The sequence below is a fragment of the Sceloporus occidentalis genome, unplaced genomic scaffold (assembly GCF_023333645.1).
Source record: "Sceloporus occidentalis isolate IW3139 unplaced genomic scaffold, rSceOcc1.0.p SCAF_4, whole genome shotgun sequence".
Taxonomy (NCBI): Eukaryota; Metazoa; Chordata; class Lepidosauria; order Squamata; family Phrynosomatidae; genus Sceloporus; species Sceloporus occidentalis.
In genome coordinates, this window is record NW_028316984.1 from 150,574,900 (window position 1) to 150,646,988 (window position 72,089).

The window sequence follows — 72,089 nt, forward strand, 5'->3', positions numbered from 1 at the left end:
GGGAATCCGTTCTACCCCCCCCCTCCGCGTAAGGGGAATTGCGCGTATGGTTGAGCCCCATTTAAATGAATGGGGCTCGTGCACGTGGCGGCGTGGCGGTGTGATGGCATGTGTGCACCACAGGTGCATGTGCCATTACCCCTTATAGGGCGCGTCGCCCCTTCTCCCAACACAGATTTAGTGTATGCTGAAAGCCACGTAAGGCACGCCCGCGTATGATGCGGGCACATTGTAGTTTCAAACAACAATTCACTCAATTAATGAAAATTAATTAACAAATAACAATTATTTATAGATATTTCTAGACCAATCTTCACCCCTAAAAGTAAGGGGGGAGAAAAGAAAAAAAAAAGTCCTTTCCAATCTTACTTATTTCCATGTATCAAATTTAAACTATAGAAAAATATCAACTGAGATAGTATTATTCAATACAGTTACTTGTTTTCCAAAATACAAATTAGCTGTAATCTTGAAAAATAACTATCTTAGCTGCCCAACTACTCAACAAGAAAATCAATTTCCTTTTCCCCCCTTTTTTCTCTCTTCCTCTCTCCCACCTCCTTTCCTTGTTCCCTCTCTCCTTCTTGTTTCTTTTTTTTTTCTCTCCTTCTCCTACCGTAATTCTTCCCCTCTCCTCCTCCTCTTAAATCAATATAATTTTCAAAATAATTCACAAAGGAAAGTGTACAGCGTTAAAGTCCAAGTAGCCCATCATCAGGTGAAGGTGGTTGCATTTCTTCTTGCTCGTCGCTTAGCCCTATATAAGTTCTAGAATCAAGTGAAGCAGTTGGGTTGGTTAAATTTCCTTCTCCACTTCTCCTTCCAGCATGTTGTTTTTCTCAGCTGGGGTTGCAAATTCAAGTCAGTTTCCTGCCTACAAATCCCATTTAAATGGGGCTCAACCATACGCGCAATTCCCCTTACGCGGGGGGGGGGGAATAGAACGGATATCACCCGCACTTTGAATCATGGGTTTATCTCTCCTCCCACTCTGCCTCCACCATGTCAAAAAAAGGAGAAGAGAGAGGAGGGGAGAGAAGCTGGGAAGGAAAAACAAATTCATTGGAGCAGTTCAACTCCCCACAAGGTCACAGCCAGTCCCAATAATTTCCTGGCCTTGAAACACTAATCAGGTAGGATAAGCTGTTCCAGAAATTAACCCCTTGATGCTTGTTAGATCTCAAGCTACAGCTAAGCCAATGGGTTGTGACGATTCAAGATTCACAATCAGAATTCACAGTCAAAAAATTTCTGACCATCACAATCCATGTTGTTTGAAAAGCCTATCGCTATAAAAAAAAGTGAAGAAATCCACCAAACTCAAAAAAAGATATCAAAGTGATACACAATGCCTAATTTTTTAAGTGAACTTTCCCTGATAAACTCATATAACCGAGTACCAGCTTCACATTTCTTCTTAATGTAGTCTTATCCCATATTACATTAGAAAAAAGAAAAATATATATTTGTTAATATGGTGTAGCAGTGATGATGTTATGAATCAAATATTGCCTTTTGGAATTTAAGCCAAACAAAATTTATCTGTAAAAGAAAAATTAAAAAAATTGGAGGCATTTCAGTCCGGCAAAGCAGGAAAGTCAGCTTGGCTGTGGAATGCCAGATGCTTCTCCTCTGTTCTTCCCTTCAGTTTTACAAGCACCCTGCTGGGATCCAAATCAATCGAAGTTTCCAATGCCTAGGAGAACAGGCAAATGAACCCAAATTGATCCCCTCTAAACCCCCTGTGCCAAGGGTATTTTTTTTTTGTCACTTTAAATATCTTTATAACAACCTGTTGCCAAGCTGACCAACAGATCCCCTCACCATCACGTGAAAGGCTTGTCTCAGCAAGATACCATACCAACCGGACATCTAAGAGATACATGTTAAGGCTCAGAGATCCACAAAGCCAGCCACTTGAGACAAGAACACAAAGTTAATGTTGAAATACATGATTTGACTCAAGGAAAAGCTCTTGGCTGAACTAATTTATAGTTAGCTTTAAATCACCACTACTGGCTTAATTAGTTCAGCATTTTGCATTTAAAGTGGATCAAGACATTTCCTGATCCTTTTCAATCAGCATTTACATCTCTAACATTCCAAAGGATGAAATGCCTCTGCATTGTCCCCATTATCATTATGAGCTAAAAGGGGCCTTTTCTCCTTTTTCCAGTGGCATGACAGGACTGTCAGATTTCACTGGCTTCAACTGGACTCTGTCACCTTAGCTCTTCTCTCTTCTTTCCTTCTCTGAAGAGGTGACCTGCAGGTAGGATATGACAGAACCACCCACCAAAGCCTAAACGATCAGCATATACCAAGGTGCATTTCTGTCTAAGATGAAGTATTTCACCCTTACGGATGCTGACCAAACTAGCATTTAAATCCTGCTATGATATTGGTCATGGGACAGCATCCTTCACAGCACTATACAGCAGTAGATTACCCAGAAGTGCACAGGGCAGGGTGCTTGAAACATGCAACTTTGCCCTGCAACAGAGTCCCACAGCTGCCACAACCACCTTCCCTTCCAAACCAATATGTTTATTCAGATGACCTCATTTTATCCAGGATGCATGCTAGCTTTAATGGGCATGCTGTAGATTTCTAGTCTTCCTATCCATAAATAGTTATCCTTTTTATTTAAGAAGATTTTGCTTTTATTTAAGAAGTGCTAAAAGGCAAGACATACTTAGATTTTTTTTCCAGGTATTTCTTAGTTACACTTAAGGATCAAATCCTCTGTACTCCAGTTGAATATTAAATACCAGCACTGTAGGGGAAAGTAATTAGGTATAATAGAAGCTGCAGCTTTTCCTCAAAGATGTAAAAATATACAATGTGGCTAAATGGATCTCCATCAGTGAATAATGTTACAGGATGCTGCTTATGTGACTGATGATGTGTAAATGTGTTCCTTCTTTTATCCTTCATTTATGAGATTTAATAGTATGGGAAGCCACATACTGTAAGATATTTCATGTAATCGACAAATGATTGTCAGTATCTTTGGTTCATCATTAATTACTAATTAATTTATAATTCTTAATCAGTTCTGGAGCAGTGCTGGATTGTAATGTTCATATATGTTTGTCCCTTTGGTGATAGTTTAGTCATGTGTGCTGCAATGCAAACTTAACACCAGTGTCATAGAAAATAAAATATATCACATTCCAGAGTTTATCCTAGATGTTATCTTACGCATTTTGGTGGAAGGTTGTTGGGCACAATATCAAGAAAGTGATCAGACTGAGCATGAAAATCAGTTTACATTCCCTTCTTTGATCATGTTATATTCATTGCTTTGTCACAGTCTTATATACTCAACATGGTATCACCAAAGTGAATTCATTCTGGCAAGTCAAGTAATGATGATGCATTCATAATCTGTGTCTGACATGATTGTTCAGAATCTGTGCTCAGCTAGGTGATCTTGTTGCTTTGGTATAAGATTAAATTATTCTATACTCATCTGCTTTGAAGGTTGTGCAATGCTCATATTTATATTTCTTATTAAGAGGACACTCAAGGATATTCTATATAAAATTCTGTATAAATCTATACTCATCTGCTTTGAAGGTTGTGGAATGCTCATATTTATATTTCTTATTAAGAGGACACTCAAGGATATTCTATATAAAATTCTGTATAAACCTTTCTTTTATATTCAACAGCTTTTTGCTGAATACATTGTACATGCTATCCAAAACACAGACCAATATAGCAAACAAAATACTGCATTCCAAAAGTGCAAGTGAGGTGGAAGGAAAGACGTGGCAGCTTCTCTTTGCTGATATTAGATTTCTCTGTGCACCATGGAAGCAAGTTTCAGTACTGGAAGACACAGAGGGCTCAGGGTTCAGTGCAATATCCATCTACCTGGGAATAAGTCCTGCTGAACTCATTGTTTCTGACTAGACATGAATTGTATTTTAAATATCATAAAACAGTGAGAAAGGATGTCCTAAGCAAAAAACAGAGGTAAGAAGATGGGACATCAATACAAATTCAACAGTTTTGTTTAGCTGATTTGTTCACTCCATTCTTAGAGTATTTCAAGAGCTACATATATAGTTAAATGTTCTAAATTAGATTTAGGCCATTATAACTGCTTCATATTGTCATTTGCAATTGTGGCACTATTGCCAGGACCACAAATGGCCCTTAAACCCACCTTAAAAGTCAGTCAGTCAGCCATCCAAAAGGATGGGTGTCTGTTCTGGTTGCAAGCAGGGCACTGCAGGTGACGGGATATGCCCCATCCCACCAGTGAATGAGATTGTGATGAAGAGTTGTACTTCTCACAGGCATACTTGTTGACAGGAGAGGGCTCAACACATCATCCTTCTGCAACATGCCAATGTTTGAAATGTGGGTTTGAAATATGTTCAAGTTTCTTTGTGATGACCCCAAAATGATTCATTTCTGGCTACATTTCATTTTGGCTTCCAGCTTGTGTTCATAGATACTGCCTTGGCTGATGACCTATAGTGACTTACATAGGGAGAAACAACACTTTTCATTCTCGTGGACCTGTTATAGACTTGTGAATCAAAACTATGAACCATGGCAACTTTTGAAATGGAATTAGAGCCACTGCTGTTATGCCAGAGTTTCACTTCTCTGGTGAAAAGATTCTAGAAGATAGGTTAGTTAAGATAAGGTAAATACAAAAAGATAGATGAAGGTATTAAAATGCAAGCATATAAAAATTATAGTTGAGATGCTCCATCAAACATGTAGCAATAATTTGGTAGCTATGCTTTAAGTCCCCATCTGACCATTGAAACACAGTTTAAAAAAGCAGTCAGCTGTCTGGAGAGATGGAAGTATGTTCCTCTGGCGAATGAGGTGCTTCAGGGTACTTGTTGGAAAGAAAGAACTTATATCTTCCTGCAGCACCCTGCTTGCCAGACAAGCAGACCTCCATGTTTCAAGAGGAAAGCCCCTATGTGAGTTCTCTCATTCATTCAATGGCAAGAATATTAGCACAGTACTGTCCTTCATTGAAACAAATATGTTATACTTGCAGGCATCAGCCTTCTTGTGTGCATTGGATCACTATGCCCACAGGAACTTGATGCATCAGAACAAACATTTTCCATATGCATTCTTCAATTTACATTTTTCGCTGGCATAAAAGCATGTGTTGTTATCATCGCTACTTACAGTCCCAACGATAACAATGTAAGTTCCAATCCTGAATGCCCTACTATATGCTCACACAAGTCTTAGCAGTGCCCAGTGGACTGTTCTTGCTCTTTTGAACCAGTTCTTCAGATTGTGTATGTGCTTTGATTTTCTAACTTCTGAAGGAATTTAACAGGCTTCTTGCACTTTAGCAGAAAGTATTTTAGAAAGTACTCTCATCCACAAACTCAGGAGAACCTTGAGAAGACCTATTTCCTCTGTGTCATTGAATCAATGATTTCTGGGAGAGAAATACCATTGAAACTTGATTCTGTAAATGAGCATTGCCTGACATAACTCCTCCTTTAAATCAGAAATGTTTTAAATTAAATTATTGTTAACCAACAACTGGGTTGACTACTACTCTTGAAAGAAGATAAAAAGATCACTGCAAATTTCAGAGTTAAATTAATTCAGTCAAATCAATGTTCCTACATTATCATTTTCCATCCACACTTAACAGTTTGCAGAAGCTGTAGCTCTATCATTTTCTGAACTATGAAAATATATATATATATATATATATATATATATATATATATATATATATTTTGAATGCAATATATTACATTATTTGGGGGATAATGCCTATAAATATTTTAATAGGATGCCTCTTGCCTGTTATTCTCATTTTAATAGTAGCAACTCTTTGGAGGTAAGTGATCTAAAAATATCCAGAGAGCATTCATGTTATCTTGTGCTAAATAATGTGGGCTACAATTAACAAAAGTTTGTGTCAAATAAAAATTGTTAGTCTTTAAAGGTGCCACAACAGTCTCCATGAGTTTTACTCTAAAAATAGACAGTTTTTCACAGTACAGATGTATGTATTATTTGAGTCCTTTTAACTATGTCCAGATTGGTAGAATCTGTTTGTTGTTCCTTACTTTGAAAGCTAAAATGAAACAAACATCAGCATTGTAGTTTTATCAGACTGTTAAGTTCACAAATACACTTTTTAATCTTGTCTGCTTTGGGGGCAGTTTATGAAGCACTGTGCCTCACTATTCCTTCACTTGAAAATATTGGTTTTCCTCAGTGGGTCTCTTTTAAGATTTAAGGAAAATTCTGGATCCATTTGTATGAATTTATTTACATTTATAGGAATTTATTTAAAACATTTATAATGTGGATAAGTTATAAAAATTGTGAATAAAATTCTATAACTATATAGGTCTTTTGTCTTTCAAAGAAATACAATATTTTAAAGAAAAAGGCGCATTTTGTATTTAGCAATGGCCACAGAATACACTGTTGGGGTAATTACCTCAAGAAACCTGTTCCAGTGAACACATTTATAAATGTTAATTCCCTTAATTCTTAAAAACAATTTGTAAAGCTGAAACACCAAAATATCAGTCATGTTTCAGCCAAAATCAAGCATTTTTAAGTTATGTTCACTGCAAGGGAGAGTTTAAACTTCATGCCTAATTCTCCCATTGAAATAATGAGGACCTAAAACATTCTTAACTTTGGCTCCATCTCACTGTCTTTTCCAGTGATAGACTCAAAACCTCAGAGAAGCACTAGAAGTTACCTAGTGATGGGGTCCTCTTCTTTCTTTGTAATAGAATCAGCAGACTGGCATTACAGAGAGTAGTAGTTTCTTTGGTATTTCTTCCACTGAAGTGAACAGAATACAGTATAGTGTAGCACAAAAACAGAATTTGGACACATAATATTAATTTACACCCAACAATTCCTACCGGTAGTTGACTAATCCAAAACCCAATTCCATGAGCTTCTTCACATTCTCAAATTACCTTTGGAGAGGGCAGTATACTTGTGTTGACTCTGTCTAAAAGGAAAGGGATTTCCCCCCCTTCTTGATTAGTCATCTTTCAAAAGAAATTCAGTATTACTTCTCAGAAACTGAGTGAGGCTTCCCATTCTTTCAACCCATTTTTTCCCTTTTACTATTGCTCAGATAGGACTTCATTATAAGTGTACTTTTTGCAGCATTTTATAGCTTTAAAAAGAACTTGTATGGAAGTATTTACTTTCTGAAACTCAGCGCTTGTTAAAATTTGAGCATTAGCACACAGAGAAACAAGGAGACTTGGCAGAACCAAAGCACACTGCCAAAGTAAGAAATGCCCCCTTTTCTGATTCTTAAGTCTTAATTTCAGTTTTAAACAGTGGGTTTTCTCAAGCCAGTTAAGTATCTAAAAACATGAGAGCTTTACTTCGAAATGCATGAGCAGAGTCTAATATATTTTGTCGTTTACCATTCTCTTCTTCCCGCCCCCACCTCCCTCCCCTCTCCACGTGTGGGTGCATACATACACACACAAACACACACACACATACTAATTTTGCCCAGCAGACTAGATAATTCTCTATGAATGCTTATAAAACCAGTGTGTAGTTAGGGATATCTATCATGGCTTGTATAACACATATGAGAGAGTAATAAAGAGGTAATTGGCAGGAGCATTGCATTGCAACATACTCCATGCCCAGGTATGCCAAAAAACACAGCCGAAAGCATCGAACAATGCATTGGTTTGACAATACAAGAGTAGAGTAAATGTTCACAACATATTTGCATTTCCTCTGAAGAGCTCTTGACATGAAAGTGCCATGTTTCTAACCCTTTCAAAGATGATCTGCTGACAGAGGATCTGCATTAGCCATACAGGGCTGATGTGTTGTCCTGAGTCATCCATCCACTTTGATTATTCTCAATTGACAGATAATTCTGTATTTTTCTATGCTTGCATTAACAAGGCAGGACACAACTGGGCCAGCTTCTCAGCCGTTTTCATTTCAAACAGCAATAGTGGATGCAACTGAGTAACCCCCCCCCCAAGTTACACCAGTCAAACATACTCTCCTGCTTTGCTTTTCCATAGTTACACATACTCTGCCCTTTTTAGTACAGTGCATTTAATAATATTTGTCCCTCTTTCATCTACACAGGAGAAGATTTGATTTTTCCTCTGCAAAATAATTTCCCATTAATAATATTAGAAGAAGTGATGGTGAGCAGTAAACAAATGTGGCCACATTTTATGAGGTCCCATCCAAGAAATTTTTGTATCTAATGTATCACGGAAGTGGCAAGCAGCAATCACCCAGGGAGAAGTAGTAAAGGAGATATGCTCCCTGCTAAACTTATTGTTTATGCTCAAGATGGGTCCAATTTTCAGAGAGCTGGGGTTTCATTTATCCCTAAGCCAAGCTCTCTTGAAAACTGGGGCTAGACACAGTTTCTCACAGGCATTAAACCCTCCTCAATATTTCCAGCATTAACCTTGTTGCCAATATGTGAAGGGAATCACTACTGATTAGCTTGTTTGGAGCTAATCCCTGAGATTTTGATGCTTTTCTACTAAGCCTGCTTTTGTCATGGCCCGATTACATTTTTCCAGGCTCTGTGCCCAAAAGTCATTTTCATACATATTGAAGCCCAGGGGACACCACCACAACAAGGACAAAACAAAATGGTTTTAACCTCAGCAAGGTAGATGATAGACATGAAGAAAAACTGAACAAGAATAGATATGCTATTGAGAAGGCATGCTGAGACTTACTGAGAATTTCCTCCACTGTTGATTTTTGTCAAAAGGACAGAAATCTGCAGATATAGTTTAAGTAAAGACTGCCTCCTCTTAGAGCAAGGGTGAGAATTGTGTTGCCCTTCAAATGATGTAAACCACATAGTCAATGGTGAAGTATGCTTTGGCTGAAGTTCAACAACCTCTGAAGAACCAAGTTATTGAAGCAAATGGCCACTTGAACAAAATAATCCATTGTATCCTTGGCAACCTTTGTTGTTCCCCTTGGCTAAAAGGCAAGTAAGGGGAGATATGATACATGTATAAAATGTTCCACGTTGTGTAAGAAGTAGATTGGAAGGCATTTCTTTTCCTGCTTTTTCATAATGCTAGAAATTAGGACCATTCAGTGAAGTTGGATGGTCGGGGGTACATCTTCACACAGCACAAAATCAAATTATAGAATTCATGGGATGCAGTGATGGCCATCAGTGTGAATTGTTTTATAGGAGTTTAGATAAATCAATGGAAGATAGGCTACCAATGCCTAGTAGTCATGAAGCCAATATCAGATGAAGAGGGCTTCTGAGGAACATGATCAGGTGCATGTTATTGCACTCCTGATTTGCTTGTGGGCTTCTACAATGCTTGAAAGTCACTCTTTACAAATAATACATTATTAATTCTTTTTTTATGAATTAAGACATATTATTGCTGGCATCAATTTGGTTAGTCTCAACTAGAGTAGACCCATTAACTGAATAGTTAAATGGTAAGCCAACACGAACAAAAATAATGATCATTGAAGAAATATATAAATTCAACCTAGACAATGATGAAATGAAATAGTGAAAGAGTTCCCATACCTAGGATCAAACATTTATCAGAATGGTGACTGCAGTAATGAAATAAGAAGAACACTAGGAATGGGAGGGGCAGCTATGAAAGAACTAGACAAGATTGTAAAGAGTAAAGATATACAGACGGCTCTTATACACGGATTTCTTATACATGGATTCAAGCATCCACAGTTTGAAAATGTTTTAAAAAAAGGTATAAATTTGAAATATCAAATCTTGATTTTCCATTTTTTATAAGGGACACCATTTTGCTATGTCATTATATTTAAGGGGACTTGAGCATCCACGGATTTTGTTATCCACAGGGGATCTTGGAACCAAACCCCAGGGTATAACAAGGGTCCACTGTACAACTGGGTTGACTGCTACTCTTGAAAGAAAATAAAAAGATCCCTGCAAATTTCAGAGTTAAATTAATTCAGTCAAAGCAATGTTCCTATATTATCATTTTCCACCCACACTTAACAATTTGCAGAAGCTGTAGCTCTATCATTTGCTGAGCACTGTTAGAATAGTACAAGCCATTATATTCCCCATTGCCATTTACAAATGTGTGAGCTGGACAGTGAAAAAGCAAATAAGAAGAAAATAAATTCAGTTGAGATGTGGTGCTGGAGAAGAGTGCTGAGGATACTGTGGACAGGCAAAAAGGCAAACAAACAGATCATGCCTGAAAACTCCTTGAAAGCCAAGATGATCAAATTGAGGCTGTCATACTTTGATCACATCATGGGAAGGCACAACTCATAGGAAAGTAGAGGATAGTAGAAAGAGAGGAAGACTACGTGCCAGATGGATAGGCTCAATCTGGAAGGTCATAGGCCTACGTTTGCAGGACCTAAGCAGAGCAGTGGAAGATAGGGGTTCTTAGAGATGTCTGATCCACAGGGTCGCCATGAGCCCAGGTCTACTCAAGGGTAGTTAACAACAACAACAAAACTAATAGTCAGGAGTCAGGAGTAACAACAGGATTTAAGCCATTTATTGTAACATAATGAGGGATAATCACATTTCTTTTGTGGTGTACTGTAATTGTAATTGTTTTACTTACTTTTTTTGTTACAGGAAGGTGTGGCTTCATGTGTAGGTGTGATTTGTACTATATGCCATTTGCTTATATCGTTCTAATCTGTGTTTTTAAGTTGTATTCAATACTACAGTGATAGTTCGCATTTCTGATCTACTTAATTTGAATGCTTTCATGAACATGAGGAGTTATTTATACATCCATAAGCAAACTACTTCTTGGAAATAAAGCAGGATACAGTGGAGGTGATATCATTCAGCCATGGATACAGACACTAAAAGTAGCACCTTATTAGTGAATATAAGAAAAGTAGTTAACTAATATATATATATATATATATATATATATATGGTAAAAGTTATTTTGCAAAATTGGCTTTCATTTTAAAAGAAAATGAAAAATACATTGATTCTGACATATTTCGGGCTATGGCTAGAATACACACACACACACACACACATATACATACACGCACATACATACATACAAATATACACATATGTGCATGTGCTTTAGGGGGTTACCTTCTTTCAATGTGGCAATTACATCTACAATTGGATATGCGTGGAAAAGAAAAATATACTCCAAATTGCATGTGAACTCTTGAGATTAGTGCTTCCTTTCATGCACTGTGGGATTTGTCTCCTTTCTCCCATATACCATCCTACAGCAAAAGTACTGGACATCTCTCTCCTGTGTCCTAAATAGTTTATAGATCTAGTTTGCTCTCTGATAATCTTATTTAGGTTGTTTATTATAGACAATCATAGATATGCAAACATCTACTCTCCCCTCAGGGAAAAACGGAGACATGTCAATGTCTAGGCACACTTCTTTCATCACATTACATCGCATGTGAGGAATGATACATTCATTACATACCAGTATATGGCAAATAAGATGTTACACCTTAATAAAAATTGAACCTTTATCACAGTATCTCTCCAGCAGTCTTCTCTATAGTTAACACTTAGAAGGACATATAGATTATTTATTTGTCATTAAGGAATGCCATTTCATCTGTTGATGAACTATAAACAGGCATCCAAGGAGTTAATATCCTTGATCATTGCTATATCTAACAGCATCTATTATATTATATTATATTATATTATATTATATTATATTAGTCTGTAAACATCCATAATGGGCATCCATTGCAATCAGAATGGAAAATATATTTATTTTGCATAGTCTAGTTGCTTCTCTTACCAACATGGTCTATCTTCATCAGCATGTCTGGGCAATTTATCAGTTAGGAAGAGCATAGTTTGGGGCTGCAATACAGCCTTTTGCACCAGTGCAAATTGTAAAGTAGTCTCTTCTGTCTCTTCACATCTTGTTTTATATCCTCCCTAGCCTAATCAGCTGTGATCACTTGACATATAACAAACAAACACTAAGTGCACCTTGTTTATATAAACAACCAATCTTTTCCCTAAGGGTGGTGTGATATTGGCCTCCTCTGGTCGGATTTTTGGAAGTAACATAAGCACATCAGGTTCACTCAGCTCTTGACTGCCTTTTACCAGTTTGCATCAGTCATTGCTCTATATGCAGCACCTACTATGACTTTATGAACAGTCAAAGAATGATTGACATTCTCCTATCTTTGTTTGCAATTGCTTTATGTTTAGAATTAACCTGTCTCTATGTTCTCAGTAACATATACACTCTGGAATACACAGAGCTTTCTGCATTGTATTTTATATGTCTTCTGAATCCATTATTTACATTTGGGGGGGGCTAAATTTAGCAAAAAGTAACCCAAATCGGAGGTCAGCCTGTATCAACATGTTTGTGGAGCAGTGAATCTACTCTGTGCTTTAGTCTGAACTTTAACCCTATCCTAAAAGTAAGTCTAGCACTTTGGATAGCTCCTTTAGAGTAAAGTGGATCCATTACTCCATGCAGCTACCATCCCGCATGGACTAAAAGGGACTACTTACTTAAGTGGTAAATGAAAAATAAAGACTTGTATACTCTGCTTTAGTGGGTTTAACTAGTTGGGAGTATGACCATGATATAGCTCTACTGTGATGTTAATTAAACAGTACTTAGGTGTTGTTTTTGTAGAGCACAGAAAATCCTGCTCCTATCAGGAAATAGTAAATTATATCCTTATTACCAGGTTGCACATTCAAATGGGCCAGTTGCTATGCCTCCAACAAAGGCATTTAATGCGGTCATACTCTGAAAGAATTTTCTTTCCCTTGCCCTCTTTTCTATCAAAGAATATATTTGGAAATAACCATGCAAACATTTTAGTTCCAGGTTTACTTTTTTCTTACCTTTTGCTGGCTTTACACAATCAGCTTTTCATATGCACAATGTGTTAATGGAGATAGATTGTGGACTAAATTGCACATGCATGCAGAAGAGAGGCCTCACAACAATACGTATACTCATTTTTATGATCAATCAAATTTGAATCATCAACCCATAAAATTTAAGCTTCTAGCATGTACTAAGTCTGTAATTAAATTAAACTAATTAACATTTTCTCTTTGTATTACACTTTCCTTTATTAAAATGTATCTCTCTTCTCCCACAGAACATCTGCAAGGATAACTTTGTAAAGTGTGGTTTTTCTTTTAGTATATATTTTTGTGATGCATTTTAAATTACTATGTAAAGCAATATCTGCTTCTCTACTAAAGAAAATTTTCCTCCCTATTTAGAAACAAGTGAGGGACACCATACTGTCAACTAACTCTTATCTCGTAGTCAAAGATTGATTTTTGTTTGCAAACCATATATTTTATATCTAAATCATGTTCACTGGCTTTCATTCATGATTGGAGATTGATACAGCCCTCTATAAAGAATGTATTTATCTTTTGCAACACTCACTGAACACTAAATAGCAAACTAGGTCACACGAAGAATCTTTAATTCCATCATTTTATGTGGGTAATTGCTTTTGCTTCCTTATGTTTAACCACAGTAAATGAACTATAATTTTAAATGTCGTTTGACACTTGCTATCAGGCACAGCATAAAACACAAGGAGGGTAGCAAATACTGAGCCATGCATCAGTATAAAAACTGTATCCATGCTCCACTATAAAAAATGGGAGTAATCCAGAGAGAAAGACTGCTGCTGAGCATCCTGTGTTTCTTTTAAAAGGGCCTGCACAAAGAACAACAGATATCTTCTGAACAGTGGTGGAAATATAGTGATGAAGACTCACTATAAATTCCCCCCAAAAGCTGTAGATCCCATTCCAGGAAGGAATATTGGAAATACTTAAACAAACATTCCCAGATTCAGGAATCCAAAACTACATTTGCAACTATGTTCTAAAGGTTGTGGGCAAGCATCAAATAATACACTAGTCTGGTTCCAACTGAACACTGCTGTTAATGTCACAAGCAAGCATGCACTCCTCAGATTTTGATGTTCCTGGAGGATTCCTGTTTGACCCCATGGACATTGGCCTGTGAGATCTTTTAGGGCTTGGTTTTGTACTCCATGCTGTTTAGCATATAGTACATGAAACAACTTGGAAAGTTCGTCCACAGTTTTGGAGCTGGGTGTCACCACTATGCCAACAACACCAAACCTTATCTCTCACTTCCATCTAACTCCAAAGAAACTGTTTTGGTGCTAAAACAGCATTTGGCATCAGTAATGGAATAGATGAGTGCAAAGAAAATAAAACTTAATCTAGATAAAACAGAGGTGCTTCTGGACACTCAAAAGGAAGTTCAGAGAATTGTGATTTGCCTTTGATGGATGGGATTACATTTTTCCTGAATCTCAGATTCACAGTTTGTGCATACTCCTGGACTCATATCTGAGCCTACGTGTTTAGGTTTTGGCAGAGGTCAGGAGTGTGTTTGCACAGCTAAAACTAGTGTGCCAGATGCACCTCTTCCTGGAGATACCAGATCTGGTTACAGCAACTCATGCCTTGATTACACTCCATGTAGATTACTGTTAATGCACTGTTAATGTGGAGTTCAGTAGGTACAGAATGGAATAGGTTTAGAATGCTGCAAGCAGAATGCTGACTGGGGCTGGTAATATGGAATATGTAATTTCTATGTTGCAAAAACTTTACTGGCTACCAGTCCATTTCCAGTCACAATTAAAAATGCTGGTCATTACCTTTAAAGCCCTCCAAGGTTGGGGTCAGACAGATAATATCTCCTTCTATGAACCTGCTTGATTTCTAAAATCTTCAGGGGAAGGATTTCTCTTCAGCCTGCCAACATCACAGAAGTATTTAATGAAGGTGAGGGAGAAAGCCTTCTCACTAGATACCCCCAAGTTATGAAATTTCCTTCCATGGGAGGCTCATTTGGACTTCAGTTTATTCTTTTTCCACCAGCAAGCAAAGACATTTTTTTTTATTTAGGCAGGCCTTTGGCGCTTAACTTACTGTGCCAGAGGCATCTTTTTATGGGGTGTGTTATGTTTTTATCTGTTCACATCAGTCTACAATTCTGGATACAAGATTTAGAATCACTGCTTGGTCAAGAAGACATATTTGGGCAAGTTAAACTCTCTCAGTCTCAGAGAAAGGCAAAAGCACCCCCCTCTAAAAAAATCTTGCAAAACAAACCCCACATAAGGTTTTCCTTATGGTCACCATAAGTCAGAAATGAATTTAAAACACACAACTGTCGTAATTTAGTGTTTTAAAATAACTGTTTGTTTAATGGTTTTTTTTTAAAAAAAACACAACAACAACAATTTGTTTCAACTAGGTTTTAGCTGTACTTTGTTTTCAGTTTTAGGTGAGATGTCTTTAGTACCATACCAGCTGATGGGTGAGGTATAAAATAAAATAAATGAAATGAAATATTCTCTTTTTACCTTTACTGCAGTAGAAATTATAAATTTTTCCTAACAAATAAATTTACATTAATCAATAGCTTCTTGTTATATCTAAACTCAAGGAGCCCTGTCTAGTTTCCCACATTTGGGGAAATCGCGGGGGTCCCAAAAGTGTGGAACCTGTAAAACCAGATTTTGTTGGACTACAAGTCCTATCAACACTATCCACCATGGCCAATGGGAGGTATTGTCTCACAATTCCTGGAAAGCTGCAGTTTCTCCACCCCCTTGTTTGACATGTGGTTTGAGATTAGGCCAGAATGATTAACTATGGTTAGAACAAACCACAGTTAAATCCATTAGAGTTCCTAGAATTCAAATTAGGAATGTGAAAAACTTTCATTCGCATGTTTGATGCATGTCTCTGAATATTGCCCCCCCCCTTTCCTCCCATCCTTGTTTAATAATAGATTGTGAACATTTGCTTTTTTCATTCATAGAAATTTATATGTGTTAATGAATTCACACACTTTTACAAATCCAGAAACACTTTTAATGTTTTTATTAATGTATGTATTTTTAAGATTTTATACATTGACTCATAATGCTTGTGCACATTATTCAATGATACCCATGTTAGTGACATACATTGACTTTATTTTTTCTTGTCTTATAGAATCATAGAATCGTAGAGTTGGAAGAGACCACAAGGGCCATCCAGTCCAACCCCCTGCCATGCAGGAAATCACAATCAAAGCATCCCTGACAGATGGCCATCCAGCCTCTGTTTGAAGTCTTATTTGCATCACATGCTTTTCTCCCAATACAGGACCCAGAACAGCTCACAAAATAAATGAAAGCAAAGTACGGCTAAGAACCACAATAAACAATTTTAAAAAAATTATATAAGCAACCTTAGATGGCTGGTGGAAGAGATTATGGGATCTATGGCTTTTAGAGAAATTGTCAGATAGTAGAAAAGTAAACAAGGGTCTAACAATACCCATGAAAGTTTCATTGAAACATGGCTTCCATTTATTGAATTTGTGAATACACTGTGAATTGGGAGACCACTTCAATCCCATTTTAGAATCTGGTCAGATACAGTATTATCTTGTAATAGGGAATGTAAATCTTCTGGAAATGAGTCAGATCCCAAATATAAAAGATCTTATGATATTGTTTCTATTGTTGTGACATTTTACATTTTATTTACTGAGAGCAATAGATAAATAAAAATATAAGCAATCGTGTTATAAATACTAATTGTAAACAGTTTAAAATGCATTTCAAACATAGTAAAGATAAAAAAAAATACAGCACACTCCATTATAAACCCTTCTGCTCCAGTCAATTCCCAGCCAAGATCTGTTTGTTCTTGTGGAAATAGAGCACAGAGGAGGCCGGCAGAGCCTCCCATGAGAGGGAATTCTACAGACTGAGAGCAGCCAGCATGAAAGAGGAATACAGACCATGCTCAATGATTTTCGTCTTTCTCTGACTTCCTGTATGATACTTTGTCACACAGAAAAAAATCCTCAGATCTGAAATCAACTACTTTGCTTACCTGAGCAAGAATAATCCATTTGTCACCCTAGCAAAAAGGGTCCAAAAATACCTAGGAATATGCTTCACTATCTTTTTCCTCCACCACATCACTATTACTATTGATAATAACGGACAGATAGAACCTGTCCTCCTTGGATATTTCTAAGAGTGAGTCTACAGTTATAGGTTGTTGAAGAAATCAAACCTGAACCCTCACTAGAAGGCAAGATGACTAAACTGGTGTTGTTGTACTTTGGACATATCATGATCTGACATAGCTCACTGGAAAAGTGGAAGGCAGTAGAGGGGAAAACATTATAGGTGGAGTGATTCAATCAAGGAAGTCACAGGTTCACAATGCTTGAGCAGTTGTCAAAGCCAACTGGGCAGCAAACAACAATTACAGAATCCAGGGATCTATAGCTTTTCTTTTCTTTTTTTAGGTGCTTGGAATTTTGCTAGAGAGCTACGGTGCCCTATCTTGAACTGCCACACTAGAAGTCTCCAGCAGAGAATTCTAAACATCACAGAAAACTGCAAATCCCAGGAGTCCATTGGATGGTACCATGGCAGTTAAAGGACATCAAACTGCTGTGGTCATGCAATAGAGATGACTGTAAGCGTGCACATTGTGGGAAGAAGCACTTTCTTGTATCTGTCCTGAAAATAAACTACTATTTCACGCAATGTTTAATTCATTTACATTTATGGTCATTTCCCCCATCAAGACTTTACAACCACATGACTTACCAAACACCTGCATGCACCCTATTTAATTCTCCCCACAAAGTAACAAAGAAAATTAGTTTCAAACAAAAATTAGTCTTCATAGCGATCATTCTACATAATCATTTCTTCACCAAGAAATGAGAAAACTAGAAGGCAAAGGTGGAAAAGTGGAACAGCAGATGTTTTCAAAATTTGGTATGTAATTAATGATTGTTATTCCAGTTGTTATAATTATTATCTGTATTGCTTCAAACTACTATTCAAGAATAACCCTATTAAAGTTAATGGCAATATGTTGTTTAAAGATGGTGACTGTGATTTCTGAAAATACATGCTAATGTATGGATGGCATGCACTAATTATTATTGTCCTTTAGGCTGCCCAGTGCAACCCTTTGCTACTAATTCTCCATTATTAATGTTTAAAACTATTTAATCTGGAGTGAAATGCCACTTCAAAATAAACAACTGGTGTCTGTTTTATAGTTTTATCAGGACCTTCAAAGTCAACAGCTCTCTTTGTGATCCATGCAGAGAAGAACTCTTGGGCATAATTTGGATGTAAATAATTGATGCTATTCATAAACTGGACGATTCATATGGTAATTAGAGGCCTGTGCTCAGTGTACAATATTTAACTGCTACCCTGTTTAGGGACAGCGGTGTGCCCAGACGTGAGCATTTGTAGTTCAAGAGAACAGCAAGCGGAAAAGCCAAGCCAGTCCAGAGTTGGAAAGTTAGCAAGAGGAGAAGCATGGTCAAGGCAGTCCAGGGTGGAAGCACAAGAGGCAGTCTGATAGCAATCAAAGTCCAATGCCAGAAGGTAATTGAAAAGACTATTCCAAAGTACAAAATAAAGCCCAGGAAACTATAAGAGCAAAGAACATCAAGCGATGCCCCTTAGAGATTTTTAAGTGGTTGTTTACAACAAAGGAATGGTGATGATTATACTGTACTAATTTAAAACTAGCTGCAAATCAGCACAGCAGGTCAAATACCTCAGCCTGTTCCATTTAAGGCTGTCCAAGGCTTTTCCTACTCTTTTGCAGGTTGCATTTAGGCCCCATTCGCACTGAAAGAATAACCTGGTGTGGGAACCGGGTTATTTTTAGAAATGCCACAATCGAATCTCTCTGTGGTATTTGATTGCCAGAATTGATTCTATCCATGGCATTGATTTGCCATGATCATGGCATTTTACCCTGGGATTCTGTTCACATTTGCCAATGGGGTAAAAATGCCACAATCCTGGCAAGAGGGGGGGAGGAGGAAGGGGAGCAAGAGTGGAGGTGACTGAGGAAGAGGAGGAAGCACAAGGATGGAGGGTACAAAAGATTGGGGTGACAGAAGAAGGAGGAAGAGGAGGAAGCAGAAGGATGGAGGGACCAAACAGAGCCAGGATCGGTAGTGATAAAGGAAGGAGGGAGAGGAGGAGGAAGCAGAAGGATGCAGGGTGCAAGTGGGGCAACATTGGGGTGAAGGAGGGAGAGGAGGAGGAAGGAAGGAATTGGATGAGAATGATTTACAACAGGGGTAGGCAACCTTTTTGAGCCGGGGGCCAGGCTGCTGTTCCTCAGACAACTGGGGGGCTGAAGCCAAAAAATAAATAATTAAATAATTGTTTTAAAAATTAAATAAATAAATAAACCGGGACAAATGTAGGACAAAATTTTCACATGGAGGACACTTTTTATAAAAAATGGAGGACACACAAAAACATTTGCTGATTTTTTAAAAAATGTTAATATAAATGCATGTTTCTGAGGCTTCTATAGACAATTGCCCCCCTTGCCCGCCACTTGCCCCCCTTGTCCGCCTCCTCATGATAGGCCAAAGGCCCCACGCCCTCACACGAGAGGCCAAAGGCTCCAGCGGCAATCGGCAGCAGGACTGGGCTGGGGCCGGTCCCAAGGCCTTGTCGGGCCGCATCCAGCCCACGGGCCGTAGGTTGCCTACCCCTGATTTACAAGTTCTCACTGGCCAAAAAAAGGTTCTTTTGAAAGAACCGCAAGAAAATCCATGCCAAAAAACACTGGGTTAAGGGGGATTTACCCCGTGCACCCCCAAATTTGGGTCAGAAAGCCCTGGTGCAACTATGAACGACCCCCCCCCCAATTTGGGTCAGGAAACCCCGGCGCAAGTATGAATGTCCCTCATTTGAATCAGATTGGAGCCCAGGTTAAAATGTAGTGTGAATGGCCCCTTAGTCTATGGCACTTAAAGGGGTGAGGTGGCACAGTATCTCGCTCCTAGAGGAGCCCTGGTGGTGCAGTGGTTAAATGCCTGTACTGTAGCCACTCACTCACAAACCATAAGGTTGCAAATGCAATACCAGCAAAAGGGCTCAAGCTTGACTCAGGCTTGCATCCTTCTGAGGTCACTAAAATGAGTACCCAGATTGTTGGGGGCAATTAGCTTACATTTGTAAACCGCTTAGACACTGCTAGTTCAGTATGAAGCAGTATATAAATGAAGCTGATTGTTTTTTGTTTTGTTTTGTCTTTTAGTCTACATAGGGTGGTCTGGTTTCCACTTCCAATAGTTCCAGGGTAGGGCTACCGCCTCCTTTTTCTCTGACTGGAGCCTGTTATATTGACTCTCCTCTTCCTTATCCAAGGAGGCCTCCTCAGAGAGCATGATAAAATCACAAGTATTTTTCAAAAGAGAAAAAATATAATTTTAAAAAGCAACAGCAACTTTACTCTCTTTGCTGACTAAACATTTATTTTTTGACAGTTGCACTATTCTTATTACATCTTTGTTAATCTGAATGGATTCAAAGTAAAATAATTAGAGCTAAGAATCTTTGCATGCATATGCTCACTAACTACTAGTTTGCATATTAATCTAAAGAAGTTTAAGCATAGTATATATTTATCACCATTTCCTGTTTGATAGATTTTCTTTCCTTCTGTCTCTAACTGCATCACTCTGATATGTAGCCATTTTTCTTCTTCCTTCTTTCTCCTTGACAAGATGCTGTGTTTGACTATGCACAAGTAATTTGCACATAAGCCTGCTTTAAAATACTTTAGAAAGAAGATTATGCCTGGGTTTTTTTCTCTGCTGAAACCTGTGTGTTTGCATGGGAGGTCATTTGTTCAGCTTCTTCCTCACCAGTTTGATTATTCAGCTTGAGAGATCCACCACTGTCTCTCACATTTACCAACACAAATCACATATGCAGTTTCTATTTTCTCACTATGGATGAAACAAAGCATCATTTGCCCATGCAGAGATATATGCATCCACATATATGCACTCAAGACTTGGGAAGAATTATGTCAAATTTGTATAGAATACATTCTCTGTAGATTATAAGGACAGTAAGAAATACTAAGAAGAAGCAATCACATCCCAAAATATATTCAAAATTCTGAAGAAATAAAATTTCAGCAACATGCAAGCAAGTATTTATAAAACAAAAAGTGGGTATGACATTTAATGCAGTCACATTTCGCTAGCCTACAGAAAACTCAGTTATAGCCTAATAATAATAATAATAATAATAATAATAATAATACGATTTATTTATATGCCGCCCAATCACTGGGAATCCGGGCGGCTTACAACAGAGGGGATAATAGACGGTTCTCTGCCTTCAGGCTTACAATCTAAAAAGACAAGACACAAAAGGAGAAGGAAATGGTGGGTTTCAAGATATTAAAGAATGAGGAGGGTCAGGGAATGTCGTCATAAGAACACACCTGATTTTTATATGTAGTATGGACCCTTCTGCATTACATCCGTCTGTAGACAATTGGGCTTTGAAGAGCCTTCTGCCTTTCTAACTGGAGAAGCAAGGGACACTTCACTTTTATAAAAATCAAGGGACAATTCCTCTACACTTGTACTGATTGTGCACACATAGAACTCCTTCACACAAGGAGTTGCCTGGGAGGCCAACGCAAATAACCACATAACGCAAAGCTGGAAGAAAGGCCACAACTTTATTAACACAGCAAATAAACAGATTGGTAGGGTTGGCTCAAAGCATAAGGTCAGGATCTGAAATATTGAACAACCCCCCGGTTGTTCGATAAGCTGCATGCCTGGTGACCGCCAGGTGCTGGGATGACCTAGGGGCTAAGGAACACCATATGGCAGCCATAACACCAGGCGCTCACTTGTTCTCAAAGCCCCTAGTCACCGGGAGGTGTATCCTCGTTGTGGCCCCTGCAATGGCCACAACGCATGCCCTGCTCACCACCAGGTCCCTATTGACTCCCAAACCAGTACTCCATAGCCCTGGTATCCAACCAATCAGATCCATGGCCTATGCTGCCGCCCCTCAGTTGTGACAAAAACCCACAGACCCGAGGGAGGGAGGGTGGGAGAGCCAAGCAGCAAATGGCTGCGGGGCCTGGCCGCGGGGCCCTTATATAGGCTTAGGCCCCGCCCAGTCACCCCATGGTTTGGGCTCCTCCTCCAAGGCAGCTCAACCAATGAGCTGCCTTGGAGGACCGAAGCCCCACCATAGAGTTTTCCTCCGCCCGTCCTAGAGCGGCGCGGGTGGAAGGGGCAGGCCCTTCCGCTCCGTGCCACCAATCAGGGCGGAGGGCATGCCCCAACCCAGAAGTTGGGGCAAAACGGCTCCGCGACGGCTCCTGGCGGCAACGCGGCCAGCCCGGTAAGGCGGGCAGCTGCATTTTTTTGGACTGGATCAGGTTTAGATCCATGCAGGTTTTGTATATAGAGACCATTCCTGTGGCAAACAAACACAGATATGACAGAGAAGCTATTTTACTGCAATGGTGGCAATGAGAGGATGCCCACAATGTTAATCAACCCTGTGGAATGATTAATATTTTTTTCTGTCATTCTGAATGCTTCTGGCTATTTCATTCCTAGTAGGTTCTATGACTACCACAATGAGCTCAAGTAATGGCCTGAACACCTGCATTCTCTTATTTTAGGAACTTTTAAGTCAACAAATTGATCTCTACTAATTAGATAAATTGTCTCTGATTGGTTTGGATAACAGCAGCACATTATGTCAGAATGCTAGAAAGTTCTGTAATTGATTGATTGGCATTTTTGGGTTTGTCATGTGTAAAGGATATAAAAGTTGGCCTTTGACACCCACCTTTTCATTGTTTTCAATGTTCTCCCAGTCTTAGAGATTCATGAACTCATGCTTTGGGGAGATCTATGCTGTAGTATTTGCTTGATAAGTTAAATAATTTTCCTGGTTTTGCCTGTGTGTGTGTATGTATGTATGTATATATATATATATATATATATATTCTCAGTTGTTACTCTTACATATTATGTACCTGTTCTTTTTGTAAACAAACCCATCCCATTTTAAGTTTGTATGTGCTTATTTAAGATAACCTCAGTACTGAATCCAGTACTGAACTATTTGCCTCATTACTGTTGTTTACTGGTTTCTGGTCTGGATCTCAAAGGAGAGAGAATACTGGGGCTTAACCCTTGCTGCCGTTGACCTTAGGGATGTCCTATAAGGTCTCAGATGCTTCTGGTCCACAATGAAGTGAATAAATAGACTTTTTTGCAGTCTGATTTGCCAGGTTGGTTTAAGCCAAGAGATACATCTTGGCCTATGGTTATTCTTCACAAGTATCAAAGGCAGTAGAGCCTATGCAGTTCTACAGTGCTTATCACACGGAGGTTTTTGCAGCTCACATCTGGGGTTACTCCTGGTTCAGCTATGCGAATTCACATTGTAAGACGACTGTTTTATCACACCTGGTTGCTCTTCCGTTGCCCTTCCGAATCGAGGGGGAATCGAATCCAAGGCAAGTCACGTGATGCGGCAGTGGTAATGGACAGTGCAGGATTTGGGGAGATTATATCCACAAGGAAAACTTTCAAGCTCTGTCTTTCAGCTATTTTAAGGTTAATACCTGACAGAAATCATGTTTCAATTTCCAAAATTGGGCTACTTTTAGGGAAGTAATTCACTGTGGAACTGTTTGCAAAGGCATACATTAAGAAGGGAAGCACAGGTTAGCAATGTTGCAGTAACGTATGGACTGTTCATTGGCTGAAGGAATTTAAAAGATTGTATGGATGGTCTGTCATAAAAGAATTTTAAAAATAAAATGCCTCTCTTGAACAAGAGGGGAAAATAAATACACAAAACAGCAAGTAGAAAATTACATTAAGTTTCTTTGTGATGTGGCTGAAATACAAAATCAAGCTGGCAATTGGAAGAAAGGAGAGATGTTGTTGTTTTTTTAATGCATGTCCATATTGTCCCCTTCTTATTTTGTTAAAACTATGCTACCAAGTATGCTCCTGGACCAATATAAATTTACAATTAACTTAATACATTTACTTGAGATTTTATATTATGTACTGTAGACATCATTATTATCTATTATTAATTGACAGCACACAGTTCTTACAGTACTGCTTGGGGCTCAGATGCTACAATTAAGGAAGAGTGCAAGTCAAGGAGGAAAAAAGAATAGAACTGAATTTGATGTAGCATTACAAATGGGAGCTTAGTTACATATAGTCAGAAAAAATATCTGAAACACATACTGTACCTATAACCGTACAGATTAATGGAAGATTATTGTAATGATGACATATTACATGTATAGCTTATGAAGAAGGAAGCATGCAGAGAGCTTCTTGTTTTGCCTTTTTAACCCTGTAAAATGTGTCTGCTTTCAATATTTATGTTACATTCTTTTCTAGTATCAGTACTATTTCTGGAATGCTTTTATAATATTCATTATGCTCCACTAATATGAATATTACACTTTGATACATACAGTGGGAAAACTGACTGTTATAGGAGACTGCATAAGTTGTTAAGACAGCACACTGGACAGGTAGGGCTGATGGTAACCTGGACCCTTTGTGCAACTTGGGAAAAGCCAGGTCTTATTCTAAACTGCAAACTGGATTTTTGTTGTTGTTTTTTAACAATATTGAGATCATGTTTTGCCTCATCCTGAAGTGATCCATTCACTTTTAGGAGGGCAGACTCCAAGTTTAGAAGACCTTTAAATATATAGATAGTGTGTAAGAGCCTCTCTCTTTGACTTGCTCCCCTCCCTTAAATCTGATCCAATCTCCAGTTATCATGTCAGAGAGTGAGAAAATCCAAGTGTGTGTATTAAACTGTAGTTTCTTAAGTTTAGCTACACACCTCTCAGATTGGTTAGGAATGGAGTTTTAGGTCCCATGCAAATTTTCCCTTCTTTTACTTTGAGAAAGAGTTTGCATTGAGTATGGTTTGTTTTGTTGGTTTCTACTGCTATCTTTTCTTGTCTTTTTAACGAACAAAATAATAATTATTTATATTGAGAGGAAGCCAGGATATGAATTCAATGAATAAATAAAAGCTTATCAATAATTTTAAATGATTACTGTGTTATGAACCCCATTCATTTTGTAAGCCACTCTGAGTCTCACATCTCGGGAAAAGGTGGATATATATTAAAGGACAATGAAAGCAGCAACAATGTATTCTTCATATCAGAAGAACACCTGAAAACAACTATAGTGTTGCCCACTGAGACTGGAAGGAATTTGAAAGACAAGTTAAGCATCAGTGATGTGTGCTTCCCCTTCTCACAAGTCTGTTGGTCCTCTGGGAGGAGGGAATCTATATGCACAGATATATGCTTTTCCAGAAGCTTTTCAGTGGTGACACCCGATATGTCCCCTCTGAGTCCAGAGAGGCTTGCCAGGTGTTCACATTACGAATTTTTCAGTGCTATTACAGGATTTATTTATTTATTTTTGCTGAATTCTTATCTCCATGCTGCCTTGAGCACTGCTTCAGAATGTCTTCTCACCAGAGGCTTCACTGAGTATGAGGAGTTCAGTATGAGGAATTACATTTAAGGAGGAAAGCCTTAAACCCTTCCTCTTTGTCCTAACATAAGCAGAAAGCCTCTCTGTTCACCTAAGGTTGGGGGGCTTTGAGTGATGGCTAGACTAGTCCTCTCATTCTAATTCAGACTGCATCTGTACTGCAGTAAAAATGGCTCAATGCTATAGAATTCTGGGATTTGTAGTTTTCTGCAATATTTCATCCTCTTTGTCAAAGAACTCTGGTGCCACAACAAATGAACAAGTCCCAGAATTCCATAGCACTGACCCATGGAATTAAAGCAGTGTCAAACTACTTTATTTCTGCAGTGAAGCTGCATACACACTCTGTGTGAAGCTTTTGGAAATTATGTGAAAACTTCAGCAGGTCCAAAATGATGCAGCCAGAAAACTGACCCGAATTAGTTCCAGAGAACTTATAACTTCCTTGTTCAGAGCTCCACTGGCTCCCAGGCATGAGTTTAAGTGTTGGTTGTAGTATATAATGCCATATGGCTTAGGTTCAGACTATCTTTTTCTACCCCTATAAGTCTGCCTTCATCTTGAGATCCTCAGGGAAGGGCTTGCTCTTGGCATCTGGTAAGAACATGAAAGAGGGCCTTCTTGATGGCTGCTCCCAAGCTATGGAATTCCCTCCCTTAAGAGGCTAAGCTGGCCCCCTCTCTGTTCTCTTTCTGCTAACCTTTTTTAAAAAAATAAACACAGTATTTGGTGGTGCTTATGCAACAGAATGGGTTTTTAATAAGGTGTGCGTGCTGCACATTTATCTGTTATGATTGTAATGAATTTACACTGTTTTAATCACTCTCAGAGGAGAGCACAGGAAAGCCCCTTCTGAACAAATCTGGCAAAGAAAAACCCCATAATAGGTTTGTCTTAGAGTATCTTATAAGTTGAAAATGACTTGAAGGCACACAACAATTATTGATGAATTAACTAATTGGTGATTTTCCAAAAAACAATTTTTATCGCTATACTTTTATTTATATCTTGTTTTAACTTTCTTGTAAGCTGCCTTGTGCCCTTGGTCAGGAGAAAGATGGGATAAAATTACATTAATTAATAAATTAATAAATTTAATGAAATTAGGTTTTATTTTGTACCTTGTATCACATTACCAGGATGGATATTTTTTTTACACATATTTGTGACTCATACGTTCCCATGGCTCTTCAGAGTATTTACTTAAATATTGCTGACAATATTGTATCTGACAGAGAGATGTGTTTATAAATTGGGTATTTATGGGGAAATATGGAATCTCTAGGGCTAACATTATTGTTGAAGCTTGGACAATAAAATGTTCTACCAGGATATAATGTTTAATATGAATCTCTAAGAAACAAAGCTATAGAGAAACTTGTTTAAGAAAGCAATTTTAAAATACTCTTTGTAATTTTTATCTCTTTTCTTTAATTCTGAATTGCATTCATAAAAATGTTTACTACATTGAAATGTGTTTTCCTCTTTTTTCATTTCTAGACTGTACTAACATTGCCATCACTATGGAAATGGAGTATCTCTGACTGACTTATTCTTGAAAATGAACAATGCATATTCTGCAATATGCAATATCTTTGTACTGGTCATTAGTTTATCAGTTGTGATGATAAGCCAATGTTTTTATTGCACCGGAATAGCTCTTTTTGTATATTAGGATACATTTAAACACATTGCGGTCTGTATCATTCCAGAGCAGAATTACTCAAGGTTCTGAGAATTATATAAATTCAATGGAACAAAAAGGTTTTGAAGAATCCCATTCCTATGATTTCCAAAGCATTTAAATGTCCACTCACCACATTCCCAAAACCATCTGTGATATATCCTGATGTACATATGGAGTTAAAAATTAAATTTCCTTGGTGCTAGAGGAAGTGAGAAGACTGGTGATCTCCATTGACTCTTCTAACTTGCATGGCCAGTTAGGAAAGTGTCTGCACACTAGTCCTCTTTTGCATATCCTCCCACCCTGAGGCCCTGCCATCAATAACAGAACAATACACAGATTAACATGGGAATCCCTCCTCCTTACACAGGGCCACACAGTATACACACACACACACACACACACACACACTTTTCTAGGTCAACATTCTCTGAAGATGCTAGCCATAGATGCTAGTGAAACATCAAGAATAAACTCTTCTAGAACATGGCCGCATAGCCCAAAAACTCACAAAAAACTATGACCCCCCCCCCCAAGTGCCAGTATAGTGTAGCAGTTCAAGCATTATACTATGACTTTGGAGACCAGGGTTCAAATTCCTGCTTGGCCTGGAAACCCACTGTGTGACCTTGGACAAGTCGCACTCTCTCTGCTTCAGAGAAAGGCAAAGGCAAGCTCCCTCTCAACAAATCTTGCCAAGAAAACCCAGTTATATGTTTGCCTTATGATTGCCATAGATCAGAAATGACTTGAAGGCACATGGCAACAACAACAATAACAGCAACAGCAAATTTGGACCCACTGTGAGTTATGAGGCCACTGTGAGACCAAAACCAATTTCTTCAGTTTTGAAGGGAAGCCCTTCTTCTTGTCCATAGCCACAGAATCTATGCACAGCCTTATAATAATATGAAAGGCAGTCCTTCCTCCACACGATTTAAAGGTTGACAGACAATACTATTCTTCTCTACTAATGAGACACTCTAAACACATTTCCAGAAGAAAGGCAAAAAGATCACATTAAAAATTTGGAAGCAAGCATTTCTGTTTTTTGAGGGTAGAACAAAAAAGAAGCTGAACTCACTCAGGAAAAACTAGCACTAAGCTCTGTTTGTAGATACATGATCTGGCAATCTTATTTAAACAGAATTAGTGGACAGAGGGAGGAAGATAAACAGCAGGGCCAGGCAAGGAAATGGCCTAGGTGGAACTTTGTAAGTTACTTTTTGATTAGAACATTTTTGAGGGTTGAAAGCATTTGACTTCAAGCGCTTTTCCATTGTCTGCACTTTTATTTCTTGGGATATAAATCCATTTTGTAATTACTCCACTAGTCTTATCTCAGAAACTTTGCCTGACACACCATTCCATATGTTTATGATTCTCTGAATGAAAAAGTGCTCCCTGACAACCGTTCAGATTTTTTTCCTTTAATTTCCATTTATGCCTTATTGTCTTAGAATGTTGAGCTGGAAATATATGTTGCAATATTGTGTGACATTATCTGTATTACTTAAGATTTTATATACCCATACATCAACCAAACATCAGATAAATCTCGTGGTTGCTCTTTTTTTCCCCTCTCTTCATCTTCTTTTCCAGAGCTCTGTAGGTAATAGATTCAGTTTAGTCTCTGTGACAAGTTAACTTTAAGGATTTCTCACAAAACTAGGAGAGACTACATCTACATTTTGGATTGAATTATTCAAAGAATGGCTCCAAGTATATTTTTCCTTTGCAGTTGTGGAATAGGAAAAGTCGGATTGGATTTAATAAAATTCTCATTTCTTTATTAAAATGGCAAATTGCAGCTTAATCCAGCACCTTGAGAAACACTTAGATTTAAAAGAATTTTGAGAGCATTTAAGACAAAAGAAACTGAACATCAAGATTTCAAATGGGCTTATTTGTGAACTGGAACTTTTTCCTTTAGAAAAATGAATTTCAAGGCAGTTGCTCCATCAGACCACAATGCTGGATCAGAAATCCACAGCTTCATACACCAGGATGAGCAAGTGGGTCCCTAAAGGCAGTAAAGGTGGCTTGTCCCATTAAGAAGAAAGCATAATAATAAACATTACCATTTAAAGACTACCCCTCATAAGTCCAGCATCCAAAATTACCTATTTCCTGTTTCACAAAGCAGCTGTATTTCTTTACCTCTGGTGTTAGTGGTATCTAAGCTGGATAACCAATAAATGCCATAATCCTAAATCAATTTAAGGTGCAGTCCTTGGATCGGGAGTACAGGGCTTACTTAAGTGTTATTGTAGTGGGAGTAGGTGTGCCTTCGAGTTGTTTTCAACTTATGGCAACCCTAAAGTGAAACTATCACAGGGTTTCTTGGTCAGATTTGTACAGAGGGGAGTTTGCTTTTGCCATCCTCTGAGGCTGACTTGTCCAAGGTCACCAGTGTGTTTCTAGGGCTTATCAGGGATTTGAACCCTGATCCCCAGAGACATAGGGGCAAAACAGATGGCCCCAAAGTGGAAGCTTAATGCCACCCCTTTCAGTGCACCAACAGCATGCTGTGGGCCCAATCTGATGCTTTGCCAGTCCTAAAAGAATCGTCAAAATGCTGATCCTTTTTAAAGTGGTAGAAAGCTGCCCTTGCTCTGGCAGCGGTGGCTTTTCCAGGTTTGTTTGGCACAGTTCATCTAAAAGCTGCACGAAAGAAATGGTGTGACGCTGCCTGCCATGCGGTTGGGTAGGTGGCGTGACACCAGCATCGGAGCAGAGTTAGGGCATACCCCATGCAATTGCCATGCCCCCACTCTACCCTGATGCTGGCATTTTATGCCAGTCTATTTAGTACCAAAGTTAAATGTTCAAACCACTACACAATCCTATCTATCCAGCTAAGTATAACTCAACATCATTGTTTCTAGATTCCAATATATAGCTCAATTAGTTCAATAGGATTAAGTTTCATTGAAATAAATTGGATTGCCACAAACAAACAAATGTGTTTGTTTCTTTTGTGATCAAGGTGTTCAGTAATTAAGCAGCATAATAAAGACCCTTTTCTACCTCATCCTGTGATTCTGATTTCTAAATACTTATAGTTATGTTCTGAGAGGAAGCAGAATATTTTCCCCTTTGATGCCATATACTAGCAGGGACAAAAATCAGTCTTGCAAAGATTCTGATTACTTGTGGGCAAGATTCTTGTCAGCAGTTTCAAAAGGTGCAGTGGGATTAATCTTCTGCAAAATGGAGGTACAGTCTATCAACTAAGAATCTCTCCCTACTTGTCTCCCACACCCTGCTTCAGCTTCTTGCAGAATATATGGTTGTGATAAATTAGGAGGAGATGTGAGGTGGGAAAGAGGACTGCCTGGTGCAACTGTCCATTTCCATTTTCATGCTGCACTGCCAATGCAGAAAGAAGGTGACACTAATTTCTCTGTTGCTCACTTGAAAAATGTACTGATGGGGGGGGGGGGGGAGACTACAGATCATGTACTCTTCTCTGTTCTGAATCCTCTACCATTCAGCTTCAGTGGATACCACTAGCTTCAAACATCGTGAGAAGAACTAAAGTTTCTCCTAATCTCCTTTCTTTCCACAGTACATAACACCACAAAATGCTATTGTGACTACCTTCATCTGCCTTTTCTCTGACTAAACAGCCCAAAGGTTGTTGCTCCAGTCACCTGACCTTTTGATTGCCCAGGGAGTGCTGTGAAAAAAACTAAATGGTAATGTAAGAAGCTACTGGGCTTCCTCTGACTGTCAGTGGCTTTACAGGGGTTTCAGAGATCAATCTTTTCCAGCCTCAAACGGAAGCACTATGGACTGAATCTGGAAGCTTCAGAACATAAAGCATGTCCTCTTAAATGAGCTGTGTACCCTTTAACCATTCAGTTAGGGAAGCCAGTATCTGATTGACACATTGGTTTTAATGGAAGAAGTCTTACGACTTTTTCACACAAGGCTTGAAAAGTAGAATTAGAGCAAGATGGTAGTTTCTATGGCCATACCTTATCACATGATGCTGTGTCTGTCCAGTAGCTGGTATACAGTCCATCCATTGCTGGATTCTCATTGATGGGCCAGTTGTGCTGCTTTTGCATTATTGAGAGAGTGTGATAACTTTCCTTCCAAAGCAGATCTGATATGTGGACAGCTACGTGGCATGTGTAGGCATGATCATGCTCCTCTCTGCCTCTCTATTCCCAAGAAGGCTGTTTTTCTTTTCTTTTCTTTTCTTTTCTTTTCTTTTCTTTACCCAGCAGACTACCATGATCATGCAAGTCTGCTAAAAATAAAACAAATACAAATAAATACAAATTGAAATGCATGCTGTTAAGAGGTTAGGACAGGTGCCATGGAAGCCAGGTGAGGAAGAAGGATCCAGGACAGAAGCAGCACCATGGTAATTTGGAAGGGCTGTGTAATAATAAGTGTCCCCAACTCAGTATGTTTATGGAATGGTGCGACATAATCCTTAACACATGAACTTTTCCATGGAAATTAGTAGAAGTCAACAGTAGTGTAATTTGGCTAGATTGTGCTCCAAGGGCCAAACAGTGAAGTTGTGAGCACCTGGTTCTTGTGATAATTTAGTTTAAAACAGAGGTGGGGTGGCATGGGGGGGAAGCAGATGGGGCTAAAGGAGCGGCCAGAGGCCACTCCCAGCTTGATCACCCCAAAACCACCATGGGAGCATGTCAACCAGATGCTGCAGTCCTGAGGGCACCCACTGCTGCGGTTCTCAACGGGCCACAAAAAGGAGTGGTAAGAAACCACTTCTTTTGTGGCTGGTTTTGAGCCACATTCAGTGGCCTCAGTGCTGCTTCCAAGTGATCCGGAGGAGTGCGTCATGTACATGCCCCACCTCTGGATCAGCCCAACAACTGCCCCTTTGGCCTGTCTGTTTGAGGTCATAGGTCACACTGCAGAAATAGTCAGATTTGAGACCACTTTAACTGTTCAATGGAACTTATCACATGGGAGAGGAAAGCTTTCTTCTCGCGTGCTTAATTTGTATTATTAGTGTGATCGGGGGGGGGGGGGGGGGAGAGATTATCACCACCTCATGTGCTTCCCATTAATACCCAATGATGGGAGTTCCCATTAATACCAAATGACGGGTTCATTACTGTTTACAAATGGTAGAACAGGATAAGTGCATGGGGTATGATAATCTTCCCCCCAATCATGCTAATAACATGAATTAAACATGGAAGAAGGACACTTTCCTCCCATGTGATAATCTCCACTCCTAGGGAATTCTGGGAACTGTTGTTTTGTGAGACATATAGCTTTCTTTATCAGAGAGCTCTGGTGCTGCAATAAACTACAATTCCCAGGATTTCCTAACACTGACTTTGCTGTAGATTGCCTTGACCTATTTACCTAAACCAGATTAGAAGAGAACATTGTCAAAATTGTGAAATCAAAGGCTTTCATGGCCAGCATCCATAGTTTTTTCAGGTTGTGCAGCCATGTTCTAGAAGAGTTTATTCCTGATGTTTTGTCAGCATCTGTGGCTGGCATCTTCAGAGAATGTCAGAATGTTCAAAAGTCTTTATTTTCTACATTTACTCCATCTGAATGTCATTTTATTTTCACTCAGTGATTTTATGTCTTATGTCTAAAGGAAGACATCTGTTGTCGGTCTGGGCACCAGTTTTTTCACCCTGGGACATTGTGTTGGAGTACATAGGCTGCCAAATATACAAAAAACAAACAAAAACAAAAACAAAAAAAACTCCTCCACACACACACACACCCCACACACACACACGGCTGGCTATTATTGTGAGTTGAGACTATGCTGCTAGACAGATCCAATTTGGAATCCTTGTTAGCATCATGACCAACCATTAACAGCTGCCCAGTGACATTAAAAGGTTGTACTAGTGTTTTTGTATTAGTGCCCTTGTTGAATACTTTTGCATTCACTTTACAGTTTAGGTCTGGAGAAAGATATGAAGGCTTGGAATGGACTGGAGATGTCGTGGCTTTCATGGCCGGCATCCATAGTTTTTGTGGGTTTTCTGGGCTATGTGGCCATGTTCTAGAAGAGGGTTTTTTTTTTTCTTTTTTGCTAACTTGCTTGCACCATTTTCAGAGCTATGGGGCAGATAGGATAAATCCCATTTGCTCACTTTGATTTCTTTGTTTACTTCTTCACCATATAGACCTGGATAATCAGCATAGCGTGAAGGATACCCTTCAGCCCAATGGTTCCCCATAAGTCCTGCAATGGGAACTGGATATGACTGCCAGCTAAAGGACTGTCTGGATATAATTTGTCTAGTGGCTCAGTTCTACCACTGGCTGTGAGGGGATGCTGAACCCTGTCAGCAAAGGGGCTAGCATGCTTCTCATCTACCACCAATAAACCTTATCCTGATGGCGCAGTGGTTAAATGCCTATACTGCAGCCACTCACTCAAAACCACAAGGTTGTGAGTTCAAGACCAGAAAACGGGCTCAAGCTCGACTCAGGCTTGCATCCTTCTGAGGTCGCTAAAATGAGTACCCAGATTGTTGGGGGCAAATTAGCTTACAGTTGTAAACCACTTAGACACTGCTTAGGTGGTATGAAGCGGTATATAAATGAAGCTTGTTTGTTTATCCTCTCATCAACTCAACCTATACTCACCATTTACCACTAATAAACCTTATGCTGTAGAAGTAATGTATCTGGCACCAAAAACACCTTCATAGGCCTGTTACAGACTGCCAAAATAAAGCTGTTTCGGGTCTCTTTGGAGGTATGCTGTTTAAATGATGCATGCATCCTAAGAATCCAGAAGCTGCACCAAAACCGCACTCCAGTGCTTAGGAATGGAGTGTGGCTTTGGCGCGACCTCCGGACTCTTAGGACCCATACATCATTTAAATAGCATACCTCCAAAGAGACCCGAAGCAGCTTTATTTTGGCAGTCTGTAACAGGCCATAGAAGCCTGGAACAACACCCAGTTTTGGCACAAAACAAATGTCTACCTCAGGGTTTGAAAACTAATGTTTTTAATTTTGAGCAATGCATGGCACTCTACAACCTCTTTAAATTGCTCCCAGGTCAATTCATCCTTGTGGGGACAGAAGTAGATCATTTTAGTTGTCTGTAGGGGTCTAAAGCTGCAAAAAAACCAAAACAAAACAAAAGCCTTGGAAGTTGCACTTTGCCCACTCCTATCCTAAAACCCTAACCCAGTATCATCTTGAGCTGGTAGGAACTCTGAGAGATGAAATGCCATCATCCTTTATTCTAGTATTTGGAGCAACTGAGTTTACTTTTTCCCATTGTGTGTATACTGACATATTGCCATATACTGCAAAATGACACACCTTGGGATCAGAAGAACTGGAAATTTTTGAAGTATACCAGTTGACCTGGGTGTATCAAACAGGCACAACAATTTCAATCAACTCTGCCTTAAGGTAAAAGTACTTGCATTGCATAGTGGTTTGAGCAATGGACTACGATTCTGGAGATCCAGGTTTGAATCCTGGCTTGGCCATGGAAACCCACTGGTTGATCTTGGAGAAGTCACACTCTCTCAGAGGATGGCAATGGCAAACCCCCTCTGAAGAAACTTGCCAAGATAGGTCCCCCTTATGGTCGCCATAAGTTGGAACTGACTTGAAAGCACACAACAACAACAAACTCAGGGTATCTTGCTAAATAGAAGAGTGGGTGAATGAGTGAGTAACATGCTAGCTGATCCTTTCATGACACTGCATCTAACTCATAATTAGAGAAATGCATAACTTCTTCAGCTATGACTAGTTTCACCATGGTAATGCCTTGGGAATAAGACATGTAATATGAGTAGTGTTCCACAACCTCCCAATATGTTTTTGGCGCAGCTTTGTAAAATGGAATGGAAGAAGGAGTAATCAGAAGTAAGGTATGAGTGATTCCCCCAAAGCTATGAATCAAATTACTGATAGACTCAAAAGATTAACCTGGATACCCCACCTCCATGCTCACAAAGCCACATCCATTAGATCAGCATGCCTCTAAAGAGACAAGCCTTGGCAAGACACAAGAGACATGCCCCAAAGTAAGCTATATTTTAAACAAGGAAGGTCCTGCCCCAAGTCATATTTGTGGAAAGGTGAACTATTTGTTCATTTATCAGTGTTTGGTTACTCTTCTGACTGGCTTGGTCTTTATTCTTTGTGTGCAGATAGAATTTCAAAAAGAACTAAATCATTCCCTTTGAAATCAGCCATAATTTGCTCCAAGGCTGAACTTTTGCTTGACTGGTTCCGGCCTGGGACCTAACATGAAAATCTGGGGACAATGTTAATTTCAGCAGCATAATAAACTGGCTTTTCCTGAACTTTGTGACCTCATTATTTCCAACTAGTTTAGTTCACCTACTCCCTCCCTTTCTTCTCCTGGAATTTAAAGTATTTTGGGCTGTTTTCATTGTTAAGTGAAATGCAGTTTTCAGTGCACATTAACAAATTATAAGAGAGCAAGTCCTTTTCCCTAGCAGCATCTCTCCACCTGTCTAGTCCATTTCTATATATTCAGTGTGAACTCATTAGGCTCATGTAGTTTTAACTTTTTCTAGACATCTGAAGCAGGATGTAATGAAAATGAACATTGTATAAATGAACCCACTTTGAGCTGGTTTATGTGTGTCTTTAAATTCCCTGTTCACTTATTGCAACCCAGTTAATGTCATAAGATTTTCTTAGGTAAATAATACTCAGAGATGATTTTGTCAATCAATCATTTATTTATGGTCATAGACCAAATATGATGGTTTTGTCAGTTCTTTTCTCTGACACTTGGTATTCATTGGTGGTTTCCCTTTAAAGTATTAACCAGACTGACCCTGCTTAGCTTCCAAGGTCGGATACGCTTTGGTGCCTTAGGATATTTAAGCCCTTTTGAGCCTGCTTACATCCCTTGCAAAAAGGTGGGTGGTTAAACAATGAGAATATATATGCATGCTCTCAATATGGATGAAGGCCTTTTAAGGTGTTACACTGATATATATATATATATTATATATATAATATCAGCTTTAAATCGGTGTGTTAATTTTGATGAAGAGCAATTCAGAAGATGATTGATGAATCCATCTCAGAGGTGATTAAAGGTTAAAGAGATTATTAAAAAGCTGTCACCGGAACTACCTGATGTAATCAATGGTATGAAATTCTGGGAATTACAGTTTGGGTACATCTGTAAGACTGCATATTCCATATCCATGACCCAATCTGACATGGTTTTGTTTTGAATTACAACTGTGACCATCTCCAAATTAGGTCCCTAAACACTGGTTATTCAGCCTGATGCTAAAGCATCCTGAGGGACCCATAAAGGTACTAATATCATATACTAAAGGTACTAATATCATATACTAAGGGTACTAATATATCCATATACTATAATTGGAATGATACAGAGAAGATTAATGGGAAACCCATTATGACTGGTAACTGTCCTTGGACATTTAAAGCAACGAGGAGGAGGAGGAGGAATGTGAAGTTTAAACTTTCCGACCTACACAAGGCATTACTTCTCTCTCTCTGTCCATCTCTCTGCTGTAGCAAGTACTATGAGTTCTGAATCTTGCTTTCCGAAACTGTCATACTTTCTTGGCTTTTTGTCTAACTGGCAGGCTCCTCTGTCTCACTCTCTGGCCTTTGTATCTTGCCCCTCTTTCTCACTGTCTGAATCTGAGTACTGCGGGTACTACACAGCAGGAGGTAGGCAAGCAATGAGTGAGAGGAAAATGTGTCTAGCAAAAGGAGCTCATTTCTGCAGAGGCATTCCAAGAGAGACTGAAGACAGAAAGCAATACATAGTGGAGAAAATTGCAATAGCCACAGCAAGAGTTCACTACAGTGTGGAAAATACATTTTGGATTGTCAGTCTTCTTTCATACTATACTACTCTTTCATAACAACTACCATCAGAGGTTGTCCTGACCCATCAGAGGATGTGTTCTATGAATATCTAAAGTTTTATCTCTAGCTTGTAGACAGCCATTCATGTGGACTAAAGTCTCACAGTCAAATAATTTTGATCCAACAAAGAAGATAACAGAATCCCCCCATCTCTATTTCTATCTCTTTCTCTCTCTCTTTTTAAATGTGGTGAACATTTTGGAGTCTAGGGACAGCAACGGAAAAAGATCTGTTATGATCAAGGAATCTGTGGTCAGGGAAACCTAAAGATGGGACTCTTTTAGTGGATGTGGCTGGCTCATGTGGGATGAGGCAGGTATTCCAAACCTTGTAAAAGTTAAAATCAATCCTCTGAATTGGATTTGGAAATAGCTGTCAATTTCATAATAGTACAGAGGGACAAAGCAGCCTTTCTATGGCACTGTACAAACGGGCCCTACGGGGCGCCGTCATTACGTGTGAGGGGCAACGCTTCCAGATGCAACTTGCCCCTCGCATGTGACGAGGTCGTCAAAATGGCAGTGCCCTGTACATACGGGTGCCGCCATTTTGACGTGACGGACACCTAGCATCCGCACATCCTGGCACCTTTGTGACGCTGCAAGTACACCATTGGCACCTTGCGGCATCACAACCATGCCACAGAAAGAACCTGCTTTTTGCGGGTTCTTTTTGCTGCGCGAAGGAGCCGTGCGGTTTGTCTGCTGCGGCTCCCTTGTGCAGCAAACCAGGGCAGAGGAGGAGCGCCCTTTTTGGGCGGTCTGTATCCCACCAAAGTTAACATGTTGAATTTTTGCATCCTGCTGTACCACCTCAGCCTGAAGATTCCATGTGAAGTAGGTAGGGAACCAAATAATCAGGAATGTATGTCTTTATTTACTTGAGAGCCAGCATGGTGCAATAGTTTGAATGTTTGACTACAACTCTGGAGATCAGGATTCAATTCCCCACTCAGTCATGGAAACCCACTGGGAGACCTTAATCAAGTCACACACTCTCAACTCCAGAAAACCCTGTGATAGGTTCACCTTGGGGTTATCATAAGTCAAAAAAAGACTGGAATACTTTATGGATTTATAGTACTTTATGGATCTATTTAATTTATACTCTACATTGCTTTCCTCTAGAAACAGATGACATGGAGAAATGTCACAAACCACAGCAGAATGTGAGTGGTTGCAATTCAGTATGGCTACAGCAATGCAGTGGGCTAGGAAACTAGAGAAGCATTTCAGTCATCTTTAGATCTAACTGCAGCTGTCAAGGTCATGTGCTGAGGACTTGATCAGAATGGTGGTGTGTGATGGGGAAACTTTGTAAGAGATAGACTTATTCCAAATTCAGTAATATGACAATTAGAAATGTTCTACTCTCCTTAGACTGAAGTTGTGCATACATATAATGGAAAACAGAACCATATCAATGTTTTTCCTATATTGTCACCAACACTTTTTGACCCCTTCCCCCATCATTAATCAACACCCAAAAGTACAAAACTGCAGATGAGCTCTGGTTCAAGAATAAACTCAGATCAGGTCAGAGCACTTCAGCTGCCGAACAGCAATCAATTAGTTTATCATTAATCAGATAATTTTTGGTTTCTTGAATAATACGAAATGAAAAGTAGAAATAACATGCAGTATCATTTTCAGGAACCATCTCTCAGCTTTATAAACTAATCTTTCTCTAATGGCCCTTTTTAATATAATTTATAGGTTCATCATTACCCTTTTTGTGTTAGTAATTATTTCTAAAATACCAGAGAACCATCTTTTCTCCTAAGGTTCTTCTATGTGCCTGATTTACAGCTAGTCTCATGTTGGACTTTGTCTTTCTGAGGTTTGACATTTCAAAATATTTATAGCTCTTTTACATTAATGCCTTTCTCATGAATCTGAAGGTGACCGTTATTTCTTTCATCTTGCTGCAATTAAATGGATCAACTTTGGCTTTATTATTTCCACTATTTATCTGTGCAGCACATTAAAAAAATTCAAATTAGAAAATGAGACAGATCATTGTGTGAACTGGAACAATTGCCTATTTCCTAAAAACACAAGCCACCTCTTACTGCATTGCTAAGAAACTGTTCCAAGTGAAAGCGCAAAATCTTTAATATTTTATTGATCAGATCTAAACCTTCTGCCCAAAGTGGCAATTAAATTTCAATTAAACTGACTGAAAGCATCATATTAAATTTCAGCACTTTACGAGCTATCAGATAATGCTGCAGGACAAATCTTTAGTATGATCACACTCTTTTCAAATTATATTATCCTGTTCATTCACAATAAAAGTGACAGTTTTAGGTATACTTTCAATATTTCTTGAATATAAGCCCTCTAATGAACACATTTTATTGCCTTTAAATCAATTATTATTGGATATTTTAATAAAGTGAATTGAGCACTTTGTTTTACACACTGCTTAGAAGTTATTATATTTTCCAGACAGCACAGCAAAGGACTGTATCAAGATGATAGAAATATCCAAATACCTAACACTGCATTATAAATTTAATCAGCTGCTTACAATGGCAAATATGCTGCCTTGCATTTCACTGCACTTTCCAATGCAATATATTAATTAATAATGGATTAACTATTCAAGATTTGGACCCTGAACTATCCAATACACCTCTTGCATTAATCAGATAAGGTTAAGATAATATAACCAAATTACTGGAATAAAACACCGAAGAGGCTTTAAAGATATTATTGCATATTAAGTCTTACACTTTATTACTGTATCAACCTTCAGTCCCATGGCTATGTGCAGTGTATCAGAACTTAACCTATTCTAAGAAAGAGAAAGCTGGAGATAGAAGCTGTTGTACAATTTAACATATACATTAGGTCAAATGCATACATATCGCAGCACAACCAATACAGCCAAATACAAACACAGCCCAAGAAGGCAAACCCTCAGCTGAAAAGGACAATACTTTACTACCTCCAGAAACAAATTGCACAGCATGCTGAAAGGATATTCAGATGTTAAGGCTGACAAACTGAAAACAAGAAAACACACACACACACGCTCAGAATTTCTCAACAATATTTTTCTAATTAGTATTATCTTTCATGGCTGGTATTACATTCTACCCTTGTGCATTATACATTATACATATCCACGGATTCTGCATCCCTGGATTCAACCATACACAGATTGAAAATATATTTTTTCCAAAAAGCAAATCTTGATTTTGCCATTTTATAAGAGGTCACCATTTTAGTACACCATCATAATATAATGGGACTTGAGCATCCATGGATGTTATTATCCATGGGCGTTTTGGAACCAAACTCCAGGGGACACATCAGCCTATTCATTCATGAAAAAATAGCCACTCCTCTATAGGGGCATAGAAGATGCCTACCAATGCCATAGTTAACCTGCAGGGGGTGCAAAAAAGGAAGGCCAAAGCAAGTAATGATAGGTAAAGTCTTGCTAACCCTGGAGGCTTCATCTTGCCTTTCAAATACATTTTTTGTTCATTGCCCATTCTCCTTTTTTAAGTACCAATTTTTTTTTTCAAAAATAAAGAAACAAACACATTCCTTATTTTGCTGAGAGAAAGAAAGAATCAATGGACATAAATAAGAATCTACCTTCTACTGTTTCTTGCTGCTGTCACTTTAACCGGAAAAGAATTCCAAATGAAGGGTGTATGTTTTGTTGATAACAATCACAGCATTTCAAAGATAAGATTACCTTGTATGAATAAGTATGTTTTGTTTTCATTATCAGTAAACATCTCCTTCTCACTCCACTATATTTCACCCTTGGGAACAAAGTAAAAAAAATCAGGCATTTTCAAAGAAAAGGAAAAGGGACTCTTCAGCCTAGTTATGCTGTACAACATAATTGGTTACAGCTCAGGGCATTTTCACACATGACACTAAAAGCATTTCTTGCCTCTCCCACAGCTGAAATCAGAATGTAAAACCCAGGCTAAAATGAAATTTTCAGGTTTTCTTTCTGTCCCACATTAATTAAAATTTGCACATGGGCAAGAATTGGGCAGTACAATCCCAGCAGTAATATCAGTCTTAGGTGTGAAAATCTCTTACTTGAACATCACATGTTACGAATCCAGACCTACAAAATCTTAATCTTAAAGTCTTTGCAATTTATTCATTTTGATTTCAGCAGAACTCCACTCAAGCTTGTAATCATACATAGAGAGGGCAGCTATCTTGACCACATGAGGTCAGATAATATTCAGCCATCTTTATAATTGTAAACCAGAAGTAGCTCGGATGGGGTTGTAGTCTTAGTTCAGATGGGAAGAAAGATGTGCATACCCTACAGCGTTTTGAAGATTAAAACTGTGGCACATGTGGCCAAGCAACATCAGAGTTTGGTCAAAGTGGCAAAAGTTATTAGTGAAGAAAGACACAGAGACTAGAAAATGCTGTAGCAGTTTGCTTTTGTCTGAGTCTGCTGAGAAGGACAGGTCTCTGCACTCTCTTCTTCTCTCCCCCTTAATAAGTTAATGGAATGAAAACTACTTTGGCACTTTGGATCACTTTGCAGCAATGGAAGTAAAGAAAACTGTGACATTTTAAAAGCAGCTGGAAAAGGGTGACAACAGAGGACTAACTGGTACTGTCCCTGCCAAATCAGTTGGAAGGTATGAGTGTGCCAAAAACCCTCACTGTGTTTGTTCCCTTCTTTTCTGGCATTATGGCTCTTATAAATCTGACAGTGTACACCAAGAGTCCCCATGCTTTTCAGAGGTTCTGAGGAACATTTCCAGTTGATGCAGGGACTTCCTTACTTCCAGCAAACAATGTGTAAGGCAGCCCTCAGCTATGAACATTTTACGAATGTTCATCAATAAGAACAAACACAGAATTCCAGAGATTCCAGAGAATTATACCAGTCACAATTTGCCCATAAAAATGAATCTAGTTGACAATGTGCCCATACAAATAAATCTAGTTGTCATTCAATTATATTTATTGAATTATTTTAACTTGCGAGTTTTATCAGACTATTCTGGGAATCAGGTGAGGGGCAAAATCCCAACCCCAAAACTCTACTACATTTTCTGACAGCAGAAATCTAAGGCAAAAAACATGTAGTTGTCACTGTGTTGCTGTTGGAAGAAACTTATGGATTCTCTTTCCCCTCATTATATAGATAATAATAATAAATAAATAATAAAATATTTATTTGTGTTTCCCTGACTCTCCCAATTGGATCAAAGCAGGGGTTATAGACTAAAAAAAATCACTGTACATATAATTAAAATTCTCTAACCAATATGACGATTAGATCCAGCATATTAACTAATGGTTAAAAATAACCACACAATACAATACAGAATATAATACAATTGGCAAATCAGCAGCATCTGATTCAGGGCCATGTCAGTCATTATCTTATAACATATCTGGATATGCTTGACGGAATAGTTTGGTTTTCACTGCTTTCTTCAATATCTCTAATCGGATGTCCTCAGGAAAGCTGTTCCAGGATTTCCTATTTAGGTCCCTCTGTCTTTAAGACTAACTGACTCTATCTCAAGTTTCTAAACTTTTAATCTTACAGTTGGTATGTCTCTCTAGCCTGCCTGCTAGTCATATATACCTTTCTCCCCATCTTCCTGCTATATATAACTATCTTTAGTTAGATTAGATTTTGGTTTTGTTATGTATATATTTATTAAAACCATTATTATTTGTTTTTAAACCACAAACTACATGTTTGTGGTTTCTTTCAGTTAGCCTTTATTTTTAAGAAAGCATATTAAAATATAATCTGAGCCACACTTCTGTTGTACTGCTAGTGAAAGCTAGACTGACAGGTTGGACTTTCATATGTGCCTATTTTTGTTGCTATTCTTCATTTGCAGTGTGGCATTGTTCAAATGGCCAAGGCCCACTTCAGAGCCAGGTTTGACTTTAGACGGAATAAGGCAACTGTTTCAGGCAGTAAATGATAGGTATAATGATAGCAGCTGCCTGTCTGTTCCCGCTAGCTACTGCCCTTATTAGAGAAGGGCAGGTCTGTGTATACCACATAACCACAACCTCTCTTTATCCCCTAGACTAACGTATGTCTTCAGTTATGGTGGTATCTTGGCTGCCATCAACCATGTTAGCACACTCAACACCCTCTGCATTTTATATAGTGTTTCATGTAAAATTTGTATATTTTGATATCTAGAGCCAGTCACAATGACCTTTGGAACACTAGGAAGTTTAACATGGAAAAGGCATGTTGGCCAGAAGACATGTGGAAAGTCTAGATAATACCATAATACAGTCAGCCCTTCTTACACACGGATTTTTTATACACAGGTTCAAGCATACACGGTTTGAAAATGTTCCAAAAAAGTATAAATTTACCTTGCTTTTCCATTTTTTTTATAAGGGACACCATTTTGCTATGTCATTATATTTAATGGGACTTGAGCATACACAGATTTTGTTATATATGGAGGATCTTGGAACCAAACCCCAGCATATAGCAAGGGTCCACTGTAAATGCAGAATGGGTTGCTGATAACTCCATCTCCACCCCACCCCCACCCTGGACTTTCCATATATCCTCTTGCACCGTAGACAAAGGCAGTTCCATTGCACTAAGGAGAGTAAGACCATATCTCCTATCTACCCCCTGTTATGTTCCCAGCCACCCTACCTGTCCAGCTATCTTGAGGTTGTCCCAGATCCAATCACTATTTTGTTAATCTGGAGTTAAGATCATCAACTAGAATTGCTCTTTTTGTCAATCCCATGGAAAAGCAATCAAACTCTTTGTACTTCATGTGGACATATTAAATATCCCTCAAGGATACATAACAGGATATAAATATCCATGCCAAACATACCCAATTTGCAAGCAAATATCAGAGCTCTGTCCATCTGTCCAGAGTTACCTCCTCTTATATCACCTTCAGCCACTGTCTGAGCCACACTCCACTCTCCGTGGATTCTTCTTCAGGACTGGTACATTTTACCCCATCTACAACCCTAAGCCTCTGCTATCCAATATTCCATACCTCAATTTCAGTTAGGATTGTATGGTGTTTCTGACTGAATTGCGACTGCATGTTTGGTTGCACTCTTGCATATTTCTATATAAAACCTCCTTTATTTGCCAACGTTGAAGTTCTCCAGCAGTTAGTATGGGTATATATAGATGGAAACAATCCCCCAGTTACCCACCTCTCACATGCCTCCTTTGAGCTAAACAGTTCCCCCAACATTTAAGATGACACTGATGCACTTGGTAGGGACCTCAAGTCCCCCAACCTTTTGGGGTAACAACTACTGCTCATGTTCAGTGTAAGTTCAGTTTTTCTCTGAATGAACTAGGAAGGAAACACCATCTACTTCTTTGCCTTGGGAAGCAAAATGCCTTCAGCAAGTTTTGTTCCTGTGAATATTCCATAATAATCCCTTTCTTGTAAATTCCCAAAGGCCTTCTGAAAGTGCTATTGAATGTCATTGAGATCAATGGGACATATTTCTAAGCAAATATGTATAGAATTTGGTGTATTAATAAGAAAGAGCAAACAGAGAACAACATCGGTCTTCCTGCAATTATGCATCTCTAGTGGATATGCAAGTTTTCTTGCTGCTGTCAAAGGGAGAATAATGGCTACTGGTCTGGTGTCTGTGGATTCACCGCTTTTCAACAAAATGCATCAAAGTGAGGGGGAAGGCTGGTCCAGAGTCCCATAGTACAGAATGCAATACATCACATTCTCCATAAACTAGAGAATATATATCTAGCCAAACCTATCTAAAATGAGATGCAGCATTAGCAATATGGAAGGCCTCAGCAAGGTAGGCAATAAAAGGAGATATACTATAGTTCCTGACATCAGATTGTTTCAAGCTTAATTTCCGTAAAGTAATAAGGTCAGGGAGAAAAATGCATAGTGATGCACAGATTGATAGTAAGACCTGGAAAGATGGAATTCTCTGTGGATTTAAACTATTTTTGTCTTTCCTGGAGGACAAAGAGATGTATACTGACCATAATCTCTGCAGATTTGTAACTCTAATGATGTAGTATGTTTAAAGGGAGAAATAATAGGCTTTACTGCCATAGTTTAAATTGACTGTGGGTTTTCTTCCTCTTCATAAAATATAAAAAAATAGATAATATTGGATAGATCAAAAGACTGTGTGCAAAAGAGACAGACTTTGTGTCTGTGTGTTTGGCAGAATGAATTCTCTAAACATATCTAACTTGTGTGCTGCCACTACAGATACCTTCTCTTCCAGCCTGCAATGGGAATGTCCAAGTATTTCTAAAGAACTGATTGTCCCAATATATTCTTCGCCATTGCTGAAAATCCCTTGCTGCCAGTTCATGTTGCAGCAATATGCTGTTGTTGCTGCAGGGCTTGAAACAGGTGCAGCAGATATTTCATCTGATCATGAACCAATGGTCATCTGGAATGGCTGAAACCCATTTTGGTTTAGTTGCCTTTTTGCCTGTTTGCTGCTGAATCCAGTTCAAAACATTGGTGATGCTTTGGAGCTGTGGGTGTGCTTTAGTATTGTCATAACTCATGAATAATCTGAATTCATTCTGGATTTGAGATAGACAAAAAAACAGACATATAGAACAGATATATTCCCTGAAGAACCATGGATGCAGCAGCGTTTCAGGACAACATGTCCAGCCCCACAGCAGGATTGTACAATTTCTTCCAACCCCTCATATTTGCTAGATAATGTCTGTTGCAAGAAAGCCTTCCTAGGGCTGTAAACTGCCAGGGGTCCTAATGGATATACAGTATAAGACAATTTGCTGTAAAGGTTCATCTCATGTAGGGTTGCCATAATTGTCCACTTTTACCAGGGACAAAATGTGGAACAAATTCAAGACCAAACTGTAGGACAACTGCAGGACAAAACTCAGCCCAAAATGTAGGACATTGAAGAAAAATGGTGGACCTTAAATGTCCTACATTTTGAGCTGAGTTTTGTCCTGCAGTTGCCCTACAGTTTGGTCTTGAATTTGTCCTACATTTTGTCCCTGGTAAAAGTGGACAATTATGGCAGCCCTAATCTCATGGTGAGAGCAGGTGAGAAAAGCCAAATTATCTTGAAGACAGCACTAAATATGAGGCCTCAAGTCTCTCTGTATCTGTATGATCTCTTCCATGTAGTAATGCCTTTCTTTCTTTGAAATGTTTGTATAACATTTGATATCATAAGATGCCATAGTGGGTCATCTTAAAAAGTGAGGTTTTCTTGGCATGATTTATTCAGAATAGGTTTGCTATTGCCTTCTTCTTGGGCTGAAGGAATGAATTACCCAAGACAAGGGGTAAGGACAGGAATGAAGGGAAAATACATATATACCATATCTTTCAGCTTCTTCTCTGACAAGACTTTCTTGCAATGAGAGGAATGGAGGGAAGAACTACAACAATAGTGAACCCTCTGCCTACCCTGTACAAACTACTATGTATTAAAAACCATGGAGTACTTAAATGTGGGAAAGCATTTTGGACCCCATCTCTCAGAATCCAAAGCCTATAAGAGAAATTCTGGGTAGTCCAAAAATATAATTTTCCCAGCCTCTGGGAGAATGCTGCATAGTCCTTGTCTCCACTCAGATGCTGTTTTTGGAACATTAACAGTAATAAGAAATCTTCTCACCTCAAAAGTTTGCCTAATCATTATTAGACACTCCATGTGCCATTACTGAAGGTGCCTGGAGGGAGTCACCTAATCACTACATCCTCTTTTTAAATCACTCTCTTGTAAAATTATCAATGAGAAAGTGATAGAAGCCCAACCTAGGGATATAATATTGAATTCCCTTCCATGTGTGCTTTCTTCTCCACCATGAAGTAATTAAGGAAGCCTGCACCCATTTTGTGGTGCATATAAGGCATGAGTATTCCACTGAGAAACTATGGCCTGATACAGACTGGCGCAAAGCGCCAGTCCGACACAAATTTTAGAGCTCAGGATAGTGGAGCATCCGCATGCTGTTGAGCCCTACCATGCCGTAATGGCTCACCCCATCCACACAGGGGCCGCCATGATGATGTACGTGCGGCATCACTTCCAAATGGTGAGGCTCTGCACGGACACCATCATTGCATGCAAGAGTGCCAATGGCACCCAGCACATGCCCTAAAAAGAACCCACCAGGAGCGGGTTCTTTTTAGGGCTCCCGGAGGCCATGCCATTTGGTTGCTGCAGCCTCCATGTGGGGCAGAAAGGAACGGCATCTTGGCACTCCTTTCTTCCCATCTGTATCCCCATATGATACTTTATTTGCAATCTATAGTTCATGACTTTTATATCTTCTTTTTCTGATCTGTCCAATGTCACTAAATTGCAGACCTGAAGCAGGCATTAGGGTCACACAACAGCCTTTTCCATGTGTTATGTGTGTGGCTAAAGTAAAACACACAAAGAGGAAGACTGCTCCACCTCTTCCAAAATATCCTTTATACCTCAATGCTCTCTATAGGATCAGAACACTGATTTATAGGTATCAATTTTTATGGAGAACATGCGTGGATAGTGGAAGTTCTCCTTTTCACACAGTCACTCTTTATGAGAGGAGGGTGGTGGATGTGATGTTAGAGTGGGCAGAAATGGAACACTCACTTCCTTGTATATTTATTTTACCTCCTTCTAACACCTAACCAATGGTATAATACCTTAAAAAAACAGGCTCTGAAACAGATTTCCTAGGTTATAGCACAATTCAATGCATATTGACTCACAGGTAAGATTAAATGAGTTCAATGTAACCTCCTCCCAGGTAAGTGTGCACAGGATTATATGCATGCAGGAACAGAATGCATAGATAAATGTATGACTTATTTGTTCCTACAGGGCCACTAATTCTATTGCATTGCCTATGCCTTCCTTCTCTCTGTTGTTTGTTCTCATCACTTGTCTCTCCCCTCCCTTTGTTGTCTTCCACACCATTAAAATTCAGATTGTAATCTGGAAAGGGCTGGATTTTTTTTCCTGCTTGTGTTTCTTTGTTCAGCTTGGTGTGCATGGATGTTTGGTTTATATTGTTCTCATTACCCCATCATCAATAAGACTTTATTCCAATAAATGTGTTTAGGTCTGGACCATTATTTGGAAGGCAGTCCCATTTAAATCAGTGGGCCTTCCTTCCAACTAAGAGTATTTAAGTTTGAAAAGATAATCATAACATTGATGGGAAGATACAAAATCCAATTTCTACTGTGCAGTTCCTGTCTCCTTCCATTTTAAGTGAAGACTAATATTGCCTATTTATTGCAAGCCATTTGACCAGTGTTTCCTCCCATTTAATCCAGTTGCAAAGTAAGGCAATTGTCTAGGCTAATCCTGATTTTCAAATGCAGAGATCCAGGCAGTTTAATTCAGTGTGTCATGTTTAAATGGTTTACTTCAGTTTTTTTCTCATAAATTACACACAGTCTCATCCCTTATCATTCCACCTGTTCTGAACTAAAAGTAAGGTGCTTGTATTAGATGCTACACATACACACACGCACACACAGACAGACAGATGCACAGTTTAAAAGATTGGTGACAAATTAATGTGCACATTATTAATAGTCACATCCCAAAGCTATTTTGGGAAAAACAGTACACTTTCCTCTATTTATATCCCATGCGTCTGTCCTCTGTCATTGTCTTCCTCTTTAATCTTGTTTGAGTGTATGGCTCATTCGTCCTTATTTTATTGACTCAATCACAGGCACACTGTCACTTTTTATAAAATGGTCACTGCAGAATCACATCAAGCAAATTCTTGATTCCTCAGTCAGTAATTTAGTGCCTTTATGGAATTGCAATTTCAGGGCTCACTGCTTGTTTTTCTAAAATGTACTTTAGGAATTAGTTGCTCCAGTCACAAATCAGTTGAATTTATGCACAGTTGTAATACAGTTTATGGCCTCATGGTACATTGCTTCAAAAACAGCAGATGTGAAATTATGATAAATATAATGAGTGTTTTTTTGCCTGATCTACTGGAGTAGAGAAGGATCTGGAGCGTGTTTACCTATCCCATACAGTACATTTAATGTCTTAGTCAGGACTCCTGACAAAGGCTGATTAATGTCCTCATCTCTTTTATTAAAGATAAGAGTAGCGCTGCAGTCAGGAGATAGAAAGCACACCATAAATCTTCGTAAAATGAGCAGTCAAATAATCACTCATCAGAAATAAAATCTACATACATTAACACTAACATTCAGCCTACCGTGTGCACAGCCATAAAAAGAAAGAAAGAGTGAGAGGGAAGAAAAAAGAAGTAAAGGAGGATGAGAAGGAGGAGGAGGGGAAAGTAGCAGCACCCACAAAAAAGAAGGTTTTCTGGAAGTTCTAATTTCAAGAAGTCCTTTAAGTTTAACATTAGCATCTTTATAACCTGGATGCAAAAGCTGGCATTTGAAAGCACATGTGAAAGGAGCAGATGCCTCATCATTATATTAAGAGCATGAAGCAGGCAACAATTAAGCGATTCACTGGAAAGACATAATGCTGATCTATGCTAGCAATTAATCACGGAATACATTAGACAATGATGGGTGACCTACAAATTTTTGACAAAATAATTTTTCATCATGTTGGCGATTTCTTAGCCTAATATGCCTGCAAGGCACAGAGTCCAAACCTGTCATTTATTCCATCTCTCCTTGACAGGCAGCAACCTGTCTTCCAGACAAAATGAACATTATCTGTGCTCACTAGACATTTAGTGCAGGGCTTAGCTTATGACTAATGATAATAGGCAGACAGAAATGTTAGAGTCTGAAATAATGTTCTCTTTGTTAAAGAAATTTCTTGAGGTAGATTTTTTTTCCTCAAGACACAGAAAGATAAAAACTATTTTCCCATGGATTTTTAAAAACATTACATACCTTTTAAAGAATACACTCATGCTCTTTATATATAAAAAAACCTCCCTTAAAAAGAAGTCATATGGTTTTCACTTAATATATCATTAGAATCTGTGCCTCAGATGACATCCACAGGAAGGAGTAAGTTGTAAAAGGAATAGCACTGATTCCTAGAGTTTGAAATCGGCATGACTGGCTGAAGAGTTTGTGGGATCAAAGGCAAAATCTTGGCAGTGACCATCTTCAGATCATAAATGACGAAAGCAAGTCAATAAAATTTCATGGTGCTTTGCCAGGTTCTAAAGCACATACAAAAGGCAAGCAAAGGAAATACTGTACTGCATTAACACTCTGTGTGTGTCTGTACGTGTCTCTGTGTGCGTATGGCTCACTGTAAGTGAAAGAGCAGGGAGGAAGCTTTTCAAGGAAAAGTGCCAGCCTCCTGGAGTGAGCCCAGCCTCCTGCTTTGCATATCCCCCAGGCATATTCATGCCCACTAAGAGTACATTTTTAAAAACAACCTGTTTCTGTTTCCTTTTAGAATCAGAGAACATGAGACAGTTAAAATGTATTTTCATTGCTTAGACTGTCTGCTGTGACATTTCATTAATTAATTAATTTCATTAATTATGATTTAAGAGCAGTTCTGCATAGCATGCTCAGTTTAGTCGTGGCGACTTTTAATTATTCGCACATTCTGGGCAAGTAAAGCAGAGGAGTAGCACTGGGTGAGGGGTAATGAGAGGACAAAGGAAGCAGCAGAAAAGCTTATTCCAGAAATTCTGGAAGAAAAAGGTGACTGGTTGATATAGCAAAGTACAATAACATCCAAAATCTACAAAACAGTGATACTTTTATTGGGCCAACCAAAAAGCACAATATACATGCTGCAAGCTTTCAAAGCTCCACTGGCTTCTTTGTCAGGAAAAGGTATTAAAAATCATACAGGAGAAAAAAATATGACACTGTTAATCATAGGCCTGCATTCTGTCAAGATGTTGTGGTTGCTGTCCTCATTTCAGATGGTATGGTGGGGTATTCATACAGGCAGGCCCCTCCTCTTTCTGGCAGTGTGGGTACTTGTGGCATTCCCTGGGAGACCCAGGGGATGCGCCCCCTCCCAGGATAGCAATGTTTACCAAGATTGAGGTGTGATAACCCTACTGGCAGACCATAGGATTATGACTCGCCTTCTGGTTGACAATGCTTTATCCATAATTGGATAAGCCCATGTTGATTCGGCTGAGACAGTGTACACATCCTGCTCCCTTTGCTAATTAGGATTTTCCTGAGTACACATTGGTCCCTGATTCCGCAAATTGCCTTCTGATGTACTATGAGATAACGTAAACCTAATGTAACCCTGATGTGAATAAAAGGGGCTGGCCAAGACCTGGCCAGCGAAGAAGTTTTGCACCCCCATTCCTGTCTCTGCGTCTCATTGCCGCAACAGGTACTGGGAGATTCTTAAAGTCCAGGAAATAAAATAAAAATATATAATTTTATTAAATTTATTAAATTTTATTATTATTTTCAGAATCTCCCAGTACTGCAATGGTCAGAGCATAGTAATAGACTGAGAAATTATTGAAACTTGTCAGTCCAGTGAAATTAGATTCAGACAAGATGAAGCTACTACTAAAGGGCAGCTTTATATGCTAAGATGTGTAATGTTCAACTTGTTCTGTAGGGAGGTGGTTCCAACATCCCCAAAATAATCTGAAACCTGTGGGTTACATGCAGCCCTTGTCCATGTGTTGCATTCCTCTCCATACTCTTGACTCCTGCTTCCAAGTGCAACAACTTTCAGTTCTTCTTATTTTCCCTAGCTAATGGTGGTACCAAAAGCAGCAATGCCATTTGGGCTTGTTGACAAAGGGAAGCAATTTGTGGTCCTCCAGAACACTACATTTCCCATACTTCCTAGCTAGTTCAGCCAATGGGGAAGGAAAATGAAAACCCAACAATATCTGAAAGGTTGTAAGTTACCCAGCCTTTGCCTAAACACTCAGAGTTCCTGTTTGGGTGTGCTGCTGGATTTGTCACTGGAGGCACAAGTAGTTCTGATGTTAGGAGTATTTTTAATCCACTTCAATTAAAATATAAAATTATAGACTTGGAAAGACCACACACAACTAAAACACTCCCAAGAGATGGACATCCAATCTCTGTTTAAATATCTCAAAGGAAGTTTCTTCCACAGTCAAACAGCTCTTACTTTCAAGAGCTTCTTTCTAATGTTTAGGAGGAATTTCTTTTCTTGCAGTTGGAACTCATTGATTCCTAGTCTCTGGAGCAGAAGAAAACAAGCTTGCACCATCCTCTTCATGACTTTTCAGATATTTAAATACTTCTATCACATCACCACATCACTGTCTGAATAGATATAGCCTTGTTAGTATTGCCCTAGCTGGATACTTCAATATATTGCATGTGGGACTCTTTGAAAACAATCCAGAAACTTTAAAACATTAAAATGACATGATGGTGACACCATGACAAGTTAGTAATGATAATATTATGACAGTGCTTTTTCACCTTCACTGGCTTCTCCTCTGTTTGTGGACACAATTCAAAGTGCTGATCTAAATCCCTGAGCAGCCTGGGTTCTGATTCCTAACAATTGCCTCTTCGTTACATACATCCTTAAATCTTAAAATATTCCTTGGAGATTTTTTTTCTGGATTCCTCTGCCTAATGAATTTTTGATGTTGACTAACTGATAGGATCTTCTCAGTTTTGGCACCCTAGTTGTGAAATATGCTCTCCAGAGAGGCTCATCCAGTGCTGACACTTTAATTCCTTCAGTGCCATGCAAAGACTCTGGCCTAAATCCAATTGTTAGTCCCAAATAAGATAGATCTACTGAACCAATAAGTCAACACTTACATAAGTCAGTTGACTCAATAAATCTACTTTAGTTGTGGCTAATAACAATTATATTAGCTGTTGCTGTGTGACTTGAAGTTGTTTCTGACTTATGGTGCACCAATGATGAACCTATCACAAAGTTTCCTTGGCAAGATCCAAAGGCAGAGGGCATTTGCCTTTGTCCTTCTCTGAGGCTGAGAAAGTGTGACTTGCCCAAAGTCACACAGTGAGCTTCAACACCTGAGTGGAAATTCAAACCCTGGTCTCTAGAGTCACAGTCCAACACTAAAACCACTATACCATACTGGTTCTCTCACAATTATATTTAAGACTTTCTATTTTCCCAGGTTTATAAGACCTAATGGCCTACTTGTAATTATTATTCAAACTACAGTAAACCCATGGAATCAATTGCTAAACAACCTATAGACACTTATAATCTGTAAACATATAAATGTCATTAATCTAATGGTTCTAATCGAGCTGGTACTAGAAAGTGGATTTTGGGGCTCGACAGGCTGCTCCTATTAGCACCGGAATGGGGCCACAGCAACTATATGCCACAGCCCCAATCTCGCCTTTCCACGGCACAAAAAGGAACCACAAAAAGTGGCTCCTTTTTGCACCCTGGAAAGATTGCCATAGCTGACAGCACATGGCTTTTCCATGCGCCTTTGACGCTGCATCATGTAGACTCAGTGGAGAGGAGCGCCGTGATGCTGTGTGCCATGTGGTGTGGCGCGCAGTGTCACTCCAGCTTGAGGGCGGAGTCAGGGCATGCATCATGTGGACGCCATGCCCCAACTCTATCCCAGGCCAGACTTAATGGCGGTTATGTACAGCCCCTTAAACTAATATCTTAAAGACCTTTTGCTGATGTTTGAATAATGTCAGTGCTGTGTTTCCAGCTATAGAAAAATAGCTAAACCCTCCCCTATAATCACTCCTGCTTTCCAAAAGCCAATAAATGGGTGTATTGTGGAGATGGGGATAGACCAGGTAAAGATATGTTTGAAGGAGTAAGGATGGAGACTTTGCATGGTTCTACCTGGCAGAATGTTACTGTTTCTTCCTGTCCCAATATCTGTTAGCATTAAAGTTATAGGAGAGATATCCCACATTCAATCTGGCAACCTTAGGCCTGTTGCAGACCACCCAAGAGGGGCAGTCTCGGGCCGCTGCCGGTTGCAGCGCGGAGGAGTCACAGCAGCCAAACCGCGCAACTCCTCCGTGCTGCAAAAAAGGAGAGCGAAAATCGCGCTCCTTCTGGCAACTCGGAAGAGACGCCGCAAGTGCCAACGCATGCACTCGTGGCGTCTCTTCCGGGGTGCGACGTCAGGATGCTGCACGTCCGCGACGTCAAAATGGCGGCGCCCATCTGTATAGGGCGCCGCCATTTTGATGCACTCATTACGCGCAAGGGGCAAGGCGCATCAGGAAGCACCGCCCCTCGTGTGTAATCACGGCGCGGCGACGCCGCCTCTTGGGCCCGTCTGTAACGCGCCAAAGTTCGGTATTTTAGGTCCTTTGCAAATGTTCATTGCTGCTAATAATTTAGAATGTTAAAACCTATATATACTACCAGTATACAAAATAATATTACAAAACAGTGCAATATAAAACTCAGTTAACTAAAACAGTTGGCATGAAACATATAAAAACAGATTTTTTTAAAAAAAAAATCAAAACTATAAAAGAAGGATCAGCATCCATTAATTTAAAGACTGGGATATTCAAGTCTTTAAAATCTATTTTAAAACAGTCAGACAGCTTGATTATATTGGTTCTATACACCGCTGAAGTTTTCAGCTGGATTTAGAATTTGTGGTTTTACCCTTTTTTATGTAACTCTTTTACTTTCATTGTTAGCCACCCAGAAAGCATTCATTGTTGAACAGCATATAAACCCTTGCAACCAAATAAATAAATAAATAAATAAAATTTCCTTTATCACATTTTGATCAGTATTCTCTTACAGTATTACAAAGAGGGTTACTTTGGTCTTAAAGTGATCTTCACATCTCACAAGCTGCCTTCTAAACACTTTCTTGTTCATGTTCTTTGTATTTGTTCTTTTGTTTGTTTTAAATGGTGCAAGCAAAATTCCAGCCATAAACAGCAGAATGTAGTGAGAATCACATGTTCACATGTTGACAATGACAATCACATTTATAACCCAATGTGTTACAAGCTGCAGGGAAACCATCCAGAGATGTTTTGCAGTATGCTCCAAGTATTGCAAGGGGAGAGGAGAGGAGAGGAGAGGAGAGGAGAGGAGAGGAGAGGAGAGGAGAGGAGAGGAGAGGAGAGGAGAGGAGAGGAGGACACTCAACAGTGGGATCACATTGGATTTAGATCCCTCATTCCAGGGACTTGTTTCTTTTTAAAATTCCTGTCTCCATATATATTATAAATGTTCACAATATTATTGAGAAATAAAACCAAATAATAACATTGGGTTTGATCCAGTATGTATTTTCTGCTTGCAGTGCTCTTACTCAATATGTAGTTATCACCTTTGTCCCCCGTCACCACAGCTCATCTCATTCACCAGGGTCCCTTGAACTTCTGAAGAGAGTGACCATGAGGAGAAAGGAAGTTTTTTTCTTTCCGTCTGGTTATATGTATCCAAACCACTGTTTCCATTTACAAAGCTCTGTGCTATGCTGAGAAGTCCATTGAAGTATCCTCTTCAGTTTCTATTTCAGCTAAGCCAATATCAAGTTGAATCACTCATATACAATCATTATGGTTTCATTTAAGTCTGATTATGTTCTTAACTGGGATCAGAGAACAATTTGCCATCCTGATGTTTAGAACTAGAATCCTCACAATACTTTCCCATTCGCCACACTGAGTCAGCAGAGTTTGGGGAGTAATATACCTTTCAGATTACAGACCCCAGAATTTGTAAACCACCTTGGATTCTGTGAGAAGTAGCCCAAAGTGTGACCTTTTCAAGCTCTGTGGTTAGGGCTAATGGGAGTTGCAGGCCAAACCAACTGGAAGGCCAAAGTTTCCCCATTCCTGTTTTGTGTAAAAGAATCCTTTGGTCACAGTCCCATGGCTGTTTATGTGGACATAAGGCCTATGGAACTTAAGCTGCATTTGCACTGCAGAAATAATTCAGTGTGACACTGCTTTAACTATCATGGCTTAATGCTATAGAATTCCGTGAACAGTAGTTTTGTGAAACATTTAGCCATCTTTGTCAGTGAGCTCTGGTACTACAGCAAATACAATTCACAGTATTGAGTCATGGCAATTAAAATTGTGCCAAACTGGATTATTTCTGCAGTTCAGATGCAGCCTGAGAAAGAGTTACTTTGGGAAAACCATGCCTAGGATTACACTGTAAATTACCTTCATTCATTTTGCTCAATATTTTGGCAGAATCACTATCAGGTTTTCAGTGATTCTATCTATGCATTCCCTTTTCCATTATTTTCTTCAAACTGGAAAATGGTTTTGCAGAACTTAAAATAATTTTGGGGGAACTTAATTTTACAAAATTTAAACTCTAAGGAATAAGTCAATAGAAGACAAACACAAACTGAGGTTGTAATCCTGCACAAGAAAAGCTAAGAGCAGTTTTGACTCCTTCTATATATTTAGTACCTGGAACATGCCAAAAGAGCAAGAGCTACTCATCTGACAGCAATGTGTGCACAGACGGCACACACTTGTCATCACATTGGCAATGAGAGCAAATCAAGGACATCCTTCAGACAATGAAATAGCTAAAGTGGCTATGGGCCAGTAATGTCATAAAACATGAACCTGTGGAACATGAGCTGTCACTTATTTCATACCAATTTGCATCCTTATTTATTTATTTATCTTGCTGAAACCCACCACGATGGAAACAATAAGAGAAAGATTCAACTGGCAGAGGTCTCACCTCCATTTTGTATAATTTGATGCTTAAAAGCTTACACATAAAACATGTAAATATATGCAGACCTGAGAGTAGGCCCTCAGTATGGAAATTACAGAGAAGAACAGAGGAAACCACAGGCCATAAACAAGAACACTGTGATGGCTGCAAACATATAGGAATGCTCTGGAGATACACAGAGTCTTCTTGTGCAAATTCAGTTCTCAATATTCAGGAAGACACGACTTATTCTTTCATGTGACAGGGATTATATCAAGACACCAGATTGGAAGAATCCTTACACTTATCTCACAGTTTCTGTGTTCTAGAAGACACTGGAACCAACAGATTTCTTTCTTCTGTTTATGCATGTACGTGGAGCTTTAGATTTTTGTCAGCTGCAATTTTGAACTGAGTCTTTTTCAAGCCACTGCCCTTTGCTATCCATTAAACGCCACTGTGAAGAAACACAGGTATGTTCTCCCTAAGTACTAATTTTCCTTGGCAGCCAAAGGTGACAGAAAAGAGGTGACATGAAAATACCAAAATTATAGCCAGTACATGCACAAAAATAAAAGGTGGCAAGACAAAACACTCCAAGTTGTAAGGGGAAAGTATACAAATCTATATAAAAGAAACACTTCAGGCCCTGTATAGACCGCAAAAAATGCTGGCCTATGGGTGGAGTCATGTCATAGAATCCGCATGCTCGATGCTATGGCCCTGCCCTCATGGCGCCATTTTGGTGTACACTCATTTACACAGCGCATGCAATGATGATGCCACTGTGGTGCAGCACCCAAATGGTGCAGTGCAGAAGGGGCATCTTTATCATGGCGAGCCTCCACATCTATAATGCCCCTTCCAGGATGCTGAAAATAAGATGCTTTTTGCAGCTTATTTTTGTGTCCTCCAGAGACCATGACGTGTGGTTGCAGCATTCCCAATCCAGTGTGCAAAGAGGCAGCTGCATGCCACCTGTCTGTATAGCCCCTTCAGTTACCAAAAAAATGCTGAGAATATTACTAGGGACTGTTTGCCGAGAATTGATGGCACTAACATTATTTTGGTCATTTTAAGGCACTTATTCAAATTATTGATATAGATTCCAAACTCTGGAGAACACAGGCAATTCAAAATGCTGAGAAAAGCCAATGGGAGTGAAGCTAGAAAAGATGGGGGCAGCTCCCAGGATAAGGTATAAATGGAGAGGCAAAGCTGTATGTAGAGTGTGTGTCATTGTACCCCAAGGAGAGAGCAGCCAAAGAGGCTGAAGAAAATTGCTGAGAGGTGCAGTTAGAAGGGGTTTAGTTACCCAATTTAAGGATTAGGGGAGTCCAGAGTTAAAGTGTATATGTTAATATCCAGAGGGGTAAATAATAATAATAATAATAATAATAATAATAATAATAATAACATTTATTTGTGTTTCCCCGCCTATCCCAGTGGATCGAAGCGGGGTTACAACTATTAAAATCAATACATATAACACTCTTATAAAAACATAAAAAATATTACATCAACACTCATCAATACAACAGTACAAAAATCCATCAACCATCCAGCATCCAGGGACAAGGCAGAATATCATTGTCAGCAGGGATATTGGTCTTCATTCTTCAGGGGGGAAAGCTTGACAAAAGAGTACCATTTTAAGTCTTTTTTAAAATGTTTCCAAGGGGGTCATGAGACAGAGCTCCTCAGGTAGGCTATTCCAGATCCACGGGGCCATTATAGTAAAGGCCTTTTGGGATGAGGAGACATATTTGGAAGATGGTGTTTCCAATAAGTTCTTACCAGATGTTTTGAGTGTATAAATTGCTAGGAGGCAGTGGAGATTATTAAAGCCATCTGGAGAACAGATTCATAAAATTTTGGGAAACTGAGGAAGTTCAGTTAGAGTGTGTCATGCAACAGATAACCAGAAGGGTTAAGAGATACAGAGCCTAGATAAAGGTTTTGCAGGAATTAAGGAGCTGAGACGAGAAAGAGGAATAAGAAGCAAGAGGAAGAGCGGAGGCAGAGGCAGGAGGAGCAGGAGAAGGAGAAGGAAGAGGAAAGAAATAAGAGGAGGAAGAGGAGGAAGTGCAGAGGCGGCATCAGCGGGGGAGAAGAGAAGGAGGAAGAAGAGGAGTATGAGGAGGTTGTGGAGAGGAATAGGAGGAGGAAGGTGCAGCCCCCAGCCACAGTGAGAGTGGCAAGGAAGGCTTCGGGGGATGGGGTGATGAAATCCCATTGTATTTAATGATGGCACGGCCATGTAGCCGTGCCACCATTGAAGACTATGGGACTTGAGCATCCGCAGATTTTGATATCCATGGGAGGATCCGAAATGGATTCCCCGTGGATACCAAGGGCCCACTGTAAAGTCAAGAGAAAGAACCTGTTAAACTTTTTAACTACTGAAACAAGTTATAGACTGTATCAAACTTAAATAATATCCTACAAAAAAGATTATTATTATTATTATTATTATTATTATTATTATGCTTTATTTATATAGCGCTGTAGATTTACACAGCACTGTACATATGAACAATAAAATAAAGTAAACCTGCCCATGGCGTACAATCGAAGATACTGTATTCAACCTTGCTTGCAAATAAAATTCATTCCCTTGTTTCAACAAGTAGCTGCGTGATGTGTGCTTACAGATAACATCATCCACACTACTAAAATGCTACCAACACCTTTTATTATTTAGGACATTTTAGATAGTGGTGGCAGGTGGTGAGGTAGTTTCCAAGCCATCACATATTGGTCCCAAGTGGTGGGATTTAAAAGACTCGTTGTGCTGGCATCAGAGAAAAGTAGTGAGGCAGGGTGTGCCTCATAATATTGGTGGCAGTGGTGAGATCAGATAAGGAAGGAATCACCATAGGGTCCTGGTCCTGAATGAGAGTCTCGCAGCCACCATGTCGCACAAACCTTTTCAGAATCAAGTACAAATCATGGCTTAAGTAGCAGATCCAAATTCAACTTGCTTTATTTCTGCAGTGTGGATGCACCCTAGGTTATGCATTCATAGGGGCATTTGTGAATTCCAGTCCGAATTATTTTAAACCATATTCTAGACCTCATGTTCTTAGTGTTAGACTCTACCAAAGAACCTGTAAGGTAATACTAGAGGACAAAGTGCCTTTGAGCATGTTCAAGCCTGCTTTCTATCCTACTAAGTAAGTAAACTAAATGTCTTTAAACCAGGGAAGAGCTGCCACACTGGATAGCATAATTTTTACACCCTGCAGCAATTTTAAATTTGGAAGAACATGGACAAAGATATTATGCACTGAGGTTCAATGTATTTATCTTAAGCTGTCCCCTCCAGGACAATTCTGCTAAGATATTTGTGTTCATAGAGGTCTGAAGATCAAAGAACATAAAAGACAAATCAGTGGGACACTACAGCAACCATGCTATTACAGCATGCATCTTGACAAACCTGAGTAAATCATACTACACATTACACTGAGCTCCTGCATATCTGAAATGCATGGTTATCTGAACCACCTACCTGCTGTAATCACCATATTGTAAAATGGGTGGGTGCACAGTGCTCAACCTGCTGAGATCTATTTCATGACTCCCAATATATACCAGATTCCAGACTGGCAGATTACTATATCTGTGGTCTCCTGCCTGCCTGTCAGAATGAATAAGAGGTTTAATTTACAGTTTCAGATCTTGAAATTGATGAGGAAGGGAAAGAAAAAGCCATGGGGTGGGAGAAATAAACTACATAGAACCCAATGAAGTTTCATGTCAACTAACTGTTGCATGTTGGAGACATTAAAAATGTTTTCAACAATGCTGACAATTCTAGAAAATACAGGGAAGCCCACATATTCTGTACCTTATCATGCCTGTTTACCACAGAATATTGTTTATAGTTAACCATTTGCCATAGATGACAATGTCAAGAAATCTGATACTTCAGTGGTCCTGGTGTGGAGATTCTAAGCTAGTCATCATGTACTGTACTTACAAACTGCTCTTTTCTAAGTAAGGATGTGTTTTGGAGGCCCAGTCTTTTTGTGGGCAATACAATTTTCACAGGGTTTATTTATCACTCCACCGTAACCTGTGCCTACATAAATCTGCATTTATTTTTTTAAAAAGGAAGGGTGATTTTTTAATGCATGTTTTAAGACTGCAAATCCAAGAATTCATAGAATCCTAGAAGTATAGAGTTGGAAGAAACCATAAGGGTGATCGAGTCCAACCCTCTGCCAGGCAGGAATATACAATCTAAGCACTCCTGACAAATGACCATCCAACCTCTGTTTCAAAACCTCCAAAGAAGGAAAATCCACCACACTCCGAGGGAGTGTGTTTCACTGTTGAACAGCTCTTGCTATCAGAAGGTTCTTCCTAATGTTGCAGAAGAATCTCTTTTCCCTTAGTTTGCATCCATTGCTCGGTGTCCTAGTCTCTGGAGCAGAAGAAAACAAGCTTGTTCTATCCTCAATATGGCACTCTTTCAGATATTAAAACATGGTTAAAATGTCATATCTTAACGTTCTCTTCCCCCAGCTACGCAGCTCCATAAATCGGGGCATGGTTTCCAGAATGTTCACCTCTTTGGTTGCCCTCCTCTGAACACTTTCCAACTGGTCAATATCCTTCTTGAACTGTGGTCCCCAGAACTGGACACAGTATTGCAGATGAGGTCTGGCAAAAGCAGAATACAGTGGTACTACTATTTCCCTCGATCTAGGTGCTGTACTCCTATTGATGCAGGCTAGAATCACTTTGCCTTTTTTAGCTGCTGCATCACACTGTTGACTCGTGTTCACAGAATCGTGGAATCATAGAATAATAGAGTTGAAAGAGACCACAAGGGCCATCCAGTCCAACCCCCCTGCCATGCAGGAAATCTAAATCAAAGCATACCTGACAGATGGCCATTCGGCCTCTGTTTAAAGACCTCCAAGGAGGGAGATTCCACCACTCTCCAAGGGAGTGTGTTCCACTGTCAAACAGCCCTTACTGTCAGGAAGTTCCTCCTAAGGTTGAGGCGGAATCTCTTTTCCTGTAGCTTGCATCCATTGTTCCATGCCCTTGTTTATGGAGCAGCAGAAAACAAGCTTGCTCCCTCCTCAATATGACATCCCTTCAAATATTTAAACAGGGCTATCATATCACCTGTTAACCTTCTCTTCTCCAGGATAAACATCTCAGCTCCCTAAGTCATTCCTCATAGGGCATGGTTTCCAGACCCTTCACCATTTTAATCGCCCTCCTTTGGACTCACTCCAGTTTCTCCACATCCTTTTTAAATTGTGGTGCCCAGAACTGGACACAATGTCCCAGATGGGGCCTGACCAAAACAGAATAGAGTGGCACTATTACTTCCCTTGACCTAGATACTATACTTCTATTAATGCAGCCTAGAATCGCATTGGCCTTGCTAGCTGCCGCATCGCACTGTTGACTCATATTCAATTTGTGGTCTACTTGGACTCCGAGATACCTTTCACATGTAGGAGATTATCGCACTGCGTTCTGAGACCGTTCTCATCACGTGATGAGAACGGAACGCATTTGAGTATACCGCACGTATGTGTTCCAATCGGGTTCTCAGAACGTTTAAATGTGTTCCAAATGTGTTCCAGGAGGGTACAGATTTGAATGTGTTCCCAGAGAGCTGAAACGTGATGAGAACGTTCCAACAGAGGTGTGTGCGATATTCTTATCTGTTCTCAAATCCGTTCTCTCATTCCTCCGTCTCCTGATTGGCTGAAAGAATGACAGGCAGGGAGGGAGGCAGGCAGGCAGGCGAGCGACTGCAGTGAGGGAAGGTGTGTGTGTGTGAGGGGGGAAAGAAGGAGGGAGGGAAGGGAGGAAAGTTGGGACAAGTGAGAGAAGAGGAAAGAAGGGAAAGAGAGAGAAAGAGAGAGGGAAACAGGGGGGCCAGAGCAGAGAGCAAGAGGGAGAGGGTCTGGCTGCTTCTGCGGGGGCCTCTAGTGTCATGTCCAGCGGGGCTCCTGTGCTGGCAGCCTGCAGGAGGCAAGGATGGCAGGGATGCCCAGGACCTTCTCCTCCTTCCCTCCAGGAAGGAACCCACAAAAGCTCCTCTGTTTGGAGCAACACACAAAAGCAAGCAAACAACTCCCAGAATTCCATAGCAAAGAGCCAGACAAGAATTAAAGCGGGGAGGGAAGCTCACAGGCCCCACCTGGAATATTGTGTCCAGTTCTGGGCACCACAATTAAAAAAGGAGCGTGTCCAAAGGAGGGCGACTAAAATGGTGAAAGGTCTGGAAACCATGCCCTACAAGGAACGACTTAAGGAGCTGGGGATGTTTAGCCTGGAGAAGAGAAGATTAAGAGGTGATATGATAGCCCTGTTTAAATATTTGAAGGGATGTCACATTGATGAGGGAGCAAGCTTGTTTTCTGCTGCTCCAGAGACTAGGACCCGGAGCAATGGATGCAAGCTCCAGGAAAAGAGATCCCACTTCAATATTAGGAGGAACTTCCTGAGAGTAAGGGCTGTTCGACAGTGGAACACACTCTTTCCTCAGAGTGTAGTGGAGTCTCCTTCCTTGGAGGTCTTTAAGCAGAGGCTGGATGGCCATCTGTTGGGGATGCTTTGATTGTGATTTCCTGCATGGCAGAATGGGGTTGGACTGGATGGCCCTTGTGGTCTCTTCCAACTCTATGATTCTATGATTCTATGAAGGCACACATTACATGTGCACACACACAGGAGGCAAAAGGCTGACAAGCAGCCAAAATGGGGAATTGGGATGACAGCAGAGGACTCTTCTTTTCTAACCGGTTTAAAGAGCTGCTATGGCTGCCGGGGCTCTGCCCTTGGCCCAGTCCCCTCCCTGGCAACTTGCTTTTCTTTGGCTTGAAGAGACCTGCATGGAGCTCCTCCTTCTTCCCAGCCTTGCAAAGGAGGTTTGGGATGTAACTTGCAAGGCTCATCTCTCCCCATTTCTCTTTCTCCCTGCCTTCCTCCCGATCCCTCCTTCTTCCCTCCCTTCCCTCCCTCCTCCTTTCCCCCCCTCTCTCTCACACACACACCCCTTCCCTCACTGCAGTCGCTCGCCTGCCTGCTTCACTGCCTCCCTGCCTGTCATTCTTTCAGCCAATCAGGAGACGGAGGCGGCCTTGGTGGAATATGTTCTCGGAACGGTTTCAGGAATCGCTGTGCGGTAAAATGCAGTTCTGATCACGTTCTGATCACGTTCTAGTTTACTAATGCAGTAATATCTGTTCCAGGAACGTTCTCATCACGTGATGATAGGAACGTTCTCAGAACACAGTGCGATAATCTCCATAGTCTCATTCAACCAGGTGTCCCTATCCTATATCTGTGCATTTCATTTTTCCACCCTAAGTACAGTACCTTACATTTGTCCATATTGAAATTCATTTTGTTAGCTTTGGCCCAGCTTTCTAATCTATTAAGGTCATTTTGAATTTTGATACTGTCCTCTGGGGTATTAGCTACTCCTCCTAGTTTGATGTCATCTGCAAATTTGATAAGTATGCCCCCGATTCTGTCATCCAAGTCATTGATAAAGATGTTGAATAGCACTGGGCCCAGGACAGACTTCTGTGGCACCCCACTGGTCAATTCTCTCCAGGATGAAAAGGAGCCATTGTGGAGCACCTTTGGGTTTGGCTGGTCAACCAATTACAAATCCATGTAACAGTTACATTTTCTAGCCCATATTTCACTAGCTTGTTTGCAAGAATGTCATGGGGAACTTTGTCAAAGGCCTTACTGAAATGAAGATATGCTATATCCACAGCATTCCCTTCATCTACCAAGCTGGTAATTTTATCAAAAAAAAAAAGATCAGATTTGTCTGGCATGACTTGTTTCTCTGAAACCCATGCTGACTTTTTGTGATTATGGCATTGCCTTCTAGATATTCACAGACTCTCTGTTTAATGATCTGCTCCAGAATCTTTCCTGGTATTGATGTCAGACTAACTGGATGATAATTGTTGGGATCCTCTTTTTTTCCTTTTTTGAAGATGGGGGACAACGTTTGCCCTCCTCCAGTCTGCTGGGATTTCTCCTGTTCTCCAGGAGTTCTCAAAGATTATTGCCAATGGCTCCGATATTACATTTGCCAGTTCTTTTAATACCCTTGGATGGAGTTCATCTGGTCCTGGAGACTTAAATTCATTTAGATTAACCAGGTATTCCTGTACTATCTCTTTACTTATTCTGTGCTGAAATTCCCCTATTCTGTCCTCTGCTCCATTATCCTCAGGTTGAGCACCCTTTGCCTTTTCTGAGAAGACTGAGGCAAAGAAGGTGTTGAGTATCTCTGCCTTTTCTCTGTCCCCTGTTAGCATCTTGCCAGTGGCCCTAACATTTCCTTCCTCTTCCTTTTGCTGTGGACATACCCCAAAAAGCCCTTTTTGTTTTTCTTAACCTCTCTAGCAAGCCTGAGTTCATTCTGCGCTTTAGCTTTTCTGACTTTACCTCTACAGGTGTCTACTATTTGTTTGAATTCCTCTTTGGTGATTTCCCATTTTTCCATTTCTTATACAAGTTCCGTTCAAAACTTAGCTCAGTTGAAAGTTCCTTAGTCATCCATCCTGGTTTCTTTAGACACCTCCCATTTTTCTTTCTCACTGGAACTGTTTGAAATTGTGCCTTCAGTATCTCCCTTTTGAGAAAGTCCCATCTGTCCTGAACTCCCTTATCTTTTAGTATTTCTGCCCACGGGATCACCCTCAATACTTCTCTAAGTTTACTGAAATCCGCTCTCCTAAAGTCTAGAATGCATGTTTGACTATGCCTGGCTTCTCCTTTCCACTGTATAACAAACTCCAGGAGAATATGATCACTTCCACCTAAGGATCCCACCACTTGCACCCCATTAACCAAGTCATTTTTGTTGATTAGAATCAGATCCAAAATAACTGACCCCCTTGTTGCCTCTTCCACCTTTTGGAAAATGAAATTGTCTTCAAGGAAAGTGAGGAATTTGCTAGACCTTGAAGATTTGGCTGAGTTTGAATTCCAGCAAATATCAGGATAGTTGAAGTCACCCATTACTACTACATCTCTCCTTTCTGAGTGTGTGGTCATCTGTTCTAGAAAGGCATCATCCAATTCCTCCATCTGACTTGGGGTTCTGTAGTAGACTCCCACAATAACATCCTTGTTGTTTCCCTCCCCTTTAATTTTTATCCAGATGCTTTCCACCCAGCTTCCAGGATTGATGTCCTGGATCTTTTCACTGGTGTAAATGTCCCTGACATATAATGTTATTCCTCCTCCTTTCCCGTTTTGCCTATTTCTCTTGAAAAGGTTATAGCCCTGTATTCCTACATTCCACTCATGAGACTCATCCCACCAAGTTTCAGTAATGCCTATTATATCATATTTGCTTTGTTGTGCTAGGAGTTCAAGTTCATCTTGCTTAGGTCTACTAAGACTTTTAAATCCCTTTAACATGTATTGTTTCATTTATCGCAGCCATCATTTTCACTGATCATGCTGGGATTTGTAATCCCAAAGTTTGGATCTTTCCCAAGCTCTGCAATTTAAAATAAAATATATATTTCAGTACATTTTTAAATTGGAAAATTGTATTTCAAATTTAGGGGAAGTGCAAAATCTGAAATATAAACACTTTTTCATTCACATATTAATTTGGAGGTGCAAATCAGATTGGTTTGTCTTAAGAGGGGTAAGTCTTCTTCTGCCTGCCTTCAGGTTGTTTCCAACCTATGGTGACCTTAAGGCTATCCTTTCATGAGATTCTCTTGATAAGATTCCTTCATCAGGGCTTTGCCATTGTCTTCCTCTGAGACTGAGGGGGAATACAGACTGGCACTTTGTGCCAGCCTGTGGGCGGAGTCACGTTGTAGCATCCGCACACTCAATGCCATTACTCCACCCCATCACACCATGACACTATGCACCTGTTTACATGGCATGCAGCATCATGGCGCGACTCATATGCAGCACCCAAATGGCACAGTATGGAAGAGGCATCATCATGCCACCCCATCGCAGCTATGACACCCCTTCCAGAGAGTGAAAAAAGACCCCTTTTCGAGGCTTCTTTTTGCTCCCCACCATTGCCACATCCCCTGCGGTTGCCACGTCCCCAGTCTGGGGCAAAAAGGGGCGCCATCCAGCCATCTGTCTGTATAGCCCCTGAGTGTAATTTGCCCAACCTCACACAGTGGGCTTGCATGGCAAAGGAGAGATATCAACCTAGAGGACTAGGTCTCCCAGAATCCTAGTCCATCACTCAAATCACTATACCACACTAGCTCTTGCAGATGTGTACCAAATTTTGAAGCATATCTAGCTCTGAATTGAACATAAAGGGTTTTTTTTTCATTTTACTTATACCATCTTCTTAAGAACTGACGTAACACTTCCTACACGCAGATGCTTTTTTCCCCCTTTCCTTTCTGTTCCTTTTTTAGTTTTCAGGTTTTATTCCAAAATTTCCCATTGAACATATGCATGGGATCTTTTCACACTACACAGTTATAGCATTATGATTCCACTTTAACTGCTACAGTAACATAGTATGGAATGTTTGTAGTTTGGTGAGACATTGCAGCTCTCTGGCTGAGAACTGCAAATACCCACCCATAATCTGTAGATCCTAGGATTCCATAGGATTTGTCATGGCAGTAAAAATGGAATCATAGCACTGTAGGTGTATAGGTGTGAAAGGGTCCCAAATGCCCCCATTGAAGGAGAAAACTACAAATACAAAAATTAGTTGTAGGAGCTAGGAAGTCTCCTTTTAGTCTTGGCGTCCTGAACTGGGAAAAACAGAAGATAGAAATAAATATTCTAATAATTATTATAATAATACCAACAACAGTTCAAAAGAGTTCCTGGGCACCAGTCTTTTTCTCTTGGACTCTGCAAGATAGCGAAAGAGTAAGAGAAATACACATGGCTGCTTAAATTCAGAAGTTTTGGAATAAGTGGGATCTGTGAAACATCACAACAAAACTGACTTGGAGTAAAGCCCCTTAATGTTGTTCTTATTCTGATATCTGTCAAGGGATATGAGAGCAGAGTGAAGGAAAGCCACTCTCTTCCCCTCCTTCTTCTCTCCTTACATCTAAAAGTTATAACGGAAAGAAGAAGAATCACCATCTCTCTGCTAGTGGCAATCCACATTTGCCATGAAGCTGCATAGCTCCCTATGTGTTCCATGGTTTTAAAGCCATTGTTATGCACTGATAACCTGTGATGGAAGAAACACTAACAGCCTTACTGTGAAGAAGAAATGAAAGGGGGGAAAACATGTATTAAAAGCATGATAATTTTATCCTTCATATTAAATAACAGTAACTGCTGGGCTCATTACAAGGCAGATAATAGTACTAAGTAACTGACTAACATGTTTCTATACGAAACAGGAGGGAGATGGTGTGCCACTATGTCTAAAAACAATTGCATTAATATTTCTTTCAATGTCTTACCTTATTATGGGCTTAACCTTTGAGATACTCCTGGGACGGATTCTACTCACCCTTTAGTCAGCATCTCCATCAGTTACTTAAGAAATTTGCATGTGTCAATTATTGTAGAACCTACGCTTCAAATACAGTGCTACTTACAGGCTGGCTGATTGGCACTTTGATCCTGAAGGGAATTACATTTCAGTCCTCAACCCAGTTATATCTGAAGTAGTCCCACTGACTTTGATGGGATCACTCCAAAGTACATAGTTTGAGGAATGCAGTTCAATTCCCTTAAGGAATTCCACTTAAAGGCATGTTTCTTAGTATCACTGGGGAATCAGTATCTTTAAGACAAAATTGTAGGAGCATTATTTTTTTAAAATTAAATTAGTTACTTCTAGTCTATGAAGTATGAGTACTGAACCTGAAATTATGTTGTATTGTCTTTTTGGCACCACTGGGTTCTTACTCATATTGAATATGCTGACAGAAAATTTTAAATTAGTGGTGGGTGGTGCCATTCATGTCAATGGGAAAGTGAATTCACTCAGGTTTTACTCTGAACTTCAACAGAAATATCCAAGGTGCTGAACACAGGGTGACTAGATGTCCTCCTTTTCCTGCATGTGTCCTACATGTCAACCTTCTGTCCAGAGGAATTCTAAAATGTCCTCCATTCTGAGCATGTCTAGAAAGCCCGTTGAGTTACACCACGGTTGCTGTTCCACTTTGAGAAATTCAGCCATGTGGCAGCCTATCCTCACTGCAAATAGGAGGATAGGTTGGATCTTTCTAAACTGTCTTTTTCCTCAGAACAGCAGCAAACAAGACTTGCCTCCAGAGCTCAGGGCACATGTATTTTTCAGAGTGGAAAAGGACAGCAAACATTTTAGGCAATGGGCTTCTTGAGGGGACAATGCAATGCAATGTTTTTCCTCAGTTTCAGCACAATGAACAAATGAAAGGAATCATTTAAACGTAAAGTCAAGGATTTGTTGCTAGTAAAGCACACTGTTAAGCATTTGCTTTGCTCAGAGTTCTATAAGTATATTGCAAGCCAACAAGGCCAATAATAATAATAATAATAATAATAATAATAATAATAATAGGTTTTATTTATATACTGCCCAATCACTGGGAATCCGAGCAGTTTACAACAGAGGGGATAATAGACAGTTCCCTGCCCTCAGGCTTACAATCTTAAAGACATGACACAAAAGGAGAAGGGAATGGTGAGGGGGGAGGGGATCAGGTCCAGCATGCTTCTCTCCCTCTGAGGCCTGGACCAAGGCAGATGGACCAGAGGGAGGGCTCTTCTTCTTCAGGCTAGCCCTGGTGGAACTGGCCAGCCAGATCTCTCCCTCACCGGCTGAAAGATGACAGTTATGGAGGGAGGGCACTTCAGGCTAGCCCCTGATGACTCTTTAATTTAATTTAATTTAATTTAATTTAATTTAATTAAAAACATTTAATGAAGATAAGTTCATTAGAAACATATGGCTAAGTACTTAGTAGAATATTGTATATGTAATAGAGTTGGAAATAAACCATATGTAATGAATTTAATGTTTTTAGCTTTTATTTTGTAATGTTCTACATTATTCTTGAATGCCCTACATTTTACAGTGCCTTGTCCTCCTTTGCTGTTATGATATCTGGTCACTCTGCTGAACAATATCCCCAAAATAGATTCAGCACCTTGGATATCTCTTCTTAAAGTTCAGAGTAAATCCCTGAGCAGAATTACTATGCCACTGACATGGCTGAGTGGGGATTTGAACCCTGCTCTCATAGAGTCCTAACCCAACACTCAAACTGCTATAGCATGCTGGCTCCTCTGTAGGCAGTGAACAAATGTCTCAATGAAAGCTCAAGCTGATCCCTTTTATATTCCCTGGGCCTACCTTCTCTGCCTCCGCCCCCTTAGCACTACTGTCATGTTGACAAATAAGATCCTCTGACCCATATGAACTACAGAGAAAAGAGCCATAGGTAGAGTGCCAGTAGACAACTTTTTTCAGTGAATTCATTGCACTTCAATAATTCTTCCCTCCTTGGTCCTGGGACTTTTCTTTTTAGTCAGCTGCATCCACAGTACAGAAATAATCAAGCTTGACACTGCTTTAACTGCTATTGGCTCAATGCTATGGGATTCTGAGAATTGTAGTTTTGTGAGACATTCAGCTTTCTCTGTCAGAAAGCTCTAGTACCACAACACACTACAAATCCCAGAATTGCATAGCGCTGAGCCATGGCAGTTAAAGAAATGACAAACTGTATTATTTCTTTAATGCACATGCAGCCTTAGAGAAGCACAAGATCTGTTCCTCTGCAACAAATTGCTTTTCTCTTGCTCCATCCAAAAGAAGGAACATTCATCCTTCTCTAGACAAAGAAAGATGATCAGAGGAGTTGCCCCTACTTCTTTCTCCCTTTTCTACTTTAACCAACACCAAAACAAGGATGACCCCTTCAAATACTTTTCTTATCCCTGAGATATATCTGACAGGTTTGTTTTTCTGCAAGCAGGAAAGCTCACAAAGATAAAGTTCTGAGGTGCATTTTTTTCTTGTGTATACCCATAACATTTTTTTTTACCTATTTTGCCTTCTTTAAAAATTCCCTGTGGCTGTTTGTCCATATCTCTTGTCTATTTAATGCAAGCAAAAACTGCAAAATGAAACTGAATCATTCTGTCATCATAAGAAAGTGCAAGGAGACACTCTTGAACAGCCAGAGGACATGAAGGCCCTCCTGCCATCTTATAATGCTCTTTGTCATTTCAATGTGAACAAGAGCAATAACCATGTGAATCCTAAGCAAATTTGAACTCAGGTAAGCAAGTAATTTCCTGCCCCTTTCACCAAACTAGGGGTGAGATTAATGTGCCTCTGCCCAATTATGAACCATTAAGATTAGTGTAAATGTAGGGAGGGGGTGAGTGTCCCACTGAAAATGTTTGGTTGTTTAGGAACCATGTGGTTTTTCTTTGTTTATTTGTTCTTGTACTTGCACTTCTGCTGTGTTAACTCATGGAAATTGCTTAGGGACAGATTTAAATCAAACCAGACAGTTTCCATTTTTGTTCTGTAACTAGAATGGTGACATTGGTTTCAAATGTGCTGCTGGTGAAAGGGAGCAGGCTTGTAATATTTGTTTACCTTTTGCAATCAGCATGCGCCTGCCCGCCGTTCTTTGTAATGCCAGCAACGGAGCTTCTTTTAAATAATGTGGTATCACTGAAGATTTTGCTCTGTTCTCTTTCTTTTGAAATATAGATGCATGGTCTCTCTCTGCTTCAGGGCCTTCAAATATTAACCACCCACTTATCAGTCATTAAAATCCTACCCAAACATTCGGTGCACAAGCATAAATAGTCCACGGGATTATGCTCCAGCAACTTGAAAGTGTTTGTATTTCTTCTGTATTGGGCATCTTTTGCTTACCCAAGCAGACAAGTCCCTTTTTGATTAATCCTCTCTTTTTTTGTGACTTGCCCATCCCGGTGGGATTTGGTGCATGAAGGCTATTTGTTCCATTAGTTAGGCAGTTCCTAAATTCTAATCCCTAGTAAAGCACTAGCTCACTGCCTGACCTTGGCAAGTTGCTTGACCTCCCTTTGCCTCAGTCAATCCAGCTGGAAAATTGGGTAAAAAGCAGGACTTTGGGGAAAATCAGATGTTGCATCTCAAATGAAGTATACCAAGTATGTAATACACAGTCCACTATTTAGGTTGGGGCTGGCTGGGGTGGACAGTGCATGTAATATGTTTTTAATATTGCTTTCCATATATTAAATTTCCATAGGTTTCTGGGCAGATTTCCAAAAAAAAAAAAAAGAAAGAAAGAAAGAAAGAAAGAAAGAAAGAAAGAAGAAGAATAAAGAACAGAATGAAAAACCATGTAAGACCCAATTGATTTTAATGGGCTTTTCAGTCAGATGAATCCTTTGTTCTTATTTTCATCAAAAGTGTTAAAATTATAAAACTTTTTCTGGAACTTGCTGACATAAATCAAAAGCTAAATATGAATATTTATAACAAATTTGGGA